The sequence below is a fragment of the Hypanus sabinus genome, chromosome 19 (genome assembly GCF_030144855.1).
Source record: "Hypanus sabinus isolate sHypSab1 chromosome 19, sHypSab1.hap1, whole genome shotgun sequence".
In the NCBI taxonomy this organism is placed as follows: domain Eukaryota; kingdom Metazoa; phylum Chordata; class Chondrichthyes; order Myliobatiformes; family Dasyatidae; genus Hypanus; species Hypanus sabinus.
In genome coordinates, this window is record NC_082724.1 from 53,875,393 (window position 1) to 53,947,481 (window position 72,089).

General features: G+C 41.8%; 1 protein-coding gene across 2 annotated transcripts; it reads right to left on the reverse strand.

Annotated features, from left to right (window-relative positions):
* Nucleotides 1-13,176: 13,176 nt before the first annotated feature.
* Nucleotides 13,177-31,533, reverse strand: trh (thyrotropin-releasing hormone). 2 transcript variants are annotated; one of them, XM_059944889.1, is made up of 3 exons: nucleotides 31,461-31,533; nucleotides 16,225-16,444; nucleotides 13,177-14,075 (listed from the first exon to the last, which is right to left on the reverse strand). In XM_059944889.1, exons 2-3 carry the CDS (start codon nucleotides 16,415-16,417, stop codon nucleotides 13,399-13,401), a joined length of 870 nt encoding a protein of 289 aa, XP_059800872.1. In that variant the 5' UTR covers nucleotides 16,418-16,444; nucleotides 31,461-31,533; the 3' UTR covers nucleotides 13,177-13,398. The 2 variants fall into 2 exon arrangements, with proteins under 2 accessions (XP_059800872.1, XP_059800871.1); XM_059944888.1 differs by lacking the exon at nucleotides 31,461-31,533 and adding an exon at nucleotides 17,028-17,141.
* Nucleotides 31,534-72,089: the final 40,556 nt, after the last annotated feature.

A 72,089-nucleotide genomic window follows, 5' to 3' on the forward strand; every position in this document is an offset into this window, starting at 1 on the left:
TTGCCTAGATTTCACTTTTTTAGATATTTACAGATTAGGAATTTCTTCAATACTGTACTTCCTACTTTTCCAAATTTTGTGTCTTCAGGTATTTTGGAGAATTTGTTTGAACTAAATCCTTCTCAGAAAGGACTAATATCAAAACTTTACAATATAATTATGAAGATACGTTCAGAGCCCTTCTATAAGATTAAAAATGATTGGGAAAGAGAACTTAACCTTACTATCCCTATTGAGAATTGGAATAAAATTCTTCAATTAGTTAATACATCATCTATATGTGCTAAACATTCATTAATACAGTTTAAGGTTGTGCATAGGGCTCATATGTCCAAGGATAAATAGGCTCATTTTTATTCCTATATAAATCCTATTTGTGACAGATGTCATTCTGAGATAGCATCTTTAACTCATATGTTCTGGTCGTGTCCGCTTTTGAAAAAATATTGGAAAGACATTTTTGATATTATTTCTATGGTATTGAACATTGATTTACAACCTCATCCTATTACTGCAATTTTTGGTTTACCAATGATGGACTCACTCCATTTATCCTCTTCTGCTTGTCGAATGATTGCATTTCTTACATTAATGGCTAGAAGATCTATTTTGTTGAATAGGAAAGAAATTAATCCTCCTACCGTATTTCATTGGTTTTCTCAAACTATGTTATGTCTAACTTTAGAAAAAATTGGAAGTGCTGTATTTGATACTTCTATTAAATTTGAAAAGATATGGAGACCATTTATTCAATATTTTCATATGATGTAATATGACCCTATTCCAAGCCTATTTGTTTTTCCAGTTTCGATTTTATATATGTTGAGAGGATCAGAGTTGATGACACTGGTGTTTTTATATTTTTGTGAGATATTATAAACAGCCCTTTTTTTCCATTTTTTCTTTTTCTCTTTTTTCTTTTTTATTAGTTATTAGATTATTAGATTAGTTTTTTGCATAATTTTTTTCTTCTTCTTTTTTCTGTTTTTTTTTAATATATATATTATGGTATACCTAGGTTTGCCTTGTTTATTTGTAAATTGTATCGTCCATGACTTGGGAATACTCATTTATACTGTAACCATTGCTTATGTATTCTTTCATGTTCAGTTGAAATGTGTATGTTTGTAATCCCATTATCTATGTATCAATCTTATTTTGTTGATATTATTATTATTATTAATAATAATAATAATAATAATAATAATAATAATAATAATAATAATAATAATAATAATAATAATAATAATAATAATATTGAAAAAGGAAAGTCAAACATGAAGGCAGAGAACACAGTTAATTGCCGGATTTCTAGCAGTGCGGAGGAACTGAGGGATCTTGGAGTTCACGTACAGAGATCCCTCAAATTTGCAGCACAAATTGATAGTGTGGTTAACAAGGCATTGACCTTCATTAGTTGGGGGATTAAGTTTATGTTGCAGCCCAATAAAACTTGGGTTTGATTACATTTCGAACATAATGTTTAGTTCGGGTCATCCATTTATAGGAAATGATGTGGAAACTTGAGGGAGGGTGCAGAGGAGAGTTACCAGGAAGCTGACTGGATTAGAGAACATGTCTTATGAGGATAGATTGAATAAGATAAAACTTTTCTCTTTGGAGCAAAGGAGGATGAGAGGTGACTTGATAGAGCTGTACAAGATGATAAGAGACATAGGTCTTATGGATAGCCACAGACTTATTCCCCAGGACAGAAATGACTAATAAGAGGAATAATTTTAAGGTCATTGGAGAAAAGGAAGTAGGGGATGTCAGAAGTAATTTTTTTTACACAGAGAGGTGCGTGTGTGCAACGCACTGCCAGGTGTTATGGAAGAGGCAGATTCATTATGGATACTGAAGGGACTCTTAGATAGCCACATTGGAAATTGGAGGGTAATATAGAGCGAAGGGTTTGATTGAACGTGGAGTAGGTTAGAAGGTAGATACAACCTCATGACCTGAAGAGGCTGCACTTGCTGTAGTGTTTAATGTGCTAATATTAACTAATTCACCCAACAACAGAAATTACCCATCCTCCAACACAATGTTATGACACCACTGCGCACCAACCCTTACCACTCACCTGCTCACCAACCCTTACCACTCACCTGCTCACCAACCCTTACCACTCACCTGCTCACCAACATTTACCACTCACCTGCTCACCAACCCTTACCACTCACCGGCTCACCAACCCTTACCACTCACCTGCTCACCAACCCTTACCACTCACCTGCTCACCAACCCTTACCACTCACCTGCTCACCAACCCTTACCACTCACCTGCTCACCAACCCTTACCACTCACCTGCTCACCAACCCTTACCACTCACCTGCTCACCAACCCTTACCACTCACCTGCTCACCAACATTTACCACTCACCTGCTCACCAACATTTATCACTCACCTGCTCACCAACATTTATCACTCACCTGCTCACCAACATTTATCACTCCTTTCCCCACCAACATTTACCACTCCTCTACCCCAACATTTACCACTCCTCTACCCCAACATTTACCACTCCTCTACCCCAACATTTACCACTCCCCAACCCACCAACATTTACCACTACCTGTTGGACAGAACCTACAAACCCATTCAGATAAGCAGGGAAGAACTGTGTGGATCATGTTTTTTTGATTTCTCAAGTGCCTTCAATCCCACACAGTCCTCATTGCTGGGGGAAAGGCTCTGTTCAATGCAGGTTGGCACTTCCATTGTATCCTGGATAACGGACTACCTGACTGGCATGACACAGTTTCTGCAGCTTCAGAGCTGTGTGTCAGACATGGCTGTAAGTAGCACTGGGTCCTCACAGGGGACTGTATTGGCTCCCTTCCTGTTTACCCTGCATACCTTGGAATTTAGATACAACATTGATTTATGTCATCTGCAGAAATTCTCTGATGACCCAGCAATAGTTGGGTGTATAAAGGGAGGACGGGAGGATGAATACAGGGCCCTGGTGGAGGACTTTGTCAAATAGTGCAAGCTGAATCATCTGCAGTTCAACATCAGTAAGACAAAGGAGAGGAGATTCAGCTTGCACCATTTGACAAAGTCCTCCACCACGGCCTTGTTGGTGAGGACCTACAAGTACCTGGGGGTTCACCTAGATGTCAGACTTGAGTGGAGCACCAACACAGAGTCTGTGTACAAGAAGGGCCAGAGCTGCCTCTACTTCCTGAGGAGTCTGAGGTCCTTTGGAGTATGCAGGCATCTCCTTCACATGTTCTACCAGTCTGTTGTTGCGAGTACGATCAAATATGTGGTGGTGTGCTGGGGCAGTGGCATTAACAGGCTCAATAAACTGGTTAGAAAGGCTGGCTGGGTTATAGGAGTCAAACTGAAGGCTGGGGTAGGACAAAAGACCCTTTGGAAACTCCTGACAGTTTTGGACAATGTTTCTCACCCTCTGCATGCCACCTTGGCTGAACAGAGGAGCACTTACCGTGATAGATTAAGACAACTATGCTGCTCGAAAGAGCACTTTCTGAGGTCATTCTTACCTTCGGTCATTGGGCTTTCTAATGCGTCAACCCATATCTGGGGAAGTGATGACTCCCTCCTGTTAGACCGTTTGTGGTAAATTATTTTTATTCCTTCTTACTTCTCTTCTAATATTTGTATATCTGTATAAGTGTAACACTACTGTGACATGGTGATTTCCTTTGGGATCAATAAAGTATCTATATGTCTATTCATTCTACTCACCAACATTTCCCACTCCTCTCCCCACCAACATTTACCACTCCTCTACCCAACATTTACCACTCTCCAACCCAACATTTCCCACTCCTCTCCCCACCAACATTTCCCACTCCTCTACCCAACATTTACCACTCCCCAACCCACCATTTACCACTCCTCTACCCCAACATTTCCCACTTCTCTACCCAACATTTTCCACTCCTCTCCCCACCAACAATTGAATTGAATTGAATTGATTTTATTACTTACATCACTCATTTACATAAGGAGCAAAAATCTTTACGTTACATCTCTGTCTAAATATGCAATCTGTAGTAATTTGTAAAAAATACCAATTTTTTATATTTGTGAAAAAAGAACAGTCAATATAACATAGAAATACAATTGTATCAGGGTGAATTAATCAGTCTGATGGCCTGGTGGAAGAAACTGGCTTTAATGCTGTGGTACCGTTTCCCGGATGATAGCAGCTAGAACAGTTTGTGGTTGGGGTGACGTGGGTCCCCAATGATCTTTGCGATATTGAAGGAGAGGTTGTTTCCTTGATACCAGTCTGTCAGGGTAATGACTTCTCTGTAGGCTGCCTTGTTATTATTTGAGAGCAGGCCAATCAATGTAGCATCGTCAGCAAATTTAATTAGCAGATTGGAGCTGTGGTTGGCAACACAGTCATGGGTATACAGGGAGTAAAGGAGGAGGCTTAGGACACAACCCTGAAGGACACCTGTGTTGAGGGTCAGACCCACCAACATTTACCACTGCTCTGCCCACCAAATACATAGGGGGTATAAGTCGGCATATAGAACCTGAGATTTGTTTTGTTGCGGGCGTAGTCAGTAAATCCAAGAACCATTATAGAATCAATGAACAACCACATAAACTGGACAATGATCTGTATAAATTCAAAGGAGGAGAATAATATTAATAACTTAACAATAATAATAAATAAGCAATAAATAGCGAGACCATGAGATGAAGAATCGTTCAAATTTAATTCATAACATTTGATTACAATTCAGTGATGGAACAAGTAATGCTTAAGGAAGTTATCCCCTCTAGTTCAAGAGCCTGATGGTTGAGGGGTAATATGTAACTGTTCCTCAGTCTGGTGGTGTGATTCCTGAGGCTCCTGTACCTTCTTCCTGATGGCAGCAGTACGAAGAGAGAATGCTCTGGGTGGGGTCTCTGGTGATGGGTGCAGCTTTCCTGCGACAGTGTTCCATGTAGATGTGCTCATTGGAGGGGAGGAATTTACCCGTGATAGACTGGACTCTCTGCAGTACTCTTTGGGAGGATTTTCCATTCAAAGGCATTGGTGTTTCCATACCAGACTGTGATGTAACCAGCCAATAAACTCTCTACCATATATACATAGACATTTGTCAAAGTATTAGATGTCATGCCAAATATTTGCAAACTTCTAAGGAGTTAGAGGCACTGCCATGCAGTTTTTGTAATTTCTCTTACATGCAGGGGGCCCGGTCCAGGTCTTTTGAAATGATTACACTGACAAGATTAAAGTTGCTGACCTTTTCCTATTTTGAACCCTTGATGTAGACTGCTCATGGACCTCTGTTTCCTTCTTCTGAAGTCAATGATCAGCTCCTTGGTCTTGTTTACATTGAGTGAGAGGTTGTTGTTGTGGCACACCACTGATGTAGCCAGTGGTTTTTTAAGTTACCATCATCTTCCTGTCAGCTTGAACCAGTCTGGCAATTCTCCTCTGACCTCTCTCATCTACAAATCAAATTGCTGCTCACTGGGTGTTTTTTTCTGTTTTTACATCATTCTCTGTAAAGTCTGGAGACTGTTGTGTGTGAAAAGCCCAAGAGATCGACAGTTTCTGAGATACTCAAACCACCCTATCTGGCACCAACAAACATTCCATGTTCAAAGTCACTGATCACATTTCTTCCATTTATTTTGAACAACCACTGAATCTCCTGAACAAATGTAGCCTCCATGCCCCCAATTTACCCCCGTTCGCCTTGGGTAAGCTGCCGTCGCCCTGCCAATAGTGTGATACTTTGGTGTAAATACGATGTAATGCCCCACCCCCAGTACACGCTTGCAACACAAATACCAGACAATACACCAAAGGTGAGTAAATAACTTTATAGTTATTTCTTAATGATGGGTTAGTAGAAACAGATAACCTAAAGACACCAGACCAATAAGTTTATCTGTTTGTGCATATAATATTTTAATACATTGGAGCTCACGCCTCTGGTTCCATACACAATGACCTTCCGAGCCTTCGGCCACCATCTGTTTTTATGCATTGAGTTGCTACCATGTCATTGACAGAGTAGATATTTTCATTAATGAGCAGGTGTAGAGCTGTGCCGAATATATTGTATATACAGAGAGTACAAGAGCAACAAAAAATAGTTTTATGCAGCAATAGCAAAATACTCAACCAACATGGCAAACAAAAGTTAACAAACTTAAATTAGTATAAATTATATCTAACTTATGTGACAAAATAAGCAAAATAATACTAGTGCCAGCTTGTGGGAGAGAGCATAATAAATAGTCTGAGGTTGTGTTAACCCTTACATACTGTTCGGGTCAAATTTAACCCGTTTTGACATTTGACAGCAGTAAAAGCACCCTAAATGGCATTTTCTTAGTTGAAATTTGATAATTTTTCCTAAAGTGACCCAAGATGCGCAAAAATGAAAATATTTTAAAAGTTTATACTTTTGTACAGGTGCTACAAATTTTTGTACATTGTTGTTCCGGGTCAAAATTGCCCATATCTATTGAAATGGATTTTAGATCTCTGAAACATTAATTAAGGATTAATCACCCATTTATTAATGTCAGATAGGCTGTTTATACATTCTAAATAGATCCGTGGTTCAAAATTTGGTATAGACACTTGTTATGAGGGGATTTTTGGACCAGGTCAAAATTGAATATGAACAGGTTGCCTGGGTTATGCTTTGTCAGCTCATTTCAAGAACATAGAATGCAGAAACCTACAGTACATTACAGGCCCTTCAGCCCACAGTGTTGTGCCGACAGTGCAACCTACTCCAGAAACTGCCTAGAATTACCCTAGCACATGACCCTCTACTTTTCAAAGCTCCATGCTTTCAAAGGCTTCAAAGAGCCTTTTAAAAGACCCTATTGCATCCACTTCTACCACCTTTGCTGGCAGTGCATTCCATGCACCCACCACTCTCTGTATGGAAAAACTTACCCCTGACATCCCCTCTGCACCTACTTCCAAACACCTTAAAGCTATGCCCCCACTTGTTAGCCTTTTCAGCCCTGGGAAAAAACCTCTGACTATCCACACGATCAATGCCTCTCATCATCTTATACAGCTCTACCAGGTCACCTCTCATCCTCCGTTGCTCCATGGAGAGAAGGCCAAGTTTAGTCTACCTATTCTGATAAGGCATGCCCTCCAATCCAGGCAACATCCTTGTAAATCTCCTCTGCACCCTTTCAATGGCTTCCACATCCTTCCTGTAGCGAGGTGAGCAGAACGGAACACTGTAAAACTGTTAGAAGTGGGGAAGAAGCTGTTGTTGAACCTTAAGGTATGGGTCTTTAGTCTCTGCAACCTTCTGTCTGATTTTACCATTGAGGAGAGGGCATAATGGTGAGAGTGCCTAATAATCACTGTCACCTTCCTGAAACGTCACCTCTTGTAGAAGTCCTCGACAGTGGGGAGAGCTCAGCTCTTGATAGGACTGGCTGAGCCCACCAGCCCCTGAAGCCCATTATGTTCCTGTGCATGGGGGTTGCATAGAAGATGCAACCAGTCAGAAAGCTTTCCATTGTACAACTCTCAAGGTTTGTCAGAACCTCAGGTGATATGCCAAGCCTCCTAAGAAAATAAAGATCTTGGTGCATCTTCGTGGTTGCATCAATGTTTCAGGGATGTGTGAGGTAAATTATTTTACACAAACAGTGGTAGGTTCTTGAAATGTTCTACCAGAGGTGACAGTGGGGGCAAATATAATAGATATTTAAGAGACTCGGAGAGGTTCATGTATATGCAGAGAATAGAGGGATATGGACATTGAGTAGGCAGAAGGAACTAGTTCAGTTAGGCTTTTAATTTCTAATTTAATTAGATCTGCACAACATCCTACTCTATTTTCTATGATCTATGTTCTACACATTCCTTCCTAAAAGGACTAATTGCTGACGCAGTGGAATTCCACAAAACGGCAATCGGATTCAAAGCACAACCTTGTTGCAACGGGAATTTATTTCCTCGACATGCTGTGAATCTGTAGGTTGTGAGAGATTAATTGTATCTTCAATTCAGCTTCAGACAATATTTTAGGCAGCATTATTCAATATATCATGTATGAGAGTGGAAGATTTGACCTCCCACTGGCCGCATGAAATGATCAGTTTCACAGGCCGGCAAGAAGGGTCACGTGACAGGCAGAGCCAGCATAAATCTCATACTTTAAGTGGCAGTACAGTGTTCACTCTTCGCAGATAACCCAGCGTGGCATTTCCCTAGCTAGTCCTTCAGTGCTTCATCTAATAGGTCTCGGTCCCCTGCTTGGTGGGTGTCCTGGCAGATTGCTTTCACAACAGGGCCCATCCTATTAACGAAAGAGAAGAGCTGAGTTCTTTTTAAACTGTCTCTCAGTGTAGTAGAATCTCAGAGCACCACCTTGGTCATGAAAGATGGAACATGTTATGGAAAGCAATTCCACAGGAACATGGCAATTTGATAAGATCCAAAAAGGGAGAAGAAAGGCATAGAGGCAAATGAATAAGTTTTGAGGGGCATCATCAAGATGGAAAATGAGGCAGAAGGAGATAAAGGATAACTGGAAATCAGAATCTTGGCAAATGAAGAACAAATTAAACTTAGGGATAACCAGGACTGGAAGAATAAAGAGATCTCAGAGAGTTGTAAAGCTGCAGGAAGTTAAAACCAGATTGGCCAGCATCTTATTAATGGCACACAGCCTTGTGGTTTCAAGGGACCTACTCCTACACCTAATTTCTCTGTTTTTTTGTACAGAAACACCAAGTAGCAATAGAGGGATTTTAAAACAAAGTCAGTGTAAGCCAACAAGAACAGGAGTGATATGTGAAGAGGATATTGCAAGCTCAGAGGCTGGCAGCAGAGTTCTGTCTGACCACAAGTTTATAGGGAGCATACCAAGAGTGGGGAGGAAGCAGGGCATGAGAAAAGTCTGAAGTGTGGATATGGACTTTCAACAACAGTTGAACTGAGGCAGGGCCGTAAGAATGCCAACAGAGCTTCAAGTTCCTCTGTAAATATTGAGATGTGTACAGAACCCCAGTTAGATACAATTTAGAAAACTGCAAGTACTTATTGCCTACTTGATATGTATAGTAAATAGAAGCACTAAAAAAGATGCCATAGATAATTGCCACAACAATAGCAGAACTGAAAAGTTATGGCTGTCAAAAAAGTTTAAAGAAAATGGAACTTTTTATTAAAGGGAAGACTGAAGGTGGGCTGACAGAGGACTATTTTTTCTGCTTGGGGGTTGGTCCGGTACAAAGTCATGCATTACAAAATAGTCAACACAGGAGATTCTGTAGATGTTAGAAATCCAGAGTAGGACACACAGAATGCTGGAAGAACGCAGCGAGTCAGGTAGCAGCAATGGGGAGCAATAAACATTTGACCTTTCAAGCTAAGACCCTTAATCAGAAATGGAAAGGAAAAAGCCAGAATAAGTAATTCTAGTAATCATCGCAAATTCCATCAGGAAAATTGGGAAAGCTCTTCCTATTTGTCAATGTTTGAAGTATGAAAGTCATTAAGGGATATATCTGTCAGATCAAATGACCAGATTAGGTGCTGTATGTACTTTGTAGCATTGTTTCAATGCTTTATACTGTGCATCTCCATTTTAGTCTTGTTATTTTAGCATTGAGCTGTTGTCGACACACTTGAGAGAATGTAGTGTGTATCAGAAGTCATTGGCCTCTGTCTTACTGTTCATAAGTGGGCCGCCAAGATTTGCCCAAAGCAGAGGACAAATTCCACAGTGACTGCTGTTAATACATTCATGCAGGCACAGCTAAGCCATCTTCCTCCTCCTCCTCCTGTTGCTGTTCCCTCCCTCCATTTCCTATCCTCTATTATCTCTCACATTCTCTCACTCCCTCAATATCTCTCCCTGCCCCTTCCATCCCATTCCTATCCTCCCCCCCATATCCCCACATTCCTTCACTCCTCTAGCTGCATTTCCCCATCTCCAGAAACAATCCCCATGCCATCCTCTCTTTCCTCCAAACTCCCTCCCCTCCCTTTCCCACTTCCAGAAGCAGCTTGCTTCCATTGCCTTCTCTTCTGGTATTACACCTTCTGGCCAGTGTTAGCAGTTCTTTCAGTAGCGAGTTGGCAATTCTTCCTGAATGTGTTCATTCTCCATTGGTACGGTCAATACGAGTACAAGTGTACAGTCTTCTGTGAAGAAACTACAGTACTTACAGCTAATCAACCCAGTGGGATAGGGATACTTTATATGAAATCAAAGAATCTGGGCATGCCACAGTTAAGCAACCAGTTCATATCCAGATTTTAACTCATTACTGATCATTAAGAATGTGATCTTCCATCAGAATTAGATGGACCCAGAGAAAATCTATTTGATCACATGGCAAAATCCACACAGTATTAGATGTTGGCATTGAACCCAGGGCACTGGAACTCCAGTGCTCTACTTCCAGCACCTCCATGTCACTGTAAGCCATATTCATGCATTCAAAGAATCTGGAAGACATTGGTAAGGGCAGAATAGGAGGACGTCCTTTTAGAACTAAGATAATGAATTTCTTTAGCCAGAGAGCAGTGAATCCGGGGAATTTGTTGCCACAGACATTTGTGGAGGCCAAATCATTGGGAATACTTAAAACTGAGCTTAATAGGTTGTTGATTAGTAAGGGTGTCAAAGTTTACAAGGAGAAGGCAAGAGAATGAGATTGGTAAGAAAAATAAATCAGCCATGATTGAATAGTGGAGCAGACTCGATGGGACATATAGCCTAATTCTCCTCCTACGCCTATGGTCTTACGACCATTTATGAAGACAGTTAATAGTCTACTGTATTATTGAAAACCTAGCGTCCTATATTTCCCTCTGAATGTTTCATAGGCACATGACTACTTCCTTTATTCCAATTTTAGTTAATTAATTCTTGGAAATAAAATTCATGTGGTATAATAGCATGATTCAAAGTCATAGTTCTGTTTTTCATAGCTCTGAGTTACTTGTCAAATAGCCCAAGCAACGAATGGTTAGCTCAGGAGCAGGCTGGTAAAGAGGTATGAAGCTGGCATCTGGACAGTCAAATGTTGAGACTGTGCTTTGGGGTATGCAGAGGCTGCTGGGCTTTGATGGTCAGGGGTGCCATTGGTTTCCATTAGTTTATTAGTTTGATATTCCTGGAAACTGGGTCTGATCCTTAAGGTGATATAAAGGTTAGATTCTTATTCAAGACTTTCTGCTCTGGTATGAGAACCCACAAAATGACACTAATGATGATGATGGGCTGGGATCTGGAGAATAATGAGATGGACACTGAGATGCTAACTGTTTGGGAACTTACTTGAGATACAACAAAATAAAAATCCTCTCCTCCAGCCTATCTTACTGTATTCCTTGGAAGCTGGAGGTAAGTCTAGTCCACTGGGTTAGTAGAGACGTCCCAGTAGGGTAACCTTACCTCTGGATTTTGAAGAACACAGATTATGGATCTCTGAAAAAATCTACCTTCAATAAATTATCTTCTCCTCTCCATCTCTAGACCAACAATTTACAGTCTGGTTTTTGTAGACAGGAACTGTTCTGCAGAGTGTGAGAGTAATCATCACATTCTGTTTTTGGAGTTCTGTGTCACTCACTTTACTACAAAGAACTTCTAAATGAGCCTTCAGTATTTCCCCGCCCCACAACTCCTGCTGGTCACAGGAGATTTCTTCCATTCATGGGATCCAGTCCAACAGGGATTTAACTTAATTCTACTCCAAAACCGAAGTCCTTCCACTGTGACCTTTTGGTGAACTTGGAGCAACTAGATAAAATGAGGTGAAACCATAGGCACCAGAGCAGTCCACTCGGCCCTTTGGTATGGGGCAGAAGACATCACTCTCAGGATAGCCCTGGGATAGCAGGACATAGCCAATCAATCCCATTCAGAGATCATTCCCCATGACTTGCCATCTCTTTGGCCCTAACATGTCACCACAAACAGGGAAAGACGGAGCAGATAAAGAGAGGGAGCACTTTCTAAAGTGTTACATAACCGGCCAGACCTCAGACCCTTTCCCCTTCCCTCCCTCGTGGGGGCATGGAGTCAGCAAGTATCTATTCTGTTCACAAGTATGACATTTGAGCTTTCATGCAGGAAAATAATTTTCATCATGCGTTTTATTGGAGCTGAGAAGCAAGATGGTATTTTACAGGGTTTGAACGCTGTGGTGTCCAGTAATATACACTTCAGACAGTACCCTGAACCTGGAGAGGATGCGGAGATGTGCAACTTCTGGCAGAGTGTGACATCAGAGAGAGGTTCACACAGCAGTTTGCCCACTTCAAACCTAGAGCCATGAAAGATCGTAATTACTTTTCTCTTGTTATGTTGCTTTAACTCCTTCAGATCCCACTTTCTTCTCTTTAACCCTGCTTTCCCGACTTCCCTCTATATTCCTTCCATTTACCTCTTCTCTCCATTCACACATCCATCTCATTCCATACCCCTCTAAACTCCTAGTCTCTGGCCCTCTCCTGTCTTCCACCTACTCTCCTCTCACCATTCAACATATTGATTTTTCCATGCTCTTCTGGCTTCTCTGGACTCTCCCTTTCTCCTTTCCCTTCTCACCCTCTCCTCTTTCCCTCTCTCCTCTCCCCTTTCCCCCCCACGACCCTTTCCTCTCTCCTCTCTCTCTTTCCCCTCATCCTGGCTCTATCTCTTTTGATTACCCATTTTCTGTTTTCCCCTGCTTTTTCCTGTTCTCTTTTTTCCTCATCTACCCTTTCTACTTTCCTCTTCTCTCTTTCGCTCCCCATCTCTCAATCTCTCGTCTCCCTTCTCTTTCTTTCCTTCCACTCCATGTCTGCTTCTGCTCTCCTTTCTGATTCTGTCTCATCGCTTCACACTCTCTCTCTCTCTCCTCCATCCAGGACCCCCATCTCTCTTCCCTTTCTCTCCCTCTCACTATGTTTTCTCCTCCCCTCTCTCCATTTCCCTTAACTACCTCTCATCTAGCCCTCCACACACTCTTCACTCCCATTCCTCGCTCTCTCAGCCTTCCTCCGCACACCCTTCCTTTCCTCCTCTTCCCCCTCTCTCTCTCTCTCTCTCTGTTCCCTGAATGAAAATGGACCATGTGTTGAGGGACATGCTGAGGAATGTGATGGTAAAGGTGTAAACACACTTCAAACAAATTTTTGCTCGGGACACAGAGGTTTATAAGAATTTAGGGCGCATTCCATATTAATGAAAAAGAAAATTACTTTACAACACTTAAACATCTCAATCTCGTCCTCCAGATTCCCCATCTGAAACAAATCTCCTCTGGCTGTTGTCTCTTCATTTCAGTATTACTCGTGTCACCAAGTAGTTAGCTGTACTACAAGTTACAGGGTCCTGTAGATCTCAGAGGAAGAATTCTCTGCCGCTCGTCCGGACCCTCCCGCCAGGTTGGTGGCCCTAGACGTAAACCAGGGACCTCTTGCCCGGGTGTTGTCGCTTCAATAGAGCCGAATTCTCCTCGGAGTACCACCCATCCGTGCCTCTCATTCCTCGCAACTGTCTTTTCGCTACCGCCAGGTAACTGTCTTCCTCCTCCTCTCGTTTTCCTGGGTGCTGTCTTTTCGCTAACGCCAGGTAACTGTCTTCCTCCTCTTCTCGTTTTCCTGGGTGCTGTCTTTTCGCTAACGCCAGGTAACTGTCTTCCTCACCCTCTCGTTTTCCTGGGTGCTGTCTTTTCGCTAACGCCAGGTAACTGTCTTCCTCCTCCTCTCGTTTTCCTGGGTGCTGTCTTTTCGCTAACGCCAGGTAACTGTCTTCCTCACCCTCTCGTTTTCCTGGGTGCTGTCTTTTCGCTAACGCCAGGTAACTGTCTTCCTCCTCCTCTCGTTTTCCTGGGTGCTGTCTTTTCGCTAACGCCAGGTAACTGTCTTCCTCACCCTCTCGTTTTCCTGGGTGCTGTCTTTTCGCTAACGCCAGGTAACCGTCTTCCTCACCCTCTCGTTTTCCTGGGTGCTGTCTTTTCGCTAACGCCAGGTAACTGTCTTCCTCCTCCTCTCGTTTTCCTGGGTGCTGTCTTTTCTCGAATTCCATTTGCTGTCGTATGAGGACTCCATCGGCTGGCTGCGGGACGGCGTCTGAAACGAGTAAGTTTTAGAACAATATTTTTAAAACTCTGCTGGAGGAATTCAACGCGCTGAGCAGCATCTGTGAGGGGCAAGGAACTGCGGGTGCTGCAAGTACCCTGCAAAGTTTTGGAGCGGCCTTAAATTCCATCCAACACATCCCACTTTACACACGAGCCAACAAACAAAATGCTGAAAGAACTCTGGGAGGTGGGTAGCATCTATGGTGGGAAATGGACCGTGGACGTCTCGGGTGGAGAGTCTTCGGGCACGAGAGACTGCAGACACTCGAATGAGGAGCAACAATCTTCTGGAGGGAACTCAGAAGGTCAGGCAACATCTTTGCAAAGAAACTCTTCAGATCCAAACTCTGCGATGCTACAGATCTCTCTCGCATCTTGTTTGTTGCTCCGCATTCCAGCGTCTGAAGTTTATTATGTCTTCACGTTACACACCGAACCGCCCGCATCGGAAACTGACTGTAAGGAGATTTACCCTGTCATGAACCTTGACCAAGCATCATGGAATGGAACTTACTGCGAGTCGTGTATAATCTCCCCATACACCGACAGAACCAGGCTGGTAGAATGAGGGCCATCAACAGCTGGAATTTTCATAATCCCAATGTCCCCACAACTAATCAGACGCCGGGTGGAATAACGGGACAGTTTCCACGCAAAACAGTGATAAATCGACATTTTTAGCACAGGAACAGACAGATCTTTCCGCCCTCGATGTCTCTACCAACCACAATGCTAAGTTCTAGCAAATCTCTTCTGCCTGCACGTGATCAATATCCCTCCAGTATATTAATACCTGTATGTCTCTAAAACACCGCTATTGTATCTGTTTCCATCACTACTCCGGCAGTGCATTTTACGCACCTAGCAATCTGTGTTAAAAAAAAACTTGCTCAAACATCTCCTTTAAACTTCCTTCCTCTCAGAAATGCATGAGATCTAGTATTTCACATTTCTACCATTGGCAAAGATTCTAACTGTATACCCATCTCTGCCTCTCCGAATGTCTCCGAACTACCCCTCCGACGCTGGAGAGAAGACAACCCATCTCCGTCCAGACTTTCCTCATTGCTCAGGCCTTCTAATCCTGGCAAACACACTTGCATATCCTTCACGCCCTTTCGGCATCGGGACGACCAAAACGGCACACAAGAAGCAGAGAACTAATTATCAACGCTATACTAAATAATGGCCAAAAAGCTGGAAATCCCCAGCTGTCCCTGAATTGTCTGCGGAGAGAGAAATATTTAATGTTTCAGCTTTTGATCTTGCCCGCCCCCACCCACCCTTCCCTGTCACCTTGCCGATCTTGTCTCCTTCCCTCTCACACACACAGTTCTGATACAGGATCCCTCTCCACCGATGCCGCCTGTCCTATTGAGTTTCTCCGGCATTTTCTGGTTATATTAAGTAAAAATGTCAATAATGGCGCCACCAGCCACCCAGACCGTTGTCCATTCAAACTGTCCCGTGGAAAAGATTTGGAGGTGAGGTGGTTGTGGATGTGGAGCGCGGGCCAGTGAAGACAAAGACTCCTCACTCTTGCCCGGCGGTCAACAATCGGTAACGGGGAGAAATGGGTTTTGAAAGGCGCGAGATGAGTGGGAGACAGGGGCAAGAAAGAAAGGGCAAACAAACGCGAGGTAGCTGAACCTGTGCAGAGGCAATGGGCCGCTTCTATGCCTCATGATTTGAGAACCTGTGACCCGGTTCGGTACCAATTATTCTATCTTTAAAGGCAACGCCAGCTTTAACACCCCTTGCACAAGGACTCTGTTAGGGTCACTGGTGGCCGATTCGGTCCCAATACATCTAAAATAAAAGGACGCCCTGCTTCCGAGAGCCGCCTGCCTTCTTGTTAAACCTGGTCTCGGACCCCCACTATCGCCATACAAATTATAGTTAGTGGCTTATAATCATTCATTCTCTTTCTCTGTTTTCAAACATTCGTGTCTCATAACCAGTAACACCGAATAAACCTTAAAGTTCGATCTAACTCTCTGTGTGCTGCGTGAATTCAACTAAATGCTGGAAACAAGAAAAGCATTGGACGTTTTTTTTAAATACAGTTCCTTAAATTACTGGGGGGGGATGTGATCGGAAATAATGTCAGGCGGATTGAATATATGATTTGTGTGTACCGTTAGCAATCGCCTCTTGCTCCATCTCCATCAGCAAGGAGCGAATCAGAGCAGTCTCGGCTCTTTGAAACTGCTCTTTCTGCGGGTCGGCGGCTCTGTCCAGCCGTTCATCTGCCGCCGTGCGCTTGTCCGCTACCCCCGGTCTGCTGAGAAGGGTGAGAGAGACCAGTAGCAGGAACCACGTCGACCTCATGACGGTACAAGCGAAAAGCCCCGATCTCTGCGTGAAGGAGAAAAATCGGAGACTGCTTAGAACTGCCCCAGAGAGTTTCCAAGTGGAGAGCGGTGCACCGGCCGCAGGGCTGAAAGAGAGGAGACCAGTACTGGGTGCAAACACACAGACATGCACACGCACATAAAGTTAGACACACTCACAAACCCACGTTCACACATCCATATTATTCACACAAACTTTCACAATGCGCGCACATTCTCCGACACAGATCCATATTCACTCACACATTTGAGATGCATTTACACGCTCACACACATTCATACACATTCACACACATTCATTCTCACGCATCTAACACATATTTACACGTCCACAGACCTTCACACTTAAACATTTCATATCAACTCATGTTTACATATACAGATAATCGCATAATTCACCCACATTCCCATAGGTAAGAACAGAGGCACGCTCACATTCACAAAGCGACACACACACACACACACACACTATACTTTTTAAATTTAAACCCAAATATCTATCATTTACCTGCACGTACACCTTCTCCCTCACACGCTAACGTGAGAATATAAATGCGAATGAGTCCCATTCTAGTGCTTATTGTTACCTGACCCGTTTCCGACAGCCCCTCGGGTACTCTCACTGTATCAGACTGCAGACCGTTGGCTCTCAGCCCTACAGTCTTCTTTCGGACTGAGCCTCTGTGCTGTCAATTTCGTTCTTGAATCAGTTGCCTCAGACGATCGAAGGCTCCCATTTATAGCAATTTAGCATCTTCCCCTCCCCCTCTCCCCCATCCGCCCCACCTCCGGCGCCCAGCTATGCAAAGAAGTCAGTCGTGAGTTGAGCGGGTGCCTCGTTTCACTGATCATAAGAAAAAGTTGAGAGCCACTTACGGAAATGTTTGGACAGAGCTACTGTCAGCGAGAGATGGCATCAAGAAGCACATGCTTACAAATACAGGAAGGTGCTTTGGAGAAATACGCATACACTCAAACAGGAAGAGAACTAGTACATCTATGTGCACAAAACGAGCATTTGGAACAAATGCGTGTGCATAGATAAACAAACAAACAAATGCCCGCATATTCTCAGTGAGATTGGCACACACGTTAACACCAGAACAGTATGTGAAACTCACACAGAGCAACGCAACAAAAGCAGGCACTCAGATGAATGCATTGATTCAAACACAGATAAATCCATAGGTGTACTGTATGTACAGTACACATTCTGTAATATACAGTATATATAAAACCTGCTGGCAGGCTTGGTGACTGTCTTTACAAGATGTAAAGGAATTAAACAAAGAACTCATATTTCTATATCACCTTTCGCTACATCAGAACAATCTGCAATGATTCACACCCAAAAGCGATCAGAAGTGTATTAATTCCTATGAATATGTTACATGACAGTTGATTCTGGGCAGATGGCTGTGGGTATAAATGGTCAGAATTAAAATGTTAAAGAAGGATGGGCATTGATTGATCTGACCATTAAGGAAACTCAGCTGCTCTTTTTCCAGGCAGTGCATGTTGATAATATTGTATAACCACCGGAGAAAGGAGAGACTGCTTAATATCCAGCCATACACCTTCCTCAGTAACACACCGCTGTGCCTGGATTATATGTTGAAGGCTTTGGCAAAAAGCTAGAAATTACCGTCTTCAACCATGGTAGGACAACTGTCCATTGATACATTGAATAAGCAATGTGTAATGAAACATTTAATGGTTAAATAGTGAACATTTTCCACTGAATCAAAGCTCTTTCGGATTTTGCTTCAGGTCTATGACTCTGGTTGTTGGTTTTACCTGTTCAGTCAGCCATTCAGCAACATGCACCATTCAGAAAACTGATAACCTCGTCCATTTATGCTCAGAAAAGTAATGACAATGCCTACAATGTGAATTAAAGTCACAAAACAGCAAGGCTTGAAAACACTGATAATGAATAGGAAAGCACTCAATCCACTTCGATCACTATTAAACCACCATTATTTCAAATATGCTGTTAGCACATAGATTTTCACCTTAGTTATTGCTTCCACTGTTTCATAGCAGACTAAGTAATAAAACAGAACAGAGTGGCCATTTTATTAGGTACACCTGCACAGCTGCTTATTAATCAGCCAGTCCTGTGGTAGCTGCTCTAATGCATAGATGCAGGCTGATATGGTCAAGGAGTTCCATTGTTGTCCAGATCAAGCACTAGAAAAGGGAAGAAATGTGATCTAGTGACTTTGACCATAGCATGGTTGTTGGTGCTAGACGGGGTGGTTTGAGTATCACAGAATCTACTGATCTCCTGAGACTTACACGCACAACAGTCTCTAGAGTTTGCAGAGACTGGCATGAAAAGGAAATCCAGTGAATGGCAGCTTTGTGGGCAGAGATGAATGAGAAAGGTCAGAGGAGACTGGCCAGTCTGGTTCAAGCTGACAGGAAGGGAACAATAACTGAAATAACCATGTATTACCACAGTGCTGTGCAGAGAAGTACCTCTGAATGCAATATGTCATGCCTTGAAGTGGATGGGCTACAGCAACACACTGGTTCCACTCCTGTACCTAATAAAGTAGATGCTGAGTGTAATTAATTTGGCTAACAATCTTTGTTTGCATACAAAAATGCATTTATTTTGATACTTTAGTACAAATTTTCAGGACGAGAGCCATATTAATACGAATACGAATGTTTTCTGCCCAAACCCTTACTGCCTTTGAGAAGGTGGTGGTGAGTTGATGCACTCTGTCCACCCACAGCGCTGTTGAATGCAGGATCTTGATTCACCTGACAGGAATTGTACCTACCCTCTTCTTGCTGCTACCATCAGCGAGCAGGTAGAGGAACCTGAAACCATACACACAGGAACAGCTTCTTCCTCCCGCCATCAGATTTGAGAATGGACACTGAACCCATGAACACTTCCTCAGCATTTTCCCCCTCTCTTTTAGCAATAATTACACATTTATCTATTGTAATGTATAGGTTTTATTATTATGTATTGCAATGCACTGCTGCTGTAAAACAACAAATTTCACGATATATGCCAGCGATGTTAATCCTGATTCTGAAGGGACAGTGATGGATTTCCAGCCTCAGTGGTGTGTGGCTCTAAGTGGAGCCCATGGATTGTGATGCTCCTGTGCATTTTCTCCTCCTGGTGGCTGATATTCTTTCAATCTGGCTCATTACATTTGCTAATGAAATCAGCTTTGTGCTGAACCACCCTTTAAAATTACTCACATTGTGAAACCTGGTCAAATAAGAATGGGTGTGAATATTGTAATCTGACTTCAGTAAGTGGTGTAGGAAGTCTGATGAATAGGTTAGTCAAGTAATTATGTACATTGCCTTAGATTCTTTCACAACCTAATGTCCTCAGGAGTGTGTAGGTACTGTTTTAACTCCCTTCACAAAGGCCCCTGCCACTGTACCAATTCCAGAATTGGGTTAGCTAACATTTCACCAACCCCCACACTATTCTTTCCCCGACACTATAGTTTCCCGTTATAAGGCATTCTGACATCCGGAATTGAGTTTGAATGTATAAGACACGATTTATTTGTTCTTTGGGGGCTTGTAATCATCAGGTGATTTCAACAATTATGATGGCCCCAAAAATATTATGTTTTAAGCCTGGGCAATTGACAAGGTTTATGTACTTTACACAAATATGCAAAACCTTGTCAAAGGCTCAGGCATTAAAAAATGGTGACTTAAACTTTCAATTAAGTTTGTGCTTTTGGCAAATGATGTTAATCATTACTCAGTCTCCGACTTCAAAAGCAATAGGAGCAGCGAGCTGGAAGCCGAGACTCCTGATCTACCCATGCATTAAGTATGGGCTGTTACCAGCTGTACCCGATTCAAGTCATCGTGGAGTTACTGTGTTCTTTGACCAGCAGGACTGAGTCAAACAATTTCCGGCAGCCACATCCTCCTCCCTGCTATAATTTCATAAACAATAATCCTGTTCTTCTGCAGGGAGTACTATCCATTAGAATGATTTGTAGGTGGCAGCCTCAGTCATCTTTGAATCAGTGATGGATTTCACAAAGGAGTTATTTAGGATTCAGTTTATTTGTATTCTATTTTCCATACCCCATGAGGTTATAGAGAGGGTGAACGTCTGGTTTAGTTCCCACTAATTTAATGGTTTCATTCAACACCTATACTGTAAAAAGGAAACTTAGGGCAGGTTTGATGTTTTATGAAAAATTCTGCTGGATAAAGTGTGTTTAGTTAGAACCCTGATGGTTTGAGCTGCACAATCTTTTTTAACTTCTATCCACTTTGAAGAAACATTCTACTATCAGCTTGATGGAGGTGTACAAACTGATAAGAGATACAGATCAGGTGGACCGCCAGAGATACTAGGGGACATAATTTTAAGATGATTGGAGGAAAGGATAGTTGGGATGTCAGAGATATGTTCTTTACGCAGAGAGTGGTGAGTGCATGGAATGCCCTGTCAAGGATGGTGTAGAGGCACTTACATTACTGACATTCAAGAAACTCTTAAATAGGCACATGGTTATAGGAACCTAGATAGTTATATAGGAGGGAAGGGTTAAATTGGTCTTAGAGAAGGTTAAAAGTTTGGCTCAATATCATGGGTCAAAGGGCCTGTACTGTGCTGTAATGTTCTATGTTCTATATTCACCATCAATGTCTATATTCCCAGTGATCTAAGAAATGTTATAAACCTAAGGAATATTTCACGGAGGCACAAGAGACTGCAGAGGACGTAATCCAGAGTAAAACAAACAAACCGCTGGAAAACTCGGCAGATCAGGCCGCGTGACTTTTTAGTTTGAAACCCTGCATCAGAATGGAAGGGAATTCCACCGAGAATTTGTGGCCTTTGCATTAACTGTGTGACTTTGGTTTATGGACCTGGAGTATGCTGATACTGAATGTACTGAACTACTATTTGGTCGCATGTATCTCTTTCATTAGCCTCTGCTTTATTTGGAGTAACCTTTGCATTAGACCCCATCTTTCTTAATGTTCCCTTAACCCATCTGTCTACTAGAGAATTTCACCCTGTAGAAAATCCAAAATGATGACTTGACTTTGGAACCATGGTAGCTGGTCTGGTTCCCACATAACCATTTGGTTGTGGGACACTCTGCAAGTCCTAGTTCTGGATTTCCACTGAAGTTGCACTGTTGTTAGAAATGTTTCTAGTATAATGCATGGCCACTCTGTGTCCACAAAATGGTGCAAACGTTTGGCTTACACGTTTGTGTTATGATTGCAAGACCCTGCTGGATATTAATAATTCAAAATACCGTAAGTTCAGTTCATTAGTGAGACTGATGGCAGAGGGGCTATGTAGCCTTGGCTATTGCATGGACCAGCTCCCCCAAGCCCTGATACTGTGGCATCAGCTGTTACAGCCACCCTGGGGAGAAGGTGTCAGAAACAGAATACACTGGATTCCATGCTAGGTTAAAAAGTCAACATCAGCTAGTCAGCTCTGCAATGATCACCCCAGGAAAACAAACTGGGTGACCGACTATCTACTCGATCTATATCTCTTATCAACTTGTACACCTCCATTAAGCTGGTAGCAGAATGCTTCTTCAAGGTGGATAGAAGTTACCAAGGATTGTGCAGCTCAAACCATCAGGGTTCTAACTAAATATGCTTTATCCAGCAGAATTTTCCATAAAATATCAAACTTGCCCTAAGTTTCCTACTTATAGTACAGGTGCCGAATGAAACTGTTAAATTAGTGGGAAATAAACTGGGCTTTCACTTTCTGTATTACCTCATGTAACATGGAAAACAGAATAAAAACTGACTCCTAAGTACCTTCTTAGTGAAATCCCTCAGTGATTCAAAGATGAGTGAGGGTGTCTTCTATATTCCTTCTAATGGATAGTACTCTGCAGAAGAACAGGGTTATTGCTTATGAGATTATAACAGTGAAGAAGATATGACTCCCAGAAGTTGTTTGACTCAGTTCTGCTGTTCAAAGAATCCAGTAACTCCACAATGCCTTGAATCAGGTGCAGCTGGTAACAGCCCATAGTTAATGCATGTTTAGATTGTGTGCTTATTCTTATTGAAACATGGCTCTAGGACATCAACCTTCAGAACACTTAAGCTAATATCATTTAGTGACTGTAAAATGCTTAATCGTTACAATATCATAATTATATGTGCTGTGTGTAATTGTTGGTACTGTGTTTTGCATCTTGGCCCCAAAGGAACAAAGTTTCTTTTAGCTGTATACATGTTGAATTGCAATAAAGTTGAACTTGAACTTTTGTGGATGGACTGCACTGGAGCCATGCAATCTTTGGTCACTGATGGAACTACCTCTTGTTCCCCACTTTCTAAGAAGCCTGAGGTTAACTAATCAGCCTTTCGGTTCCCAGCTGTCCATGGAGAAAGTTCACAATGTGGCCGAATCCTCGTCTGAAAACAAATACAGAAGGTGCTTCTATAGAGCATGGTGAATGAGATCAGCCCAGCAATGAGGCCAGCTGAATCCACAGCACTCAGGCTACGTGTATCTCTGCACACCAGGTTGACTTCTTCCAACGGATACTGACAACATTTTCTCATCAGACTCTGAGTCTGATCTCTTCCTGGGTATTTTGACTACTTTGACCCTGAAAACCTGCTTTGATTCACTGAAGAAGTGTCCAGGCCCCTTAAACTGGGAGGGTATGCCTATAGAGAAAACCCTGGCCCCTCACTATAGCCAGTGAATCGTCTGCCTTTGGTAGAAGCAAAACATCTTCTTCTGTAAAGTTAGATAATGATTCACAGATGAGCAAATGAAGTTACTTGTAGAGAAACACACACTAAACGCTGGAGAAACTGAGCAGGTCAGGCAGCATCTATGGAGAGGAATAAAGAGTTTACATTTTGGGCAGAGAGCCTTCATTGGAACTGGAAAGGAAGGGGGAAGAAGCCAGATTAAGAAGATGGGGGAGGGGGGATGAAGTAAGAAGCTGGAAAGTCAAAGGGCTGAAGGCCTGACCTGCTGAGTTCCTTCACCATTTTGTGTGTTACTCTACTTCTGCGGCATCTGCAGGATCTCTTGGGTTTACTTTTTCAGAAGATAGTTGAAGTCTTTTCCTTCACCAGCCTCTGGTAGATGCATACTCCTCTTGGATATCAAGCCTGCTCTAACAACTGTCCTCTCAAAACATTAACCAGTTTTCCTATATCCTCCTTGGGCATATATACACCATATCCTATACAGATCCACTCTGGCATAAGGATACTGGGTCAGTCAACAAAGACTCACAGTAAACCAAGTATAGGCTGTGTGGCAAATGGTCCTTCAGACATCTCTGTTCTATGCTAATGTAGCTGTCCAGGTATCAGGAGACCATTGCTGTATATAATCAGTGGCTACTTTGTTAGGTTCACCTATACACCTGCTCATTAATGCAAACATTGAATCATGTGGCAGCAACTCAATATGTAAAAGCATGCAGGCATGGTCAAGAGGTTCAGCTGTTGTTCACACCAAATATCAGAATGGGGAAGGAACGCGATCTAGGTGGTTTTGACTGTGGGATGATTGTTGGTGCCAGGTGGAATGGTTTCAGTGTCTCAGAAACTGCTGATCTCCTGTAGTTTTCACACACAGCAGTCAAGTTTACAGAAAATGGTGCCAAAAAAAGTCCAGCAAGCAGCAGTTCAGTGGGCAAAAATGCCTTGTTAGTGAAAGAGGTCAGAGGGGAATGGCCAAACTGGTTCAAACTGATAGGAAGATAGCAGTAATTCCAGTACTGACACTTGACAGCAGTGGTGTTCAGAAGAGCATCTCCGAACACACAACTCATCAAATCTTGAAGTGGATGGGCTACAGCAGCAGAAGCCCATGACCATTCACTCAGTGGCCACACACTGGGTACAGGACACACCAAATAAAGTGGCCATTGAGTGATCGGGTGACAGTATCAGGTTACCATTATGCAAGCCTTAATATCCATCACACAGTCCTACTATTAGTCATTATTCCATCCTGTGACATCAAGCAGCACAGTGGAGCGGATGGTAGTTCACAGCACCAGTTACCCAGGTTTGATCCTAACCTCAGGTGCTACCTGCACAGAGTTTACCCTTTGTTCCTGTCACCTCACTGGTTTTCTTCAGCAACCCAGGGGGATGTAATCTGGCAGGTTAATTGGTGACCGTAAATTGCCCCTGTTGTGGAAGTCAGTGGTAGAATCTGGGATGAATTGATGGAATTATGGAAAGAATAGAATTAAGGGATTAATGCTGGAGCAATAGGCACAAAATGCTGGAGGAACTCAGCAGCTATTCCAGCATCTATGCAGAGGAATAAGCAGTCACCATTTTGTGACAAGACCCTTCATTAGCACTGGAAGGGAAGGGAGAAGAAGCCATTCCTGATGGAGAGTCTCAGTCCAAAACATTGACCATTTATTCCTCTCCATGGATGCTGCCTGACCTGCTAATCTCCTCTGGCATTTTTTGATCCTTGCTCTGGATTTCCAGCATCTGCAGAATCTCTTGTGTTTATGATTAATGTTGAAGTTGGAGGATGGTCTATGTGTGTGCGTGGGAGGGAGGAAAGGGACTTGTTTTATCTTGTTGAGTTGTTGCATGTTGTTCTCTATTTTGTTATGTCCTGTATTCTGCCCAGCATTGCGGGCATGCTATGTTGGTGCTGGAATGGATGGCGACTCTTGTGGGCCACCCCAGCTTGTGCAATTTCACTGCATGCTTGATGTAAGTGTGATAAATAAATCTGAATCTGGATCTGGATCTAATGTAGGATTAATATCAGCACTGATTTGAGAATTTGGCAGACCTGTTTTCATGGTGCATATATCTCTGTGGCTATGGTTCTAATCTGGACAGTAGCAGTTCAATGGGAGTGGAGAGCAAGTGATCCCAGTGATTAGAGAGTAACCTCAAAGTCTGGAGTGCTCTCAGCGATCAAAGGGAGTGATTTCAGGCCAATGTCTCCATTCTGCTCAGTTTTCTTTAATTCTATACTCCATCTGATCAATCTTCTTTTCTTTCTAAATCTTTTTATTATTAGTAGTAATATGGACAGAATACAAATGATATATTGATAAAGAAATTACCAACATACAAATTCCATTACATATGAAAAAAAACATACATAATAGTTACAATCTAAATGAGTTTACCAAGACATGCCATAAAATATATGTATAAACATGGTAAGTCTAAATATTTCATAATATATGATATAAAAAAACAGAAAAAAGAAAGAAAAAAATAAAATATATATATATATAATGCAAAACTAGCTAATCTACTAATCTAGTAACTAATAACTAATATAGAAGAAAAAAGAAGCAAAAAAAAGGAGAGAGAAAAAAAAGGGGGGCCGTTTATAATATCTCACAAAAATAAATATTCATCAATGCCGTCACTTCCGGTCCTCTCAACATACATAAGCTAAAAGCTGGGAAATCAAATGAACTTGGCACAGGGTCATATTACATCATATGAAAATGTTGAATAAATGGTCTCCATAACTTTTCAAATTTAATAGAAGTCTCAAAAGCACCACTTCTAATTTTTTCTAAATTTAAACATAACACAGTTTGAGAGAACCAATTAAATACAGTGGGAGGATTAATTTCCTTCCAATTCAACAATATAGATCTTCTAGCCATCAGAGTTAGAAATGCAATCATTCAACGGGCAGAAGAAGATAAATGCAGTGAGTCTAACATTGGTAAACCAAAAACTGCAGTAATAGGATGAGGTTGTAAATCAATATTCAAAACCGCAGAAATAATATCAAAAATATCTTTCCAATATTTCTCCAAAAATGAACAAGACCAAAACATATGAGTTAAAGACGCAATTTCAGATTGACATCTATCACAAATAGGACTGATATGAGAGTAAAAATGAGCTAATTTATCCTTGGACATATGGGCCCTATGTACAACCTTAAATTGTATTAATGAATGTTTGGCACATAACGATGATGTATTAACTAATTGAAGAATTCTATCCCAATTCTCACTAGAAATAATAAGGCTAAGCTCTCTTTCCCAATCCTTTTTGGTCTTATAAAGAGGCTCTGAACGTATCTTCATAATTATAGTATAAAGTTTTGAAATAAGCCCTTTTTGAAAAGGGTCTAATTCAAATAAGCTCTCCAAAATATCTGAAGGCACAAAATTTGGAAACGTAGGGAGCACAGAACTTAAAAAATGTCTAATCTGTAAATATCTGAAAAAATGAAATCTAGGCAAGTTATATTTGTTGGATAATTGCTCAAAAGACATGAAACAATTGTCCAAAAATAAATCAGAAAATCTTAGTAATCCCTTAGTTTTCCAAGCCGAATAGGCTTGATCTATAATAGAAGGGTGGAAAAAACAATTAGATACAATAGGACTATTTAAAACGAATTGAGTCAACCCAAAAAATCTCTGAAATTGAAACCATATACGCAAAGTACGTTTAACTATCGGGTTGTCAATTCGTTTCGGCAATTTAGAAAGAGCAAAAGGGAGAGAAGTCCCTAAAATAGAACCCAGAGCATAAACTGATACAGATTTAGTTTCTAAACTCACCCAACGAGGGCCGAAAGATCCACCCCCATCTTTCAACCAACATAACAAGTATCTAATATTAACTGCCCAATAGTAAAATCTGAAATTAGGTAATGCTAACCCGCCTTCCTTTTTTGTCTTCTGTAAATATATTTTACCTAACCTGGGATTTTTATTCTGCCATATATATGAAGAAATTTTAGAGTCAACATTAGTAAAAAAAGATTTCGGGATAAAAATTGGTATCACTTGAAAAATATATAAAAGCTTAGGTAAAATAACCATCTTAATAGCATTAATCCTACCTATTAGGGATAAAGATAATGGTGACAACTTTGTAAACAAATCTTTAATCTGATCAATTAAGGGTAAAAAATTTAAATAAATCTTTATGGTTTTTTGTGATTTTGATCCCTAAATAAGTAAAAGAATCATTAACTAATTTAAAAGGTAAATTTCCATAAATTGGGACCCGTTTATTCAAAGGAAACAATTCACTTTTATTAAGATTTAACTTATACCCAGAAAACTCACTAAATTAAACCAATAATGATAAAACTGCTGGGATGGATTTCTCCGGGTTAGAAATGAATAGTAATATATCATCTGCATACAAAGATAACTTATGAATGTCTGACCCACGATTAATACCCAAAATATCCTGTGATTGTCTGATGGCAATTGCCAAAGGTTCTAAGGCAATGTTAAATAGTAATGGACTAAGAGGACATCCTTGTCTAGTGCCCCGAAATAGGCGAAAAAAGGGAGATCTTTGATTATTGATAAACACTGAGGCTACTGGAGTATGATAAATCAATTTAATCCATGATATAAATATCAGACTAAAATTAAACTTCTCCAACACATTAAATAAGTAAGGCCATTCAACTCTATCAAATGCTTTCTCCGCATCTAATGAAATCACACATTCTGAAGTGTCATGTGAGGGAGTATAAACAATATTCAACAATCTCCTAATGTTAAAAAAAGAATAGCGATTTTTAATAAAACCAGTTTGATCATCTGAAATAATTTTGGGTAATACCTTCTCCAATCTAGATGCCAGTAACTTGGAAAAAATCTTGGAGTCTACATTCAATAAAGAGATTGGTCTATAAGAAGCACAGTTAGTAGGGTCTTTATCTTTCTTCAATATTAGAGAAATGGAAGATCTATAAAAAGATTGTGGCAAATTCCCCAATCTAATGGCTTCCTCAAAAACCTTACATAACCAAGGGGAAAGAGAAGTGGAAAAAAATTTAAAAAATTCAACTGTATAACCATCTGGACCCGGTGCTTTCCCAGAATTCATTGAGGAAATAGCCCCTTTAATTTCTACATCCGTAATAGGAGTATCCAATATTAAAAGATCATCGGATGATAATCTTGGAAAATTTAATTTCCCAAGAAAATCAGACATGGTATTATGATCTTGAGGAAATTCAGATTGATACAGGGAGGTATAGAAGTCTTGAAATGCCTTATTTATCTCATCATGATTAACTGTCAGATTCCCATTCTGCTGACAAATCTTAGTGATTTGACGTTTAACCAAAGCATTCTTCAATTGACTAGCTAACAGTTTACCAGATTTATCACTGTGTATATAAAAATCAGATCTAGTTTTCATTAATTGATTTTCAATCGAGGATGTAAGTAATAAACTATGTTCCATTTGAAGTTCAACCCTTTGTTTGTAAAGCTCCTTACTAGGAGCAATCGAATATTTCTTATCAATCTCTTTAATTTTATCAACCAATAAAAGAGTTTCCACCTTAGTACGTTTCCTCAAACCAACAGAATAAGAAATAATCTGTCCACGTATATACGCTTTAAAAGTGTCCCAAAGTGTTCCGCAGGAGATATCATCTGTAGAATTAGTTGAAAAGAAGAAGTCGATCTGCTCCTCCATAAATTTTATAAAGTCAGAGTCTTGCAATAAGGTAGAGTCAAATCACCATTGTCTGGCATTAGAAGCTGTATCCGTAAATTTTCATAGAAAGTAATAATGGAGCATGATCAGAGATAGCTATAATATCATAGTTACAACCGATTACCAATGGAATAAAACAAGAGTCTACAAAAAAATAATCAATTCTTGAATAAGAGTGATAAACATGTGAGAAAAAAAAACTCTTTGTCTTTAGGATGCCGAAATCTCCAAATATCAAAAACTCCATTGTCAGTCAAGAAAGAGTTAATACAAGTGGCCGACTTATTAGGTAAAGTCTGAATAGATAAAGATTTATCCATCAGAGGATTTAAACAGCAATTAAAGTCACCACCCATTATTAACTTATATTCATTTAGATTGGGTAAAGAGGTAAATAAGGACTTAAAAAAGTCAGGACAATCCACATTTGGAGCATAAACATTAACCAAAGCAACCTTTTTATTACAAAGTAAACCCATAATTAACAAAAATCTACCATTCGGATCCGAAAAAATATCATGTTGAACAAATGGAATAGAGGAGTCAATAAAAATTGAAACTCCTTTTACTTTAGCATTCAAATTTGCGTGATACTGTTGACCCTGCCAAAATCTAAAAAAACGAAATTTGTCCTCCTTCCTCACATGAGTTTCTTGTACAAAAATGATATGAGCATTAAGTCTTTGGAATACTTTGAAAATCTTCTTTCATTTAATTGGATGATTTAAACCATTAGTATTCCAAGACACAAAATTAATGGTCTGAGCCATAATTCTAAAATCAACCAATTAGAAAGGGTTAACCAACTTATAAACTCATGCACCTGGAAGAGGAACAAAAGTAAAGAGAAGACCCGGAAGTGACGACAACACAGACATATTTAAAGTTCAAAAACAGCCCAAATAAAAAAACTAACACAAACTGATGCAAAAAAAATAGAATTAGAAAACAAACCATCCCCCCCACCCCCCAAGAAAAATAGAAAAAGCCAAAATATGACTTAAAAAAGGAAAAAGTAAGACTAATTCAACCCCCATGTCAGCTGAAGAACACTTCATATATAAAGGATATATATAAAAGAATCACCCCAACTTTAAAAATTAAAATCGCTATAATAAAAACCATATTTCTAAGTATAGCTAGTTGTAAAAAAAAAGAATATAGTCACTAAAAAAAATTATAAATTGGGCTCTAGCCCAGACAAAACAAAAAATATTTAAGCTATGATAAGCGATGCATTGTAGGAAGAAGACGAAAGAAAGAAAAAAATAACGCCATCTTAAGCAAAACCAAAAATCTTTTTCAAAAAACCACCATCTTAATCAAAAAAAAATTCATCTTCAAAGAATTAAAAATATACCTTCGAAGGAACAAAGTTAATGGACAAGAATGTAGTATAATGGTTAAAGTGTATAAGGCAGAACAATTAATATGACGAAAACACGCTTTAACTTAAGTATAAAGTATAGGATGAACCTACACCAATAACCAGATTTTAATTCTGGTTTAAGAGATCGAGAACCATCTTACACGATCAGAATCGTTCATTTATTAGAGACTGGTGTCTGTAGCAGTAGGGAAGTTCTCCTCCAGATATTTTCTCGCTTCTGAAGTTGAAAGAAAAACCTGTCGTGGAGCTTTCGACGGAGATATTCGAAGCTTCGCAGGGTATAGGAGCGCAGGTTTCAGATTTTTCTCATAACATTCAGCCATCAACGGTTTAAAAAGAAGCCTTCTTTTTAAAAGGTCAGGGCTAAAGTCTTTGACCAGGCGGAAGCAATATTCTTTGAATTTAATCATTCCTGCCCGACGAGCTGCACGTATAAGTTGCTCTTTGTCATGTACATAATGGAACCGGACAATTACCACCGAAGGTTTGTCTGTAGCACTCGGTGATTGACGCCGAATTCTATGTGCCCGATCCAATAAAGGAGGGTTATTCGGGAAAATCGTCGGAAACGCTTCTTTTAAAAGTTGAGCAAAATATTTCGAAGGGTCATCTTTTTCTATGCCATCTGGAAGATCAAGTATACGTAAGTTCTGTCTTCTGGACCGATTCTCAAAATCGTCACTCTTGGCTTTAAGGGCTTCCATCAGCTTAATGGTCGAAATTAAACCCTGTTGCAGTTTTTCAATAGCCAAATCTCGTTTCCGAGCATCTTCTTGCAGAGACGCAATAAGAGCTTGTTGCTGTTTAATTACTGAATCCGTCTTAACCATGTACTCTTGAAAAGCCTTTATATCTTCTTTAAAAAATTGTTGTAGTTCATCAAATTTTTTATCCAAAACCTCCATAAACAATTCATAAGTTAATTGAGTTTGTTGTGGTCCTGCTTCTTTCCGTTACAGTTCTGATTGCGTCTGGGATCCCGTCCCTTAGACCTGAGAGACATTTCTGTTTGCATATCTTCAAAAGTTCACAACAAACTCTTGGCAGTAAGTTCAAAAAAAAATTAACAAAGAAACTTTCAGTATAGGTAAAAATAAGCTGAATAAGGGTGATGAAAGGTTAAAAAAAAGTAAAGGTTATGGAGCAAATCCAAAACAGTACTCACTCCATGAGCGTCTCCAGCTGATCAATCTTCATGCACCCCTGTAGGGCCCTAGGAATGGACAAATGATTAGCTGCTTCCTCTTCCTTGCTGGATACCAATTCCTGGTCACTTTTCTGAGTTAATATGTCTCTTCACTTTCAAAAATGTGATTATAAATGGGACCATTGAAGCAAAACTTTGAAGGAATTGTACTTCAGAAGTGCATCACTCACTCAGAAATAGATGATTAACACACAGGCTTCCATGAGTGATGTCTGCTGTAATATTGACAGGAGTGTAAATTCGAGCTGACAGGCTGTTTGTGATGTTTCAACTATTTCATTATGCAGTGTTCAGAGTTTTGTATCCAGGACACACACAGTGGTAATTGGACTATTTCTTTCTATGGCCGAGTTATCAGTGTTTTCTAAATTTGAAGCTATTTTGAAGCTAATTTGAAGCTATAAATAAATCTTATTTATTCAGTAAAAGAGCAAAAAAAAACGCTAAGTAAAATATTAGAAGCCACGTAAGATGGTTTGGGGTGAACATAAGAATCAAACTGAAAAGAATACACATCAGTTTGAAAGGTAATATATCAACACTGACCCTCAGAATATATAATCCGAGAACATGAGAAATAGTGGCTACTTAAACCATCACTCACCGCAAAACGCAACTGATTCCACAACCTCTGGACTCACTTTCAAGAACTCTGCAACTTACTCTCAGTAACATGGATTTATCTATCTATCTATTTATTATTTGTTCTCTTTGTATTTGTTTTCCCTGGGTGGGGGTGGGGGTGTTGGAGGCTGAGAGGTGACATTTTCAAGGTTTATATAAATCAGGGCCATTGATAAAGTGGATGGACACAGTCTTTTTTTCCAGGGTGGGAGAGTTTAAGCTAGACGACATAGACTTAAGGTAAGAGGGGTAAGATTTAGCAATGATCTTGTCCTGTGTACCCACCACCATCTGAATTCATAGAGAGGATGGTGGGCATACAGAACAAAATGCCAGAAGTGGAAGAGGAAGGTAAAATAAGGGTTTAAAAACTGTTAGATGCATACATAAGAAATATTTTGAGGGATATGGGTCAAACACAGAAGAGGGACTAGCTAAGGGGGAACACCTTGATCAGCAGGAAAAGTTAGGTAGAAGGATTTCTTTCCATTCCATATAACTCTGTATAATTTCCTGTTTCAGTTAGTGAGACCCACATTAACTTCTGCCAATCTTTTCCTTGTAATGTATCTGTAGAACGTTTAACACTCTGTTTTAAGGTTTCTCAGTAGCCTTTTCAATGCCTTTCACCTCCTTTACTGAATTCTAAGTTTTCCCTAAGACTTGGCGTTACTGGTCTTCTTGTCCACATTACAATACCATATTTAATTTCTGTTTCCTCAAGGGTTCTTTATTTGTTGCATTCCAAGAGTTAATTTTTTTTAAGATAAAGCTTTTGTATGTCCATAATAATTTTGAAAGATACAGTGGCTTTCCAATCAACAGCTCAAGATTCAAACCTTTGTAGTTTGTTACATCCAGATGTAGGATGCTGTTTCCAGAGTGAACTAAATCACTTTCAAATTTCATCTGAAAATCTATAATTAGATATTCACTACAGGCATTTAATCAGATTATTAATTAGGCTTTTCTCATTGCACAATATTGGATCTAAACTAGCATGTTCCCTAGATGGGGTTCTCATCATATTGATCTAGAAAGTCACTTACTAATTACTCTGTGAATTAATCTTCCATACCATCACTGTTACTTTGGTTTGTTCCTGGTACATAGATTGAAGATTCTATTGACTTGTGTATTACCCTTGTTACGTATCCATAGTGGCCACTTTAATAGGTACTTTCTGTACCTAATAATGTGGCCTCAGAGGGTAAGCTTGTGTCTGCTGCTGCTGTAGCTTATCCACTTCAAAGTTCAATGTGCTGTGCTTTCAGGAAAGCTCTTCTGCACACCACTGTTGTAATGCATGGTTATTTGTTACTGTCGCTTTCCTGTCAGCTCGAACCAGTCTGGCCCTCTCTCATTAATAAGGCATTTCTCCCATGGAACTGCTGCTCACCCGATGTTTTTTTATTTTTCGCATCATTCTCTGTAAACTCTAGAGACTCTTGTGTGTGAGAATCCCAGGAGATTAGCAGTTCCTGAGATGTTTAAACCACCCTTTCATGGTCAAAGTCACTTCGATCACATTTCTTCCCCTTTCTGATGCTTTGTCTGAACAAAAAATGAACCTCTTAATTATGTCTGTATGCCTTTATGCATTGAATTAGACACACAAAATGCTGTAGGAACTGAACAGTTCAGGCAGCTCTAATGCAGGGGTTCCCGGTGTTTTTATGCCATTGTCCCCTACCATTAACTGAGGGGTCCATGGACAACAGGTTGGGAACCATTGATCTGAGGGAATGAATGAACAGTTGACATTTTTCATAGAGACCCTTCACCAGGACTGGAAAGGAAAGGGGCAAAGGACAGAATAAAATGTTGGGGGAGGGGAAGAAGGACAAGCTAGACATGGATGGGTGATGCCAGTTGAATGGGGCAAGGAGATGAAGCTGGGAGGTGATAGGTGGAAAAGGCGAAGGGTTGGAGAGGAAGGAATCTGATAGAGCAGAGTGGATCTTGAGAGAAGGGGAAGGAGGAGAGGCACCAGGGGGAGGTGCTAAACATGTGAGGAGAAGAAGAAGAGGTAAGAGGCCAGAGTGGGGAATAGAAGAAGAGAGAAGGGGGGAGGAAAAAAATTACCAGACGGAAAAATCCACCTACACAGCTTCACCTATTACCTTCTAGACTGTCTTCCTTTCCCTTCCCCACTTTCTTTTATTCTGGCATCTTCCCCCTCCCTTTCTAGTCCTGAAACCTCAACTGTTTGTTCACTTTCACAGATGCTGTCTGATCTGCTGAGTTCCTCCAGTATTTTGTGTGTGTTCCTCTGGAATTCCGGCATCTGCAGAATCTCTTGTGTTTATGCATCAAGTTGCTGCCACGTGGTTGGCTGATTAGATCTTTGCATTAACGAGCAGGTGTACGAGTGTACCTAATAAAGACAGACAGACATACCTTATTGATCCCAAGGGAAATTGGGTTTCGTTACAGTCGCACCAACCAAGAATAATGTAGGAAGATAGCAATATAAAACCATAAATAATTAAATAATAATCAGTAAATTATGCCAAGTGGAGATAAGTCCAGGACTAACCCATTGGCGCAGGGTGTCTGACACTCCAAGGGAGGAGTTGTAAAGTTTGATGGCTACAGGTAGGAATGACTTCCTATGACGCTCAGTGTTACATCTCGGTGGAATGAGCATCTGGCTGAATGTACTCCTGTGCCTAACCAGTACATTATGGAGTGGATGGGAGACATTGTCCAAGATGGCATGCAACTTGGACAGCATCCTTTTTTCAGACACCACCGTCAGAGAGTCCAGTTCCACCACCACAACATCACTGGCCTTACGGATGAGTTTGTTGATTCTGTTGGTGTCTGCTACCCTCAGCCTGCTGCCCCAGCACACAACAGCAAACATGATAGCACTGGCCACCACAGACTCGTAGAACATCCTCAGCATCGTCTGGCAGATGTTAAAGGACCTCAGTCTCCTCAGGAAGTAGAGACGTCTCTGACCCTTCTTGTAGACAGCCTCAGTGTTCTTTGACCAGTCCAGCTTATTGTCAATTCATATCCCTAGGTATCTGTAATCCTCCACCATGTCAACACCAACCCCTTGGATGGAAACAGGGGTCACCGGTGCCTTAGCCCTCCTCAGGTCCACCACCAGCTCCTTAGTCTTTTTCACGTTAAGCTGCAGATGATTCTGTTCACACCATGTGACAAAGTTTCCCACTGTAGCCCTGTAGTCAGCCTCATCTCCCTTGCTGATGCATCCAACTATGGCAGAGTCATCAGAAAACTTCTGAAGGTGGCAAGACTCTGTGCAGTAGTTGAAGTCCAAGGAGTAGATGGTGAAGAGAAAGGGTGACAGGACAGTCCCCTGTGGAGCCCCAGTGCTGCTGACCACTCTGTCAGACACACAGTGTTGCAAGCGCACGTACCGTGGTCCGCCAGTCAGGTAATCAATAATCCATGACACCAGGGAAGCATTCCCCTGCATCACTGTCAGCTTCTCACCCAGCAGAGCAGGGCAGATAGTGTTGAATGCACTGGAGAAGTCAAAAAACATGACCCTCACAGTGCTCGCCAGCTTGTCCAGCTGGGCGTAGACACGGTTCAGCAGGTAGACAATAGCATCCTCAACTCCTAGTCGGGGCTGGTAGGTGAACTGGAGGGGGTCTAAGTGTGGCCTAACCATAGGCCGGAGCTGCTCTAGAACAAGTCTCTCCAGGGTCTTCATGATGTGGGAGGTCAATGCCACCGGTCTGTAGTCAATGGAGCCACTGGTTAAGTTTGTTGGCCCTGTCCACACTGCCTTCAGCTCCTCTGTTGCTAGTCTGCCAGAACCCAGTGATGGTCCTCATCCCACTCCAGACCTCTCTGATGTTGTTCTGCTGGAGTTTCCACTCAAGCTTCCTCCTATACCTGTCTAAAGTGGCCATTGTCTATGCCTCCAGTTTCTGAATCCCTACATTGCTATTACCACACAAAGGCTTAAACACAACTCTATAAACAAAGTGTTTCTGCCCTTTACTGTTTCTTAGCTTCACTCAGTCTGACTCATTTTGGCCTGTTTTGATTCTAATTGGAGATTTGACTCTTATATCTGTATGGTATGTCCCTTCCTGAGAGCTTCTGATTATTATTTCCCACCTGCAAAAATCACCTTCTCCTTTCTCTTCAACAACCTAAATTTTCCATCCCCTGCCCTCTCCACCACTAGTTAATTTAAAGCCTTATTCATTGCTATTGGGTTTGCTAGGGCACTGGTCCCAATTCAAGTGAAAGTCATCCCAGTGGAACAGATTGTCCATTATTGGTGGTAATGCTCATAAACCCTGACTATGCTGTGATAATCTTACGTAACTCTGCTGGTCACTGCTTAGACTCCTTCATTCTAGGGAAAACATGCCCAGCTTATCCGGTCTGGACTATAATGAAAAACTCCTAATCCTGTTGAACCTCCTCGGTACTCTCTCCAGTATACCACGTCCTTCCTATAGTGCAGCAACCAGAATTGTTCAGAAGTCCAGCCTCACTAGCGTTTTGTGAAGTTGCTCTGATTTATGAAGGCAAGCATGCTATATGCCTTCTACATCACTCTGACTACCTGTATTGACAGACAGACAGACATACTTTATTGATCCCAACTTCAAACTTACCACTTTCAATGAATTTGCATCCCAAGGAGCTTCTGTTCATCAGCATTCCTTATTGCTCTCCCATTTACTGTAGATGTACTGCCTTTATTTGACTTTGCATAATGAACACACAGCACTTGTCAGGGTTAAATCCATATGCCAATTCTCTCTCCAATGTTTCACCCAATCTCTACCATATGGTAACCCCCTATAGCTGTCCTTGCTGTCAACAATACTCCTAACTTTCATATTATCCACATATGTACTCATCACGCCTCGTCTATCTCCACCCATGTGGTCAATGTATATCACAAACCAAAAGGCACACCACTGGTTACAGACATACAGTCAGAAAGGCATCTAACCACCACCACACTCTGCCTCCTATCAATAGATTTCAGATTCAGATTTATTTATTTCAATGCTCAGCAGAACAACATAGAACACAACAAACATCAAAAAACAACAACTAAGCAAATCCTGTTCCTCTCTCCCTCCCACAGACAGTCCTCCAACTTTAGGACAACTCCAGGCATCAGCCAATAAGCTGCAACTCCAGACTTCTGAACGAACTTTGGGCTTTGATCTTCACTACTGATCCCATAGTCTAGCTTAGTGGTTGCGATCGACTGGTCGATCTTTGAGACTTTCCCAGTAGATCCCGAAAAAAAAAGAAAAAAAAATACAAATACTGTTGAGAGATTGTTTCGAGGTTGCGGGGTTTTAGTTCCGTTCTTTCTGCCCAGTGCGCTTGCGTGTTGCTCCCCTGCACTACACAGTGTAATTCAGTGGTCCCCAATCACCGGGCCGGGAGGAAACGATATGAGTCAGCTGCACCTTTCTGCATTTCCTGTCACACCCACTGTTGAATGCATGCGAGATCATCAGTCGCCTAAATGCAGTGATACCCTCACATCAGGGATCACCGGTTGCCCTCGCGCGAGAAGTGCCATTGCTGCTGGCCTGGAGCTAAACCTGTTTAGCACACCAAATGGGGAACCCGGTGCTAAAATATTTGCAGACGACCTAATTCGGGCTCAGGGTTTCGTAAGTAGCAGAGCAGCTACCTCGCTGCGATCTACTGAGAGTCATCCCTCGAGACAAACTTTTGTCGGCTGATAGGCCCTACAAGGGGAGCAGGCGTGTACCCTGACACGCTCAGTCGGTAGCTCTCTCTGGACTGCGACTGCTGTGGCCCCGGTATGGGGAATTCCGGCCCTGACCTTGTTCCCTCACCCCACCCACGACCAGCCGCACCTGGCCAAGGTGTCTGGCGGCTGGCGGGCAGGCGGGAGGCTGGAGTTCGGGCCCGGAGCTGCCTAATGAGGCAATGAAGCTCTCAAAACTGCTTCGGCACCTTGAGTCCAAGCACCCTGCACTTAAAGACAAACACACTGAGTTTTCCCAGCGGAAAAAACTCGAGCAAGCGGGACAGCAGCTAAGTGCTGACAGCCACGTAAACTGAATTGCGGAATAGACTGGACATAATGATCCTGCTGCGAGTATCGTTGTATTCCGGTTGTGTTTAACACCCCGTCGGCTGGTCCGCAAGAATATTGTCAGTATTAAACTGGTCCATGGTGCAAAAAAGGGCGGGTACCCCTGGTGTTCATACGTTATTTCTACTTCCGGGTTGTGGGGTTTTACTTCCGGTCTTTTTCCGCCCCGGTGCGCATGCATGTAACTGAGCGGTCTGGGGTCGATCTTGCCCTTCACTAAGGCCGAGGTAGGGGATCTTGGGCTTAACAAAGTTGGTGACCACTAGTCCAGCTGATGATGGGACTCTGTTTTAGATCTAATTAGTCATTTTGCCTTGGATTCCACATTCTTCTGAACCAACCTACCATGTGAGACCTTGTCAGATGCCTTACTGACATTCACATAGATAACATGTACTGCATTGCCTTCATCAAATTAGTGACAAGGATTTTCTCTGCACAAAGCTGTGTTGATAATTCCTGATCAATCCTTGCCTTTTCAAATGTGCATGCATCCTATTCTTTAGAACTTTCTTTGCTAATTCATTACCACTGACATTCGGCTCACTGGCCTGTAGTTATCATATAGACAATAGACAATAGGTGCAGAAGTAGACCACTTGGCCCTTCGAGCCTGCACCGCCATTTTGAGATCATGGCTGATCATCTACTATCAATACCCGGTTCCTGCCTTGTCCCCATATCCCTTGATTCCCCTATCCATAAGATACCTATCTAGCTCCTTCTTGAAAGCATCCAGAGAATTGGCCTCCACTACCTTCTGAGGCAGTACATTCCAGACCTCCACAACTCTCTGGGAGAAGAAGTTTTTCCTTAACTCTGTCCTAAATGACCTACCCTTTATTCTCAAACCATGCCCTCTGGTACTGGACTCTCCCAGCATCTGGAACATATTTCCTGGGGGACGTCACGTGATGACGTAGGATCAAGACGCTGGAACCCAGCCCTCCCGTAAAAAAGTTAATAAATCAATGTTTAAGTGAAGAAAAGTTAATCAATACTTTTTTAAGGTTACTTATGAACTACTCTGGATTGTTTTAAGCTATGTCTCATAAACAGAGGACGAAGAAAACTACCACCGCGAAGACAGCCAAAGCTGGAACAGAATCAAGGCCTACTTCTACCGAAGAACCGCGGACTCAGGTACAACACACCACCGGTGAAACAGAACAAGAGACTGCGACAGCATCGGCCATTTCTAAAGGAAAAGATCAACGAGAATTGCGCAAGTGTAAAGGAACGAGCATGCGCAAAAGAGAGCAACCAGAACTACAAAACCCAGCAGCGACTGAAACCGACAGTGAAAGTGAATCTGAGAGAGAGCCGGACTCTCTGGAAAAATCAGACGAAGATGAAAATGAAGATGAAAGTTCCTCTGAAAATACAAAAAAGACTTTGAGGCAAATAATGCATAAATTAGAAGTATTAAATGCATTAAAAGTAATTAAAAGTAACCAAAAAGTAATTAAAGAAAAAATAATAAATATGGAGACTATGTTTGATAAAATGACAAAGAAACAGGAAAAAATGGAAAAGAAAATTACAGATTTGGCAGTCAAAATGGAAGATATGGAAGGAAGAATGAAGAATATGGAAGATGATAATAATGGCTGGACATCAGAAAGAAAACAACTCGTGGAAAAAATTGATAAGCTTGAAAATTTTAGTAGACGCAATAATATTAAAATTGTTGGACTTAAAGAAGATACCGAAGGAAAAGACCCAATAATTTTTTTTCAAAAATGGATTCCTGAAAAATTGGAAATGGGAGAAGAAACTTCAATTGAGATTGAAAGGGTGCACAGAGCCTTAAGGCCAAGATCTCAAGACGATCAAAATCCGCAATCAATTTTGATAAGATGTTTAAGATACCAGGATAAAGAAAAGATTTTGAGGGCGGCTGCCCAAGGTGCCAAAAGAAGAAAGGGTCCATTGATGATAGCAGAGAAACCAGTTCTTTTTTATCCTGATATAAGTTATAACCTTTTGAAGAGAATGAAAGAATTTAATCCAGCTAAAAAAGTTTTATGGGAAAAAGGTTATAAGTTTTTAATGCGTCACCCAGCAACACTGACAATTTTTTTGGCGGAGGGAAAAAGATTTTTTCCCGATTATCGAGATGCGGAGGTGTTCGCACAAAAACTTCCATTTATTCACTAATTAAACATAGAGACTTCTAAATGTAATGGTTAAAGATGACGACAGAGATAGCGAATGGAACTGATGGACATTTAAGGATGATATAAGGGAGAAAAGTAAAATTTTAGAAATATTAATTGAGAAAAGTATATTTCTTCTTTTTTATATATATACTTTTTATGTTGCGGGGGGGCTGGGAAATTTTGAATTGGTTACTACGGGATTCACGTGTGTAATCATGGCGATTGCCATGACCCGTACAATAGAGGGGGGTAATGTTGTGTTTTTTTTCTTTCACAACATTAGTAGGGGGGTATTTTGTTTTTTTCTTTATTTTCTATTTTTCTACTATTCTTTTGCCTGGATGATTGGTGGGGACACACATAGCAACATGGAGACTTTTAAAAAGATTTCCCAGGATACCATGAAAGTTGAAAGGTTAGGTATTATTATAGATTGGAGTAACATAATTAAAATAATGACTAATTTATTGAATTTTTAAAGTTTTATTTATCGGATCAGTGTTTCCGATGTAACCAGGAAACTGGTACTTTTTTACATTCTATATGGTCTTGCTCTAAAATTCAACCTTTTTGGACAAATTTAAGACTTTTAATGGAACAAATTACAGGAACACAATTTCCTCATAATCCAATACTACTCTTACTAGCTGATATTGAAGGGATAAAACCGAAACTCAAACTAAATAAATACCAGAAAGAATTTATAAAAATTGCACTGGCAGTAGCCAAAAAAGCTATTGCAGTTACTTGGAAATCGGATACATATTTAACTATAGACTCTTGGAAGAAAGAAATCTATGGCTGTATTCCATTATAAAAAATTACTTATAATTTAAGAGATAAATATGAAACTTTTCTGAAAATTTGGAGCCCTTATTTACAAAAGACAGGACTAAATATATAGGTGCTCTGAAGATGAACCAATTGGTTATTTGGGGAAATAAATAAATATATATATTAAAGTTATTACGAACTCCATGGAGCATGTGGAGATCTACCAACAACCAGGCACTCTTTCTTTCTTTCTTTCTTTCTTTCTTTCTTTCTTTCTTTCTTTCTTTCTTTTTTTTCTTTCTTTCTCTTTTTTTTCTATAGGGTAGTCAGGGAGGAGGGGTTAAGGGGAGGGGGGGAAGGGTTATATACATTTTTTTTTCATATTTCACTCTGTAATTACTTAATGCAATAAAAAAAGTTTTCACAACAAAAAAAAGAACATATTTCCTGCCTCCATCTTTTCCAATCCCTTAATAATCTTATAAGTTTCAATCAGATCCCCTCTCAATCTCCTTAATTCCAACGTGTACAAGCCCAGTCTCTCTAACCTCTCTGCATAAGACAATCCAGACATCCCAGGAATTAACCTCGTGAATCTACGCTGCACTTCCTCTACAGCCAGGATGTCCTTCCTTAACCCTGGAGACCAAAACTATACACAATACTCCAGGTGTGGTCTCACCAGGGCTCTGTATAAGTGCAAGAGGATTTCCTTGCAAAGATGAATAGGATCTTTGCAAGGATATCCTTGTAATAGATGAATAGGATATCCTTGCAAAGGATATCAAAGATGAATCAACTTTATTCACCATATACATTTATTAGGAATTTGCTGTGGTGTTTGGCATGGCATGCAACAAAAACAAAATAGCGTTCAACAATTATAAAGAATAAAATATAAAGTTAGTTAAATTATGAATATGGAATAAATGTGCATAAATACATAAATACCAGCAGGTACTCACAACGTAAGCCTCATTATTAAAAAGTGGTTTGAAGTGTTTACAGTGCAGTGACTGAGGTAATAGATTGGGAAGGTGGGTTGGGACTAAGTAAAATTAGATCAGATTAACTGTCTGGGGTTTTCCTCCCAATTTCTTTTGGATATATTGGCATCTACGTCAAGCTTATGCGCCCTGGCTTTACATTTCCTACATATGAATGTCTTTTCTTGGCAGCCAACCCTGTCAAGCTCCTTCATAAATGTAACAACTTTTTAGATCACCAATGGGATCGAGCCTTTCAGAAGATCCTAACCATTCCAATGGTTTGTACTGTTTGTTAAAGAACAATGCCACAGACTTTTTAATGCACCCATATTCTTTCCACAATTTAAAGATCAGAACTATGCACAGTTTCCTAAGTTGGTCTTCTTTCTCTCCAGGTAATTATTTTTAGCAAGAGACAGAAACACATTGAATATGGTGAAAGGAATACTGGAGAGTAATACAGAGCTGAGTAAACTATAATTTTGTGTAATTACAGCCTTATGCTTACACTGTCATCTATATTTGTTATGTCCCCAATGGTATGAAGCCTATAGTAATCACAGCTATAAGATACTGAAGTAACAAGTGCAGAGCACAGGAAGGTTATCGAGCCTCATAGGGAAAATAGATACATCAGCAGGACAGGAAAGTGCAGGTAAGCGTAGCCCAGACATGGGAACACAGAAGATAATAATATTTGCTCTTATCTCACAGCTAAACAACTCTTTTTGCCTGCATGAACAAGTGAATGTTGGGGTATGGATGGGTAAGTGAGGTGGGAGGGCACTCAACTTAGGAGATTCTAAAGTAGGATCAAAAAAGCATTATAGGTACCAGAACAGATGTAGAAATCAAGAACATGGGCAAATCGATCCCTGTCAGCACGAAGGCTATGTTGTCAGTAATAAGGATATCTGATCAGGGCAGAAGAACTTGGAAAGACCCTGTTATTGTGCTCCATGTCAGAACAGTGAAGATCGAAGCCTAAAGATCAATCAGAAGTGCAGAAGTTGAGGACCAATGGCCAGAACCCCAAGTCTACAAGTCCACTGGAAAAGTTGAAGGCCCAATGTCTGCAAGTCCTCAAGTCTGCTGGAGGGCAGTGGTCAAAGACCGACTTTTCTGGGGTTAGAGGATCATGTATCAGCAGTTAGGGAGGAACAGGGTTGGTTTTGCTGTTGTTGCTTTATCCATTGGTACGCCCTAATTTGTTGTGTTCTGCGTTGCTCTGCCAAGCATGGTGGGCAAGCTATGCTGCGGCCGGGATGTTTGACGATACTTGCGGGCTGCCCTCAGCACACTCTTGGGTGCGTTGGTTGTTAACGCAAATGACGCATTTCACTGTTTGCACAGTATAGACAGGAGTGTGGTGGAGGTTCTGCTATTGAGCACAAACTACAGAGCAGAAACACAAAGCTGACTCTGCAGGGCACCTGCAGACTATCACTGCAGGACTTGTACAGGTCAAAGACGTGGGCAGGAAAAAAATCAAAATGAACACTACCCACCCTGCAAACCGCCTTTTACAAAATCTCTCTTCTGGAAAGTGATGTGGGACTATTAAAACAAAAAAAACTTTACACCATCTTAAAAATTTTGTCCCCCAGGCAATGAATCTGACCAACAATTCTAGTTAGCCTTACCCCCTTCTATTTATTACCCACCGTGCTTGTAAATACATGTTGGCATTTATGTATTTATGCATTTTATTCCATATCCATTCTTTAACCTCTAACTTTATTTTTTATATAATTCCTAACACTTGTAAATGTTTAAGGTGACTGAAGTTGATTCTTGAAAATATTTTTGGAATATGCATCTTCCTGCCCTGATGAGCAGTTGAAGGGGAAAATGGATTAAGGAGAAAGGAACCAAAGATTGTGTGGACGGGGTGGGCAGAGGATGTGGAAGTACATGTGGTCCAAGTGGGCTATTTCTATGCCCTAAACTTTGCAATCCTATATAGTGTATGTAATCGATATAGTGAAATAATACCTGTCCATTTAACTCTTCCCTTACCGTCATCCACAGGCCCTGACATCCCTTCCAGGCAGGGCAGAAGTTCAACTGCACCTCTTCTAAATTGGCCTGTTGCAGTTGGTCCTCCTTTACACTGGTGAAACCAAGTAGACTAGGTGACTGCTTTGGGGAGAATTTGCATTCCATTTGCAACATCCATCTGGAGCTTCTGTTTATAAGTCATTTAAACTCTCTTTCCCACTCCCACTTTCAGCCCCAATATCCATCCTCAGCCTTCTCCATAGCTCTGGAGAAGCCAAACACAAATTAGAAGAATATCCTATATTCTGTTTGGATAGCTTGCAACTTGATTATATGGACATTGAATTTGCTGTCTTCAGGTAATCCACATCTGGAATGTTCTCCTTCAACACACTCTCACCTGTTTCTTTTTTCCTTTGTTCCTTTTTCCCATCCCTTCTTCTCTCCTCCTCCCTCATCAAATCCAATCTATACATAGATTCTGGAATCTAGATCAACAAACAATTTGCTGGAAGATCTCCAAGTTTTCCCCAATGCAACCATGCCAACCATTTACCTGTTTTACCTGGTCCTACTTAGCCACTCCTTTCTCCTCTAAAGGTTCCTATTCTCACTCATTTTGCTTATCTGAGTCCAGCTTCCACAGCTGTTTCACCTCTTCACACTTCTTCCTCTCTTCATCTATCAAAACATTAGCAGTTTTCTACATCCATTCTTCAACCTGCTGAGTTCTTTCAGCAGACTGTGTGTTGTCCCATCTACTCATAATCCCCTTCCTATTTTGTTCCACCATTCTGCCTCCGTCCCACCCTGCCCCCAAACTACTCTTCAACCCCTTCCCATCTAGTTCGACCTGTCACCTACCAAACTCCATGTCCCGACCCCACCCCCACCGATACTTCCATATATTGCCCACTTTTTTCTCCCCCTCCTCAGTACTGGTGTAGTGTCTCGCCCTGAGATGCTAACTATCTGTTTTGACCCCACGAGTTCTATTTGACTTGCTGAGATCTTCCATCTTCTGCTGGAAGCCTGAGAAGAGTTTATTCATCCAGCGTTTGTTCTATGTTGCATATTCCAACAGCATCTTCAGAAAGCACACACGAAGTGTTGGAGAAACTCAGCAGGCCAGGCAGCGTCTACGGAAAAATGTACAGTTGACATTTTGGGCCGAAACTCTTCAGCAGGACTGGAGGAAAAAAGCTGACGAGTAGCTTTAAAAGGTGAGTGGAGGGGAGAGAGATACACAAGAGAAACTCGAAGGAGGAGGGAGCTTCCAAGCTCTTTACTTCATCCCTTCCCCTCCAGTTTTCACCTATCACCTTGTGTTTCTCTCTCTCCTCCCCCCACCTTTCAAATCTACTCCTCACCTTTTCATCCTCCAGTCCTGCTGAAGGGTCTTGGCCCGAAAGATTGACTGTACTTTTTACCATAGATGCTGCCTGGCCTGCTGAGTTCCTCCAGCATTTTGTGTGTGTTGCTTGGATTTCCAGCATCTGCAGATTTTCTCTTGTTTGTGATTGAGTATCTTCAGACAGTCGAGTATATTTAACAGACTTATTTTTCATCTAGAGGCTGTTTGAAATGTCTGGTGAAAATAGGGACATGGAAGAATTTATTGTGTGTTGCCTTGACCTTTACCTCAGCCTGTTTCAGTCAGTATTTAGGACAGCGCTCCAGAGAGTAATTGGGGTTGCCATTTCACAGCTCCAGTGACTCAGGTTCAATTTTCCCCTGGGGTGCTGTCAGAGTGGAGTTTGCATGTTCTCCCCATGACCATATGGGTTTCCACCCACATTCTAAAGGTTGGTAGGTCATTTGGCCACAGCGCGGAAGGGCGGAAGAAGAAAAATCATAAGACCAAAAGATACAGGAGCAAAATATTGGCCCATCGAGTCTGCTCCACAGTTTCAAAATGGCTGATCCATATTCCCTCTCAGTCCTATTCACCTGACTTCCCCACGTATCCCTTCATGCACTGACTAATCAAGAATCTATAAATCTCTGCCTTGAATACTCATGATGCCTTGCCTCCACAGCTGTCTATGGTAATAAATTCCAGTGTCCACTCCCCAGTCAAAGAAATTCCTCCACATCTCCAACCTAAAAGGACTCCCCTCTACTCTGAGGATGTGTCCTCTGATCTTACACTCCCCCTCCAGAGGAAGCATCCTCTCTACAACTTTCAACATTCGATAGATTTCAATGCGGTCACCTCTCATTCTACTGAATTCCAGTGAGTACCGGCCCAGAGCCATCAAACACTCTTCATTTGACAAGCCTTTGAATCCTGAAATAATTTTTGTGAACCTCCTTTGAACACTCTCCAATGTCAGCAGAACTTTTCTTAGATAAGGGGCCTAAAACTTCTCAAACTGCCCCAAGTGAGGCCTCACCAGTACTTTGTAAAGCCTCAACGTCACATCCTTGCTTTTCTATTCTAGTCCTCTCGAAATGAATGCTAACACCACACTTGCCGTCCTCACCACTGACTCAAACTGCAAATTAATCCTCAGGGGACCCTGCTCCTCGTATTTTTTGTGTTTTCTCTCCATTTAGAAAATAGTCTACACTTTTATTTCTTCTCCTAAAGTGCATGACCATTCACATCCTGACACTGTCTTTCATCTGCCACTTCTTTGCCCATTTTCCAAATCTGTCTAAGTCCTTCTGTAGGTTCTCTACTTCATCAAAGCTACCTGCCCCTCCACTTATCTTTGTATCATCGACAAAATTTGCCACAAAGCCATCAATTCCGCCATCCCAATCATTGATAGATAATGTAAAAAGAAGTGGTCCTAACACAGACAGACCCCTATGGAACACCACTAGTCACTGGCAGCCAACCTGAAAAGGTTCCGTTTATTCCACTCTTTGCCTCCTATAAATCAGCCACTGCTTTTTCCATGCTAGTATCTTTCCTGTAATTCCATGGGCTCTTAATTTGTTCAGCAGCTTCATATGTGGCACTTTGCTTCAGGCCTTCTGAAAATTCAAGTAAACAACATCCACTGATTCTCTTTTGTCTATTCTGCTTGTTATTTCTCCAAAGAATTCCAACAGATTTGTCAGGCAAAATTTTCCCTTGGGGAAAACATGCTGACAATGGTCTATTTTATCAGGCACCTCCAAGTACCCTGAGACCACTTCGTTAACAATCGACTCCAACATCTTCCTAACCACTGAGGTCAGACTAACTGGCCTAGAATTTCCTTTCTCTCTTCTTAAAGTGTGAAGTTGTCACCTACCACCCTCTGTGTCAGGAACTTAACTCTGAAGCTCCTCCACAAATACTCTCATTTAATCACCTTAAAATTATCTCCCTTGATTAGTTAATTCCATTGTGAGAAAAAGTCTTTGGCTATCAACTCAATTTACGTCACTTTCATCTTGTATACCTTTATTAAGTCACCCCTCAGTCTCCTTTGCTCCAGCTGACTCAACCTATCCTCATAAGACATGCTCTCTAATCCAGGCAGCATCCTGATAAATCTTCTCTACACTCTCTCTAAAGCTTTCACATCCACATAACGAGGAGACTAGACTGAACGCTATATTCCAAATGTGGTCTTACTTAACTTTTATAAAGTTACAACATTACCTCAAGGCTCTTGAATTCAATCCCATGACTAACGAAGGAAAACACACCATAAGCCTTCTTAACAATCCTACCAATTTGTGCAGCATTGTTGAGGAATTTCTGGACATGGATCCCAAGATCCTTCAAGTTGATGGGTGTTTGGGAAAGAAAAAGTGACAGGAACGTAAGATAGGGAAATGGATTGATCTGGGAGTCAGCATTGTCTCAATGGGCTGAATGATCTCTTAGTATGGAGTTGCCAAAAAACCTCCTCCAAGTTCATGTAAAAATGAACTCTTTGAAGTCGAGGACAGTTACTTAAATACGAGAGTGAGCTCTGTAAGGTTTACCAAACAGCAAAAAGTGGACTGAAGAGAGTTAGATGGGTAATTTGGAGTCTAGATAGGCTCTCGGTTATCTTGTGTTATTGCAGACAGCAGCAGTGAACACCCTCTCTCAGACAGCACCATCTGTGACCTTCAGTCTGTCTTGGTTTCCAGCCCACAATATTTTTCTCCATGTGTCTTCCTTCTTTGCAACACTCTGACTTTCCTCAGTGCTAATGTTTGGTCATTGACCTGAAACATTACCCCATTAATCTCCCTCCACAAGGTGTGTGGCACACCTACCTTCATCAGTCAGGACTCTGAGTGAAGGGTGCTCAAGATGCTGGTGACTTTGCTCTCGGGATACTCTTCTCCTGAGATTTTCACCTTGTCATTGTGAAGGGGCTTGTCAGTTCCTGAGCAAGCCATCTGGAGCTTGGCTTCTGGCAGGGTCACTCATGGCATAAGATCAAGGGGGAGGTTCCAGGAGAGAAGTGATCCAACCAAGACCTCAACAGTGGAGCTGGTGGAAGATGACGTCACAGCACAACAACAGTGAAGGAGGAGAACAGCTGCATTAGTGAAGGATGAACAGGCATCTTGCATTCCACGCCACTGGATCCTGACCCTGATCTGGCAAGGGCCATGTGGTGACTATCCCTGCATCAGTGTTAAACAAAGTCACAAGCAGGTGGTCTCCTTAGGAGAACATCGTACGCAACCTGAGTGGTTGCACAACCACTACGACTCTGACGATCAATATTCCAAGTAGCAGTAGCTATGGCTGGCTGGGAATCTGGAAACGATGCGGAAAAGATTCATGGAGTTGTTGCTAGGCGGGGCAGTGCGAGTCATCAGGAGAGAATGGTCTGCCTTCCCTGGAGAGCAGGATATTGATGGGTGACTTTATAGAGGCTTGAAAAGTCTGAGAGGTAAAGATTAGGTGTGAGGGACATGGATAAAGTGAAAGGTCACTATTTTTTCCCAGAGTAGGAGAGTCTAAAACTAGAGTACATGGGTTTAAGGTCAGACGGAAAAAATTTAAAGAGGATGTCAATGGCAACTTTGCCAACAAAGTGTGGAGAGCGTGTGGAATAAGCTGCTCGCTGAAGTGGGGGAGGTGGGTACAAATATAACATTTAAAAGACAGATATATGGACAGGAAAGGTTGGGGTTCGGGCTACATGCGGGGAAATGGGACTTTCTCAGACAACTTGGTCGCCATGGGTGAGTTGGACAATGCAAAATCTTTCTGTGCTGTATGACTCAATAACGTTATGACTCTATGGCAGATGCTGCCTTACCCTAGTGTTTCCATGTACCCTGGTGTTTAGCTCCATGGCACTGGCTGAATGATCAAGACATCATGTAAAGCATCAGAAAAGATTCATCCAGACATGGTTCTCAATAACCTCCTGGGCTTTCCTTTCTCGTAACATGGATTAAAGTAATTATTGGTTAGCTTTGTCAATGCTTGCTTCTTTATTCCATCATGGGACAAATAAGATAAGAGAAAACCCATGAGATATATGATGAACTTTCATCCAGCAAAGCTTCTCTCTCTGTATTTTAAGTGGAGCTGTACAGTAAGTAGAGCCTCTGCCTCTCAGTTCCAGCAACCCAGGTTCAATTCTGACCTCTGGTGCTGTCTGTGTGGAGTATTTATATTCTCTCTCTGAAGTGTGGGTTAGTAGGTTAATAGGCCACTGTAAATTGCCCCAAGAAGGTAAAATGGCAGTGTCCTTGGGTGCTTAATGGTGTTCACTGTTTAATTGGTGCTAAATTGTTTGGGCCACTTATCGAAGAAAGAATGTGCTGGAATTGGAAAGGGTCCAGTGGAAGCTCACGGGAACGATCCTGGGAAAGAAAGGGTTAACATATGAGGCGTGTTTGATGGCTCTGGGTCTGTGCTCGCTGGAGATTAGAAGAATGAAGGGGAACATCATTGAAACCTTTCCAATATTGAAAGGCCTAGACTGAGTGGATGTGGAGAGGGTACTTCCAATAGTGTGGGAGTCTAGGACCAGAAAACATAGCACCAGAATATGAGGACGCCCTTTAGAACACAGGCAAGGAAGAATTTCTTTAGCCAGATAGTGGTGAATCTGTGGAGCTCATTGCTACAGACAGCTGTGGAGGCCAAGGCTTTGGGTATATTTAAATCAGAAGGTGATCAGTTTTTGATTAGTAAGGGCATCAAATGTTACGGTGAGAAGGCAGGAGAATGGGGTTGAGAGGGATAATATATCAACCATGAGAGAATAGTGAAGCAGACTTGATGGGCTGAATGGCCTAATACTGCTCCTATGGCTTATGATCTTATGGTAACAGAATTGATGGGCAAAAGAGCCTGACTCCACACTGTCTGACTGGTGGTGTTTGCAGAGCAAAGCAGCCACGATGTTTTTCAGCAGATACCTTTGCTGATTTGAAGCAAATGGGACATTTTTCTATCTACCTGTTCTGCTCGGATATCATGAGCAGCCTGTGATATCGCTCTGCTCTCCTATTCAACATGACAAGTACTTCTCGCATCATAAGAGAATCATGTTCACAAATAGCTCTTCAGCTGCATTATGTCCATAGTTTGACAGAACACAGGAGAAAATAAGATGAGCTCACTAAAGGTATGGGTAGGTGTAGTTGCAGTTAATATTTTCACATTTCCTTTAACAGACATCTCAAATATTTTTTGATTTGCTCCTGTGTCATTGCTGATCATGCAATGAGTTAGGATCTAATTATGTCATTCAATCAGTAAGGACGTGTGAATTGGCTGTTTACAACCTCACTCTAAAACACAGTGACTGCGCAGGTAAACCAAATGTCATATCGTGTACTAAGCTACAATCCAGTTTTTGAATTCTGTTTCTCCCCTCATGATTAGTTTTCAGATGCATTCTCTCTGGTGCCAAGTCTCAGCGTGGTGCCAAGTTCCAAGTTTGCTTTTTGTCACAAGCAGATCGATAAGAGAGAAATCACTGATCTATGTAGACTATCAAATCAGAATCAGGCAATATCATTGACATATGTCAAGAAATTTGCTGTTTTGCAGCAGCAGTACATAAGAAATACTATAAATTACAGCTAGAAATATGGTAAATCATATAAATAATTTGTATGTGGCGCAAAAAGAGAGCAAGAGAGCAAAAATGGTGAGGTGGTTGGCCCAAAACGTCGTCACTACCTCCCCCCATAGATGCTGTCTGGCCTGCTGAGTTCTGCCAGCATTTTGTGTTTTTATTAGGTGGTGTTCATGGGTTGCTGTTCAGAAATTTGATGTCGGAAAGGTAGAAGTTGATGTGAAAACATTAAGTGTGTGTCTTCAGGCTCCTGTTCCTCCTCCCCAGTGGTAGTAATAAGAAGAGGGCACGTCCCGGATGATGGGGCTCCTTAATGCTGGATGCTGCCGTTTGAAGGCCATCTTCAGAAAGTCTCAGCTGGAAAACTCTGCCATGGCTTCTTTTGCAATGTGAGCTCATCTCCCCGGACTGTAGTTACACAAAGGATGTAAGGGCTCCTCTCATTGCTGGGGGAAATACCTGCACACAACAGACCATAAATGTTTTCAGTCCAAAGTACATTCCCAGTCGCACAGCAATTGTCCAACATGCCGTCCTGACCAAGGCATGGGAGCTGCTGGCATACAACCTGCAGCATTAGGTAAATTGGATGTTGTTTCCTCTTTGTAGTTTATGTTTTATTTTCACCTGCTCACTTTATCTGGAGAACTCATCAACTGCAAAAGCTGCTCAGAAATTGTAGAGGGGATGAATTTTACTGGAAGCAGGGTCGAGATGCTTCTTTGTCTGAGAAACAGTAGAATTTTCTGCAGTCATCAAGATGACACTGGGATCAGTGGAAGCTTGGCTGTTTGGATAAAAAATTGGCTTACAGGAAGAAAACAGAGGGTAGTATTCTGCCTGAAGGTCAGTGACTAGTGCAGGGGTCAGCAACCTTTACCACTGAAAGAGCCACTTGGACCCGTTTCCCACAGAAAAGAAAACACTGGGAGCCGCAAAACCCGTTTGACATTTAAAATGAAATAACACTGCATACAACGTTTTGTTTTGCCTTTATGCTATGTATAAATAAACTATAATGTGTTGCATTTATGAAATTGATGAACTCCTGCAGAGAAAACGAAATTACATTTCTGCATGCAACAAAAACATTTTGAACTCCGAAAAAAAGACGTTGGGTTGAAGGTTACTTTTAAGTAAAATACTCAACGTCTATTTGAGTCCTTCTTGTATTTATGAAAAACGCCAAACTTAAATTTGCCGCCAGCAGCAAACCAAAAATAACGTCAGCCAGCTGTCAACCTGAAAAATAAAAGGACTATTTCACTGAACAATGAAAACATATGAATATACGTAAAATAATACGCAATTAAAATATTTATCATACTTCTTCAGGTTGACTCACACCTGACAATGCAGTCGTATTCAGTAGGGATGGATCGATGCTTAGGGGAGTGACCGGGAAGGATAATGTGTTTTTTTCCTCTCTGAACTCACAGAAGCGTTTCCCAAACGATGTTTGCATTGCGATGATTGCAGAATGTAAATACTCCGAATTTATCATGTCGTGACATTGTTTGAACTCTCTCAAATTGGGGAAGTGAGACAATGTGCCTTTCTGTAAATCTCTGGCAAGCAACGTCAACTTGCGCTCGAATGCAAAACATCCCCCAACATGTGCAGGGCTGTACGTCCTTACCCCGTTGAAGAGCTGTGTTCAGCGTGTTCAGGTGCGCTGTCATGTCTACCATGAAGTGTAGCTTTTCCAGCCACTCTGGCTGTTCCAGCTCAGGAAAGTTGAGCCCTTTGCTGCCCAGGAAAGTTTTCACTTCTTCCAGACGCGCGACAAAGCGTTTCAGCACCTCCCCTCTGGACAGCCAGCGATAAAAACACGTTGTAGCGGTTGCTACACGCAGTCAGTAAACTGCAGTCAAAGATAGCTTTATTCGAACTAAACAGCCTTGCTTTTAAGCCTCCCTCAACCCGCCCCCCATGGGCGCGGATGCTGCAAAAGACACGTACTCACAAACCCCCGTAGGCTATCTCCCTTAGCCTGAACGCTGGCTAATTGTGAGCCGGTTCGGATGTGTCAGGAAATGGGTCGCCCGCCACAACGTCTTATTTAGATTGTACAAGATCACCATAATCTTCAAATTTAGATTTACATTTCAAAAACTAACAAACTAACATAAAAAACATATTAATTAAATACTGACCATGTAGCGGTGTGCTACACGCAGCGCTAAAATTACGACACGGAGTCGGTAACTGCAGTCGAAGGAAAAAAACTTTATTCGAAATCTTCAGCCTCACTTTTAAGCCTCCCTCAACCTGCCCCCCCCCCATGGCGCAGAGGCTCCAAAGCTCTGTGCTCGCAAACCCCCGTAGGCTATCTTATTGTGAGTCGGTTCGGATGTGCCAGGAAAAGGGTCGCCACAACCAATTATTTCCCAAAGCAACAGGGAGCCGCAGCACAGACCTAAAAGAGCCACATGTGGCTCCGGAGCCGCGGGTTGCCGACCCCCGGACTAGTGGAATGCCACAAGGATCTGTCCTAGGACCCCTGCTCTTTGTGATTTTTATAAATGACCTGGGTGAAGAGGCGAGAGGAGGGTGAGTAAATTTGCGGATGGCACGAAGATTGGAGGAGGTGTGGATGGAGCTGTAGGTTGTTGAAGGTTACAAGAGGATATAACAACAGGATATGAGTTGGGCAGAAAAGTGGCAGATGGAGTTCAATCCGGATAAGTGTGAGGTGATGCATTTGGGAAGGACAAACCAGAAGGCTGAGTACAGGGTTAATGGTCAGTTACTTAAGAGTGTGGGTGAACAGAGGGACCTTGGGGTTCAAATCCATACATCTCTTAAGGTCGCTGCACAGGTTGATAAGGTAGTTCAGAAGGCCTATGGGATGCTAAGCTTCATTAATAGGGGGATTCAAGAGTAGAGAGGACATGTTGCAACTCTACAATTCTCTGGTGAGACCACACTTAGAGTATTGTGTTCAGTTCTGGTCACCTCATTATAGGAAGGATGTGGAAGCTATGGAGAAGGTGCAGAGGAGATTTACCAGGATGTTGCCTGGATTGGAAAACAAATCTTATGTGGCAAGGTTAGCAAAGCTGGGACTTTTCTCTTTGGAGCATAGAAGGATGAGAGGGGACTTGATAAAGGTCTACAAGATTATGAGAGGCATAGATAGGGTGGATAGTCAGTACCTGTTTCCCAGGGCACGAATAGCAAACACCAGAGGGCATATGTACAAGGTTATGGGAGGGAAGTTTTGGGGAGATATCAAGAGTGAATTTTTTTCACAGGGTTGTGGGTGCCTGGAATGACTTGCCAGGGATGGTGGTGGAGGCTAAATCATTAGGGGTATTTAAGAGCCTTTTGAACAGTCACATGGATAAAAGAAAAATAGAGTATTATGGGGTAGTGTGGGTTTAATACTTCTTTTAAAGGAATATATGGATCGGCACAACATCGAGGGCTGAAGATCCTGTACTGTGCTGTAGTATTCTAGTGTCTAGTGTCCAGTGTCTGGAAAGGCAGATGAAATATATTTCAGACAAGTGTGCAATGACGAATTTTGGGCAGCTAAACCAGGGCAGGGCTTGTACGGTAAATGGCAGGGCCCTGGGGAGTGTTGTCAAATGGAAATACAAGTATATTGTTCCCTGAAAATGGTGATGCAGATGGACAGAATGTTGAAGAAGGTGTCTGGCATCTGTCCAGGCACTGAATACACGACACCACACATAGAACGCTGGAAGAACTCAGCAGGTCTGGCAGCATCAATGGAGAGGAATAAACAATTGATGTTTTGGGCCAAGATCATCAATCAGGACTAAAAAGGGATGGTGATACTCAAAAGTCCCCACACTGAAGGAAATCGATTTCCTCCACACTGGTAAGGCTAAATGGCCCCTGTTCTTAATATGATCCCCTTACTCCAGTAAGTCTACTGGCTCTGTACAGCCTATTGAACCTTCTGTTGCTGCTCACAAGAGAAACAAGAGAGGTAGATTACCAATTTTTATTGAAGACAGTCAATTTGCATCAAACTGCAATATCTGGAACCATAATGAATCTAAATCTGAATCAGGTTGAATATCACGAACATATGTTTAAAATTTGTTGTTCAGCAGTATATTGTAATATGCAGTAATAAAAACTATAAATTACAGTAAGAAGCATATACAAAAAAAAACTAAGTAAGTAGTGTAGAGAGGGGGAAAATACTGAGGTGGTGTTCAAGGATTCATTGTCCATTCAGAAATCTGATGGTGGAGGGGAAGAAGCTGTTTCTGAAATGTTGAGTGTGTGTCTTCAGGCTCCTGTACCTCCTTGATGGTATTATGAGAAGAGGGCATGTTCTGTGGAATGGGGATCCTTAATGATGTACGCTGCCTTTTTGTGGCATCGCCTTTTGAAGATGGTGGGGAGGCTGGTGCCCCTGATGGAGCTGGCTGAGTTTACAACTTTTTCTGATCCTGTGCAGTGACCCTTCCATACTAGATGGTGATGCAACCAGTTAGGATGCTCGCCATGATACATTTGTAGGAATTTGTGAGTGTCTTTGGTGAAATACCAATTCTTTTCAAGTTCCAAATGAAATAAAGCTGCTGTCATGCCTTCTTTATAATTGCATCAATAGGTTGGGCTTAGGTTAGATCCTCAGAGATGTTAACACGTAGGAACTTGAAGCTGCTCACCCTTTCCACTTCTGATCCCTCGATGAGGACTGGAGCATGTTCACTCAACTTCCTGTACCTGAAGTCCACAATCAATTCCTTGGTCTTACTGATGTTGAGAGCAAAGTTATTGCTGCAACACCACTCAACCAGTTGATCTATCTCAATCCTGCTTGCCTCCTTGTCCCCATATGAAGTTCTGCCAACAATAGTTGTGACCTTGGCAAATTTATAGATGGTGGTTGAGCTGTGCCTAGCCACACAGTCATGTGTGTAGAGAGAGTAGAGCAGTGGGCCAAGCACACATCCCTGAGGAGCACCATTGTTGATTGTCAGTGAGGAGGAGAGGTTTATTCTGATCCACACAGGCCGTGGTCTCCCATCAAAGATGTCAAGGATTCAATTGCAGAGGGATGTAAAGAGGCCCAGATTTTGGAGCATTTTTTGATAAGAACTAAAGGTATATCTGTGTTGAGCTGTAGTCAATGAACTTCAGCCTGATGTAAGCATCACTATCATGAATCAAAAGTTGTAATTCTTAAGCATAGACATACAGTACATTTGTGTATATTGAACTACACTCTTTAAAAATAGAAAAACATACATACCATTCCCTATTTATCTATATTATTAAACAGGTACTTCATGTCAATTCACATTTTTGAATTTAGCTCCAAGTAAATTCATACAAACTCTTTGTCAAAGAGCGCTTCATGGCAAGCTGTACTTGAAAGCTCTGAAAAATGCACTGCAGGTACTGATAATCTCGGTGGATCGCTTCTCTGAGTAGAGCTCGTGGAGTTCTGCTCTCACATCCTACATTTGTTGCTCCAACATAACTGCCTTCATAACTGTGAAATCATTGCATTACATATTGCTAAACACTATCATCTTGCTGATGGTATAATCACCAAAGGCTTCACAAAAAGACTAATAACTGATCAATTGCAACAGTAATTACCAGACTACATAACAGATGCTATGAATCCATCTTCCCTACTATCTGTACTTTAGTCACTTTCTAAGACTCTATTTTACACTTCTGCACTCTCCTGACTATTGTGCCTCCACTCTGACCCCATGTAGATGCCAAACATTACCTCTTTCTTGTTGTTCTTTTTGAAACTACCAAGTTGTCTTGCCTAATTTCTCCTGTCTCCCAGCTGTTCGGGCCTGCCATAGTTTCAGTCTATCTTCCTAATCTTGACTGACTGTATGGAGTCCATGCTTGTTGTGATAGGATTCATTGTGCTTTTGAACTGCCCCCTTGTTGTATCCAATTGAACCTGTGCTTGATTGTGGCAATTGGCCGTTCTGTAAGGAACAGAAAGCTTGTAGACTCTGGCCTCTTCCTCAGACCTTCCCCTCTCTTCCCTCATCTTCCCCTCTAGCCTCAGCGCCCTTGTTTGTTGGTCTTCTGATGTTGGCCTAGCCGCTGAACTGTAAATCCTGTCAGCTGAGTCTCCCCGATACTTCACCTGAACCTCTTTCCATTGAGGGTGGTGAATACTCCTATTGCACTGTAAATTCTGTCATGATTTGGAGCTACTTGTAATGGACTGTCTCAGGACATTCTTTCTGGAAGATCTCACTCCAGACCAGGAGTTCCTAACCTTTGTTACGCCTTGAATGCTATCATTAACTGAGGTGTTCATGGACCCCATGTTGAGAACCCCTGCTCCAGACTAATTCTCTGGCCAACTTTTTACTTTGGGTAGTAAGTCATATTGCTAACCGCCTGCCAGACTCTTTAAGTGATGCTGATTGTTCAACATCTTCTGCCTCAGTACCAGACTGCCACACTGACACAATATCCGACCCACTTACTATCCTCCAGTGAGATAGACCTTGCTGGCAGATACACACCTGGATATCACTGCAGATTGCTCTCAATATATACTTTATGTCTCCGAAGGTACGATTTTGTTGACGTTGATCCTTGTTCTGAGGAAGATCCCTGACCCAAAACATTGACTGTTTTCTCTTTCCACAAATGCTACTTGACAAGTTGAGTTCTTCCAGTACTTCTGTTTATATTCTTGATTCCCAACAGCATGTTTCCTAATAAGTTTTAATAGGAAACAAATAAAAGTTTCCTTAAGGATATCAAGTATCTTTGGCATCTGGCTTCACTGTTGCTCTCGGATCAGTTCCTCAGCACACAACATTTGTAGACTTTCTCCAGATTCCCACTTTATATCATGTCAGGTTTCACTTCTCAGTTCTCCGCTTGGCCTTGGCTTTTCTTCACATCTACAATAGTACAAATGAATAATGATCATCATAGCTTCTAACACTGTCTGTACTAGGTGTACCTTTTCTCTAACCAAGGTAGCAGAATGTTTTCACAATCCTTTCCCTCTCCACCATCAGCTGTATCTACAGGAGACGTTGCTCAAGAAGGCAACATGAATCATCAAAGATTCCCACCAGCTGTCTCATGCCATCTTCTCTCAGCTACCATTGGGCAGGACATTCAAAGCCTCAAGTCGCAGTATTTCAGGTTCAGGAAGGGCTGTGTCTTTCCAAGAGTGAGTGATCAAGTTGGGTTATCTGCAATATGATGCTGTGTGAAGGGTCAGTCCAGCTGATGGGTAGAAGGATGCACGGTCTGACAGTACAAGCAGTCTGGTTTGATAGTGAGGCCGGTGACAAGGACCTTTATAACTGTTAGTACCGAACAGAAGGGCATGTGACCCTGCCACTCTTACCTCTTGCTGTGTTGCTTGTGTTGTATGCTGTCCTGAAACACTGATGATGTTTTTTACCTGCAAGTACAATCAACTCCATGATGTTAGCTTGCAAGCAACAGTACAGAACAAATCATTGAAGGGTTTACTTTATCCAACGCTTAATGTTGGACAGAGTTTGAAATATCCATAGAGTAATAACAATCCATTTTCATTCTACAGACAGAAAGCACCAAACAGAACAAAACACCACAGATTCTGCAGATGCTGGAAATGCAAAGCAACACACACAAATTGCTGGAGAAACTCAGCTGGTCAGGCAGCATCTATGGAGAAAATAAACAGTTAACATTTTGGGCCAAGGTCCATCATCAGAGTCCTTATGAAGGGTTTTGGCGTGAATCGTTGTTTGAAAGAACAGATCCTTTCTTAATCAGCCAGGTCTCTGACCGCCATGCATTTAGTTTCAGGTGTGTTCATGGCCTTCTGCTGCTGTAGCCCATCCGCTTCAAGGTTCAACATGTTGTGTATTCAGAAATACTCCTCTGCACACCACAGTTGTAAGGTGTGGTTATCTGAGTTACTGTCACCTTCCTGTCTCCTTGACCCAGTCTGGCCATTCTCCTCTGACCTCTCCCATTAATGTGTTCACTGACAGAGCTGCCACTCACTGCTTTTTTTGTTTTTCACACCATTCTCTATAAACTCTAGAGACCATTGTGTGTGAAAATCCCAGGAGATCAGCACTTTCTGAGATGCTCAAACCACCCTGTCTGGCACCAACAGTCATTCCACAGTCAAAAGTATTTAGATCACAATTTTTCCCCATTCTGATAATTGATTCGAACTGCAACAGAACCTCTTGACCATGTCTGCATGCTTCTATGCATTGAGTTGCTGCCACATGATTGGCTGATTAAGTATTTGCATTAATAAGCAGGTGTCCAGGTGTACCCAGTAAAGTGGCCACTGAATGAGTGTTTATCTAAAAAAGGCCTAATTCTTTCAAAAAGCCAGCACAGTACTATCATACCTGGTGTTTACTGTGACTCATTGCTTTTTACTTTTAGTCTTGTGGATAAATACCCATTAATTTCAGTCATATTTAATAGCTGTATAATTATAATACTCATGGTATCAGAAAGGAGGGACCAACATGCCTGGCATGTCATTTTATGCAATGCTATTTTAGACCTTTTTCTCTAGTTAAGAAGGTGCTGCTGTTTTTGTCCTACTTGTACATATGGTCTTGAACTTGTGTTTTCATTCACTGCCCTGAAGGAAATAATAACCATGCCATCAACTGCAACTTATCATTTGCTGAAGTGTTAACACAGAACAGGGTCGGGGATGTCTCAGATCTGGTCCAGCACATTCTATAGGGGGTGTGTGAGCAGCCAGAAGTCCTGGTACATCCTGGCACCAATGACATAGGCGAGGGGGTCCTGAAGAGGGAGTTTAGGGAGATAGGTAGACAGCTGGAAAGGAGGACCAGCAGGGTAACAATCTCCGGATTACTGCCTGTGCCTTGAGTCAGTGAGGATAAGGAAAGGTAATGAATGTGTGGCTGTGAAACTGGTTCAGGGGGCAGGATTTCCAGATTTCTGGATCATCGGGATCTCTTCTGGGGAATGTATGGCCTGAACAAAAGGGATGAGTTACATCTGAACCCGGGGAGGGCCAATGCCCTTGCAGAGGGAAAGGAACTGGAGTGATAGGGCTGAGGATGGGGTTGTTGGTTTACAGTCAGAGGCAGTGTATCAGGAAAGACAGGTGGATTACAGAGCAAAGCAACACACAAAATGCTGGGGGAGCTCAGCAGTCAGGCAATATCCATGGAAATGAGTACACAGTCAATGTTTAGGGCTAAGACACTTCTTCAGGACTGGAAAGGAAGTTGGAAGAAGCCAGAATAAAAATTTGTGGGAAGAGGAAGGAGAATAGCTGGAGGTGTGTGATTAGTGGTATTCCACAGGGATCTGTACTAGGATCTTGGCTGTTTGTGATGTATTTAAATGACATGGATGAAAATGTAGATGGATGGGTTGGTAAGCATTTGTGTGATCTACAGATGGTGGGTCTCAAGATGACCTGCCAGATCACCTGTTTGAATGGGGCCAATGAATCTCACAGTGTTAGTGGCTCCAAGATCTCCTTACTTATATCGTTCCTCAGTCTAATTGACTCAAACTATCCTATGCCTACAACTACCCCAATCTCTCTTTCTCCCACCACATTTCTGTCATCCTGTGTCTCTCAGGTCTCATCACCAGCTCTTGGGTCCTTGGAGACTCCACCTTCCTCTCACCCCACCTTCCTTGAACACCCCTACACTTCCCTCTCTTCAGACACTACCAACCCTTTTCCCTCCTCTGATCCCAGCTCCCATCCATCTTCACAATTCCCTCACTGAGGCAGAACGTTCTGTCCTCAGTAAGGGCCTCCCCTTTCTCCACCATGTCACTGAGCTTTTTGTTATGCCGGGGGAACTTAGCAGGTCAGGCAGCATCTATGAAAATGAATAAGCAGTCAATGTTTCTGCCAAAGACCTTCTTCAGGACTGGAAAGGAAGGTGGAAGATGCCACAATAAAAAGTTGGGGAGAGGGGAAGGAGGATAGCTGGAAGGTGATAGGTGAAGCCAGGTGAGTAGGAAAGATAAAGGGGTGGAGAGGAAGGAATCTGATAGAAGAGGAGAGTGGACAATAGGGAAAAGGGAAGGAGGAGGGGACCCATGGAGAGGTGATAGGCAGATGAGAAGAGGTAAGAGGCCAAAGTGATAAAGATAATAGAGCAAAATTGCAGTCAGTGGGATGGGGGAACCAAAAGAGATGCTGGAGACAGGACTGAAGGAGTTACATTTGGAAGCATGCAGGATACAGAGTAAGGTAGATGATCTTGGAGCACAGTTAGAAATTGGCAGGTATGACATTTTCAGCATTACTAAATCATGGCTGAAAAAAAGTTATAGTTGGGAGCTTAACATCCAAGAATATATGCTGTATCAAAAGGACAGGCAGATAGGCAGAGGGGTTGGGGTGGCTCTGTTGGTAAAATTGAAATCAAATCCTTAGAAAGAGATGACATAGGATCGGAAGATGTAGAATCCTTGTGGATAAACTTAAGAAACTGTAAGGGTTGAAAGACGCTGAAGGAGTTATATACAGGCCTCCGAACCGTAGCCAGGAAGTGGGCTACAAATTATAGCAAGAGATAGAAAAGGCATGACAAGAGGGCAATGTTTCAATAGTCAATGGGGATTTCAATATGCAGGTAGATTGGGAAAATCAGGTTGGTGCTGCATCCCGAGAGAGTGTATTTTTAGAACGCCTAGAGCAGATTGTTGTTGAGTCCACTAAGTGGTCAGCTTTTCTTAAAAGGCGTTGAATAATGATCTGGATTTGATTAGGGAGCTTCAGGTAAAGGAACCCTTATGAGGCAGTAACCATAATATGATAAAATTCACCCTGCAGTTTGAGAAGGAAAAGATAAACTTAGATATATCAGTATTACGGTAGAGTAAAAGGAATTGCAGAGGCATGAGAGAAGAGCTGGCCTCAGTTGATGGGAAGGGTACAGCAGCAGGGTTGACAACAAAGCAGCAATTGCTAGAGTTTCTGGGAGCAATTCAGAAGGCACAAGAAACATCCTAAAGAAGGAGATGTATTCTAAAGGCAGGATGATGCAACTGTGGCAGACAATAGAAGTCAAAGCCAACACATAAGCAAATGAGAGGGCATATAATAGAGCAAAGACTTGTGGGAAATTGGAGGATTGGGAAACTTTTAAAACCTAACAGAAGGCAACTAAAAAAGCCAAGAGGGGCAAATAGTATTGAGGAAGCAGAGAGGCTCCAGAAGGACTTCGATTAGGAGAATAGGGAAATAGAATAGAGGGTCAGGATTCGTATGCTCATGCTCTTTGGTAGAAGGAATGAAAGCACAGACTATTTTCTAAATGGAAAATTTCAAACACCTGAGGTGCAAAGTGACTTGGGAGTCCTCGTACAGAATTCCCTCAATATTATTTTGCAGGCTGAGTCGGTGGTAAGAAAGACAAATGCAATGTTAGCATTCATTTCGGGAGAACAAACTTAAATACAAGGATGTAATGTTATGGCTTTACAAGGCGCTGGCGACATCTCAGTTGGAGTACTGTGAGCAGAACTTGTCCTCTGACATGAGATTTCTGAGCGATCCATGAACCCATAATATTACCTCGTTATCCCCCTACTTGCACTATTTATTTATTTTTGCACTTTTTTTTAGTAATTTTACATCTTTGCATTCTATAGCACCCAGTAAACAATTTTCATGTCATATACTGTAAGTCAGTGATAATAAATCTGATTTTACCAATGGTGTGGTAACCAGAGTTGTCAGCAGTGCTCTGATTATGGCCTAACCAATATTTTGTGCATGTGCAAGGGTCTATGATTAATTACACCCGTCTGCTCCTACACACTTTTTAAGACCATGCCATTTTGTCTCTGTGTTGGTACCCTGCTTAGTACTCAGACCAAATTCCCATTGAGCTTGTACCATGGACAAATTCCTGTTCGACTCACAGCCTTAAAGCACTACAGTGCAGGAGCAGACCCTTCGACCATCTTGCCTGTACTGAACAATTACTCTGCCTAGTCCATTGGTATGTACCTGAACCGCTGCCCTCCATGTCCCTCCCATCCATGTACTTATGTAAATTTGAATGTTGAAATCAAACCCACATCCATTGACTGCTCATTGCACACTTCCATCCCTCTCTGAGCCAAGAGCTTTCCCCTCAGGCTCCCCTCAAATATTTCACCCTTAACCTATGATATCTATTTCTACTCTCATAGAACCTCAGTGTGTAGTGGATTTCATATTTCAGTAATACTTATGTAATATTGTCAATGTATTGTTCAATTAAGCATTCTCTTTTTGCTTATGGAATTAATGATGGGTTATATGTAAAAAGTATGTGAATGGCATACGTCATTGTGCCACCACATCATACGTAAGTGCCTCTCTAAATAAAAGCTAAGTAGATAGCATCATCCCAGCTCCAGTATTCTTTTTGGTTCATTCCTGGAGCTGCAAAACGTAACATTGGTAACAAAAGAGTTTTAGATTGAACCCGAGATGACTACTTACCTGTTGAAGCACAGCATGTTTTTCTTCAGAAGGGGAGAGAGAGAGAGAGAGAGAGATGTTTGAGTTTTTAAAAAAGTCAGAAAATGGGCAAAATTAATAAGCCCCGAGAATGGCTGCAGTTTCATAAACAGTGAGTACTGAGTGATAATATTAAATAAATAAAAGCAGAAATTGCTGGCTACTTTGGAAAGATAGATGTGTTCCATTTTACTACAGATGACTGGATGATGTAGACTGAATGAACTGAAAAGTATTTTGAAGCAAATGAAGTAATGAGTGCCAGTGTTGCTGAGTGCAAAGGGTGGAAAGACATATAGTTCACTTAGAAGTTTAAATGCTCCAACCAAACCAGCAGAAGTTATCTTTGCTGATATTTGAATGCAATGCAGGAACATTTAGAATTGAAATTATTTTTGATTGCAGAATGCTTCAGGCTTCATAAGTGGAATCAAAAGCAAGGGGAGTCCATTTCAGCATACATGGCTGAATTGAAGATATTGCCTGTCCATTATCAGTTCATGATGCATTAAGACATTCTTTTGTTTTTTTTTTACAAGAAAGCATTCAAAAATGGCTCCTTACAAGCACAGCTCACATTTAACAGAGGAGTGCAAATTGTTATATCAATGGAAACTGCAGCCAGAGATGCAATTGTGTTGCAGACAGGAATGAAAGTGAGAGTGAACAAAATTGCAAGGTGAAAACAGAAACCTGCCAGGCCAAACAAATTGCATTACTGTTGTGGCAGGTGCTCACACAGACCAGACCAATGCTGGTTTAAAGGTGACACTTACAGAAAATATAACAAAGTAGTATAGATACAAAAAGCATGTCAGACAAATGAAAATAAAAGGACTGCATAGGGAAGAGAAAAAGATACAAATTCAAGTTGACAGTTTCAAAAAGGGCACTAATTTGCATGCTGTAGATGAAATATCTGACAATGACGAGAGTGACACAGGAATGCAGAGCCTTCCGATTTACAATATAAAAACTAACAAGAGACAAGCAATACTCCAGAAATTAACAGCAATTAATAAAAGTAGACTTGGACACTGGCTCAGCTGTTTCGACCATTTCACAAAATGAGTTTGAACGGACTGAACTGAAGCCTACCCTTATCTAACTAAGAACTTATATTGGAGAAAAGATAACTCCTGTGGGAATGACATTTGTAACAGTGAAATACAACAACCGACAAGCTACAAACGTTTGTACATTGGCCTTGTGTGTGGTAAAAACAGCAGGGCCAGAATTGTATGGCCATGATTGGCTGAGACAACTAGAACTTGATTGGAGATTGATTCGCCATTTACATGCCACATCCCCTGCAATAGGGTCAACTGATAGTGAATTTAAGAAGGTACTGGATGATGTTCAAGGATGTCATTGGAAAACTCAAATATATCAAGCATAAAATAGTGTTAAATGAACTTGCCACACACAAGTTTTCCAAAGCCCATCTGGTACCTTATACCATCTGTTGATGAAATAGGCAGTGAGATGGATAGCATGGAGACTGAAGGAATTCTTTCCAAGGTTGAGTGAAGCCCATAGGCAATGACAGTGGTCTCAGTGGCCAAGAAGAATTGGCCTGTTAGGATCTGTGGTGATTTTAAACCAGTAACCCAGTATTTAAAGTAATTCAATTCTCTCTGCCCAGGATAAAAGATATCTTTACAAATCTTTCTGAAGGAAAACACTTCAGTAAAGTGGAGTTAGATGAGGCCTACCTACAGCTGGAGATGGAAGAAGAGTCCAAAGTGTTCACATCACAAACACTCATAAAGGGCTTTATCACTATAATAGGAGTAACATCTGCACCTGCACTCTGGCAGAAAGCTATGGACCCAGTGCAGCAAGGCTGCCGAGGCACTCAGTGAGGACGACAAGGAACATCTTCAAAATCTCAAGACAGTGTTAAGTAGATTAGAAGATTGTGGACTCAGAAAAAATGCAAAAAGTGTGAATTCTTTAAACCAAGCATCACTTACTGACATCACACTATTGATCCACAAGGATTATACAATTGTGTTGAGAGAATTCAATCAGTGGTGGATGTACCAAGCCAAAGGAAATGTCACGGTTACAGTCCATTTGGGGATCTGTTAATTACCATAACAGGTTCCTGCCAAACCTGACTACTGTGCCCTTGTCCCTTGAACTCACTACTACAGATCAGGAAGACATGGCAATGTAGAAAGCAGTGTGAGTTGGCTTTTCAAAAGTGAAAGGAAATGGATTGTATGTACTCACTCATCATGAACCACTTTGTCCAGTGACACTTGCCTGTGATACCTTACCTTTTGGTATAGGTGCGGTCATGTCACATGTTATGAGTAATGGAAGTGAGCGTCTCATTGCTTTTGCATCATGCCTGCCAACCTCTGCAGAGAAAAGCTGCATAGAGATTGACAGAGGGGCCTTGAGTCTGGATGGGGTGTAAAGTCAGTACTTGTTTGGGAAAGAGTTAACCCTCATTACTGATCATCTGGTTTGGCCTGACGTCGTCACTACCTCCTCCCATAGAGGCTGTCTGGCCTGCTGAGTTCTGCCAGCATTTTGTGTTTTTACTCACCAGCTATGCTGTTCCTGGATCATCACTTGTCTCACACTTGGATCTCCCCAAACCTATTCTCAGAAAGAGTGTGCAGGACAAACAGCTGAAAGAAATTGAGGGCTCCTCAAGCACTCCTGGACAAGCAGTCCTGGTGAGGGACTACGGAGATGATCATAAGTGGATTCTTTGAAAGATTAAGACAGAACTAGAGCACTCTCCTACATAGTCTGAGGTTGGCTGGAGACAACACATCCATAAGTGGAGGAGAGCGGAGTCAATTGATAGAGAAGAGAGGTGCTAGGGCTGTCAGAACCACTTCCTGCAGTCTCAGAGTCAATTCCTACAATCAGCACAGAGGAGGCCCCAGAACCTCAGAGTATTTCACAGCCACAAGTGTGTCCTGCCAAGCAGAGTGAGCAGCCCCACCTCTGTAAGGAAAGATATTGTACCACATGAGTAAGAACTCATCCATAGTGATCATATCATTAGGCCTGAGAAGATGGGGTGCAAGTTGGCAAGTGATAGATTCAGATGTGGGTGAGCATATGCTTGAAGAGTCAGAGAGCAGTAGAGACCACAGAGGTGGAGCAGTGAGACAGGGTCTCACTGAACTCTTATTGAAGAGAAAGTTTAAACTTCTTTTGGGTAGGCCTACTTAGAAGAAACTTTGTCGTGGAGCAGCACATCATTAACACAAGAGGTTCTGCAGATGCTGGATATCTCCTCAATGTTCACCACACTCTAAAACTGTTGGCAATGTCTGCAGGCTTACCCAGCCAGTCATGTACTTCCTGCAGAGTGGAACAAGCATAAGAAAACTTGTCCCGACGTTGCCTGATGCACCTCACAAGCGTCAGAATCAATGGATATACCCTTGCTCTTTACTTCAGTTAAACTTAAATCCCAAATCACTGCCTGCATTTCATTTCCCTTCTGCAGAAAGCTCCTTCTTCCCCACTCCTGCACACTAACCTTACATCAGCTTTGGAAGTTCTAAAACTTCTCTCTATTTTCGTGCATGAAAGCATGAGGATCATCTACTTATGATGGTACCACAGTGACTGCTGCTTCATGCTCCAAAAACCCACTTTCAACTCTAACCTGAGATGCTTTTGGTGTGGAGTTCGTAGGTTCTTCCTGTGATGATGGGAGCTTCCTCCGGGTGCTCTGTTTTCTTCCACTTCCCAAAGACATGCAGGTTGGCTGGTTTGCAGATCTCTTTTCTCATATCTCTTTTTTCCCCTTTCAAGGTCCTTTTGAAGACCCTGACCTGGAATTACACTCTGTCTCTGGTTCTTTGCAGGAATGCTTTGAGGCCCGCTCTCAGGGCCTCATGACCAGCCGCTTTTCAGTATGCCAAGGACACGACATAGAAGACTAGTGCGCCTTCAGGGTGCCAGACTTTCGTGGTTCTGGAGGCAGGTGGATTCAAGGAGGGTGCCACCAACAATGACTGATGTGTCACGGGAGAATGAGGAAGGTCAGAAACTGCAGGCTTGCTGTTGGCTGTGTGCCCAACAGCATAGAGCTCGGAAAAAGTGATGCAACAGACAGACTTTTAACACCATAATCAGCGAGTTTTTTTGTTATGTCTCCCCTTTCACTGTGAAACAGGGAGACCTCTTTTTCCCTTATTAGGGAGAGAGAGCCTGTGATATAAGACCATAAGACCATAAGGCATAGGAGCAGAATTAGGCCATTTGGCCCATTGAGTCTGCTCTGCCATTTAATCATGGCTGCTCCTTTTTTACTCCTCTTCAAACCCATTACCCGACCTTCTCTCCGTAACCTTTGATGCCATGTCCAATCAAGAACCTATCAATCTCTGCCCTGAATACACCCAACGACCTGGCCTCCACAGCAGCATGTGGCAACAAATTTCTCAAATTCACCACCCTCTGGCTAAAGAAGTTTCTCTGCAGATCTGTTTTGAATGGACGCCTCTCTATCCTGAGGTTGTGCTCTCTTGTCCTAGACTCCCTCACCATGGGAAACATCCTTTCCACATCTATTCTGTCTAATATTTTCAACATTCGAAAGTTTTCAATCAGATCCCCCCTCATCCTTCTGACTTCCAGCGAGTACAGACTCAGAGCCATGAAATGTTCCTCGTATAATAACTGTTTCATTCCTGGAATCGTCCTTTTGAACCTTCTCTGGACCCTCTCCAATGCCAGCACATCTCTTCTGAGATGAGGAGCCCAAAAACTGTTTACAATACTCGAGGTGAGGCTTCACCAGTGCCTTATGAAGCCTCAGCATCACATCCCTGTGCTTGTATTCTAAACCTCTTGAAATGAATGCTAATCTTCCATTTTTCTTCCTCATCACCTACTCAATCTGCAAGTTAGCCTTTGGGGTGTTCTGCACAAGAACTCCCAAGTCCCTTTGCATCACAGATTTTTGGATTTTCTCCCCATTTAGAAAATGGTCCACACAGTAATTTCTATTACCAAAGTGCATGACCATGCACTTTCCAAGATTGTATCTCATTTACCACTTTCTTGCCCATTCTCCTGATCTGTCTAAGTCCTTCTGCATCCTACCTGTTTCCTCAACACTACTTGCCCCTACACCAATCTTTGTATCATCTGTAAACTTGGCAACAAACCATCTATTCCATCATCTAAATCATTTATATACAGCATAAAAAAAGTGGTCCCAACACAGTCACTGGCAGCCAACCAGAAAAGGATCCTTTTATTCCCACTCACTGCCTTCTTCCAATCAGCCAATGCTTTAACCATCTTAGTAACTTTCCTGTAATACCACTGGCTCTTAACTTGGTAAGCAGCCTCATGTGTGGCACCTTGTCAAAGGCCTTCTAAAAGTCCAAATGTACAACAACCACTGCATCCCCTTTATCTATCCTACTTGTAATCTCCTCAAAGAATTCCAACAGGTTTATCAGGCAGGATTTCCCCTTAAGGAAACCATGTTGACTTTATCCCATCTTGTCCTGTGTCACCAAGTACTCCATCACCTCATCCTTAACAATTGTCAGGCTAACTGGTCTAAAATTTCCTTTCTGCTGCCTTCCTCTTTTCTTAACAAGTGGAGTGGCACTTATAATTTTCTAGTTCAATGCCAGAGTCCAATGATTTTTGAAAGATTATCTTTAATGCCGCTACAATCTCTAACGCTACCTCTTTCAGAGCCCTAGGGGGCAGTTCTTCTCATCTAGGTGACTCATGTACCTACAGCTCTTTCAGTTTTTTGAGCACCTTCTCCCTTGTAATTGTAACTGCACCCACTTCTCTTCCTTCACACACTACTACATCTGGCACACTGCTGGTGTCTTCCACGGTGAAGATTATATTGAGTACCAGGGGACTGAGTAGTCTTTAGGGCTGTGCAAGTCTGTTCCTTTATCGATGCTTGCTGCACTCTTGAGTGCTTGGTGGGGGCCACCGATACTTTTTGCTGGTGGGGGGGTGGTCATTGCCTTGCTGTCATTTGCGCATGGGTGGGGGCTTTGTGTCTAACATTTAACTGTCATTCATTCTTTGGAGCACTCCTCTGTTTTTGTGGGTGTTTGCGAAGAAAAAGAATTTCAGGATGTATATTGTATACATTAACATTAAATGTATCTTTTAAAACAGTCATAGAGCCTTAGACCTATACAGTACAGAAACAGGACAGTGGCCAAACACACCTTTGCCAACCAAGTTACCTTACTCAGCTAGTCCCACTTGCCTGAATTTGGTCTATATCCCTTTAAATCTTTCTGCTTCTACTTCTTCATCAGGCATCTTGTTCCATATACTCACCACCCTCTGTATGAAAAAATTGCCCCCAACTTCCTTTTAAATCTTTCCCCTCTTACCTTAAATGACATACCCTCTAGTTTGGGACTACCCTGCCCTGGGAAAAAGACTGCAGCCTTTCACCTTATCAATGTCCCTTATGATATCATAAACCACAACAAGGTCATCCTTCAGCTTCATTCGCTCCAAGGGGAAAAATTCTTAGGCTATCCATCCTCCCCCTGACAATGAAAGCCCTCCAGTCCCAGTAAACTCCTTGTATCCTGTCCAGTTTAAAGACATCCTTAACTGATCACCTACAGTGTCCGTGGAGTGGGTAAGTGGAAGGAGAATCATACGGTGGGGGGTGGTTTCAGGTGTTTGAACAATAGTTCACAGAGAAGTCAGTATGATAATAGGAATGTTCTGAGATCCAGTATAGATTCAATGGGTTAAGTTGCTTTATTCATGTCCTGAGAAATAGTTATCCTCTCATGCCTGTGCAGAGATGCAGGAGGTGGAATGCGGCAAGGGAAAAAAGGAAAGGAATTGAGACAAAGAGAGAAACACTTTGTCCCAGAATTTTGGTGGAGCCACCTGAAGGTATATCTCACTAACTAAACCTGTTCTTACACACCTTCCTGCACCACTTTGGTCCTAGTACAGTAATTTGAACACACAAAAAAAGCACTAGGCCGTACAGCCCTCCCCACTTCTGACGGCATCTGCACGAGGTGATGTCTCAAGAAGGTAGCACCTATCATTAGCAGTCCCCACCATCTGGGTTAGGCCTACAATGTGCTGCTGCCACCAGACAAGAGGTGCAGAAGCTTCAAGTAATATACTAGCAGGTTCAGAAACAGATATATTCCAGCAAATATAGTCAGGGTCCCATTATTAGTGAGCCCACTGTTCGAGGCCTCCTGTTCAGGCCTCTCATTCATCGTCATCAGTGAGTGCTGGAGGCAATGTGGAAGATCGAAGCCCAAAGTCGATTGGGTGTCCAGAAGTCAAAGTCTGGTGGCCAGAGCCCCAAGTTTGTGAATCTCCACAAGTCTGCTGGGGAGGTCACAGCCCTAAGGTCTCCAAGTCCATGTCCACTGGAGGCTGACAACAGTCTGTCCTGGGACTGGAGGATTGTGCATGTGGGTGGGTGGGAGGGAGGAAAGGAGCTTATTTTGCTGTTGTTTGGTTGTTGCTTGAGTGGTCTGTGTTGTGGGCATGCTATGCTGGAGCCAGAATGTGCGGTGCCGTTTGAAGGCTGCCCACAGCACAACCTTAGATGTATTGGTTGTTAACACAAGCAAAGGATTTCACTCTATGTTTTGATCTACAAGTGATAAATAAATCTTAATCTGAATGTTGAATCCACTTGTGTTACCCTAATCCTACTATACCTGAGACACAGAACACTCAAACCACCTTTTGCATTACCACAGACCTGTTTCTGATTAAGTCTTTTCTGCTGAACCTATGTCTTTTTTTTTATACAATCTTGTTTCTCTCTCTTCAGAATCACGTTTATTATCACTGGCATGTGTTGTGAAATTTGTTAACTTAACAGTACAGTTCAATGCAATTCATAATATAAAAGAAGAAAAAATAATAACAATAAATCAATCAATTACAGTACATGTATATTGAACAGATTAAAAATCATGCAAAAATATATATATATATTTAAAAAGTGAGGTGGTATTCATAGGTTCAATGTACATTTAGGAATCGGATGACAGAGGAGGAGAAGCTGTTCTTGAATCGTTGAGTGTGTGCCTTCAGGCTTCTGTACCTCCAAGAGAAGGAGGTCCTGAATAATGGTCACAGCCTTTCTGAGACACCGCTCCTTGAAGATGTCCCAATGTCCTGGGTATTTTGTAGGCTAGAACCCAAGATGGAGCCAAATAAATTTATTTATTTCGGTCCTGTGCAGCCTGTCAGAATGCTCTCCACGGTACATCTTTAGAAGTCTTTGAGTGCATTTGTTGGCATACGAATTCCCTTCAAATTTCTAATGAAGTATAGTCACTGTCTTGCCTTCTTTATTACTGCATTGATATGCTGGGACCAGGTTAGGCCCTCAGAGAACTTGACACCCAGGATCCCTCTATGAGGATTAGTATGTATTCCTTTGTCTTATCCTTCCTGAAGTCTACAATCAGCTCTTTTGTCATACTGACGTTGAGTGCCAGGT

Bases quoted from the DNA above. Each gene is read 5' to 3' on its own strand.
- trh (XM_059944889.1), bottom strand. From the start codon at position 16,417: ATGAGGTCGACGTGGTTCCTGCTACTGGTCTCTCTCACCCTTCTCAGC. The intron at 14,076-16,224 runs GTACACACAAAT...TACTCGTTTCAG, and splicing joins GCAAGAGGCGATTGCTAACG to ACGCCGTCCCGCAGCCAGCC.